Consider the following 72,089-nt stretch of genomic DNA (forward strand, 5'->3'; position numbering starts at 1 on the left):
GTTAGGGCTTTGCTGTGGCAAAGCACAAGCCTGACTTATTTCTACAGTCAACCCAAGCTGCAAGGCAATGAAGCCATAGCAATGATTCTGCAGGAGTCATCTTGGGTCACAGCAAGTTGTCATCAAACTGAGCTAATAAAATAGGTTAGACTGCAGTCAGCACTTTGGTCTCATTCCACACTTCCAGGACAATACACAGGAAAATACCTACACCTGACCATAGTGGGGCACGCTTGAGAAAACCCAGGCTTAGCAGCTCTGCACCCACCATGCTACAGCGTTGTGCTCCCTCAGGATCTGGCCTCTCACTGCCCCTACCTACGGGCTCTTGCTAAATGAGGTCTCTCCAGAACACTTCCCTCCCCCGAACTCCCATTGTTGCAGTGGTCAGACCACCCCTCCCCTTGACACACACTACTGCTCTCACTCTCCCATGAGTAAGCTAGCCTGGAATAGCATCTCTTCAGCTACTTCAGGTCAAAAAAATATCTGAAACCATGACCCTCGTTTTCAGTGATTTGAGCATTCAGCTCGCACTTGCACCACTGAAATTCAGGCCACAAATCTGTTCCTTTTTATGCCTGCAGATGGTTGCTTCATCTCCCTACAGATGGTATCCTGAAGCCAAGCAAGTGGCTTTCATGCAGAACTCCAAGACTACTATTTAAAAAAATTTGATACAAGCTGAAACATAATTTTTAAAGGAAAGACAGAAGTCTACACTTGTGACAAAAATCCTTTATTAAACTAGATTTTGTAAATTCCTTTTCATATTAGAAATTTTAAATGCAAATTACAAAACTATTTCAGTAAAAAACAAAATTATAGTTAACAGCAAAAGTACAACTTTATACAAATAAAAAAATCATTTTTTATTTTAGTTTAAAAATAGAAATTTGTATCTTCCAATGTACTGGTCCTAACAGCTTTTACAATTGGTAGCTGCAATACTAGGTTTTTTCACATGCATATTCACATCTAGTCATTTAATCCTCTGCAGAGTTTATTTAGCTGAAATAGCCTGAACAGTTGGGCTTCGGTTGGGTTTTGAGGGGGGATGTACCACATGATATCAAAAGCAAAAGCCAAAGTCATTAAGTATTGTCAAGGTATCCTGAAACATTTTTGAAAATAAATTTTTGCCCTACTACTTTCACAATCAACTGAAATACTTTCTAACAGTCTCATAACTTCAGACGACTTTCTTCATTGCACCTCTGGCCTTTTCTTTAACTAAGATCACTCATCAATGTTAGCACGAGCATTAATTTTGTATATTAAAAAATTATAATTTTTCTAAATTAAAAAGGGGTACCTATTAAAATGTTTTGTAAAAGAAGACACAACAGTTGACATATTAAAGGCTACCATTCATCACAATCACATGCTGTTGAATAGAATAGAAGGTGGTACACAAAATAGGTATTTTAACAGTCATACATTATTTCAGAGTGCTGGTGGCAATACTGCTATTTTAATTTTAAGTACAATATACACAATTTACACAATACCTCAAGATTCTCATGGATTCTCACCGATGTAACTGCAAGAGACATCAGAAAGGCTGAAACTTCTAAAATGCAACCTATTTTGAAAAAACATTTTGAAATAATTATATTTCAAAGAATTAATCTAAGAATACATTATAAAATCAGAGAAATAGTGTTGTTTTTCTGGAATATTGGCAAGTAGCTGAAGGCATGGAGATCCTTACTGATAGAACTCTACTTTTCTTTACTCTGTCCACTGATCTTCTAGCCTATTCTGTATCCAGCTCAGCACAACTTTTAAGCACGTGCTCGAGATCCTTCAGAGGATCATTGTATTTTCCGTGAGTCAGAACTGCAGTGCCTTGTTTTGAATTGCTGAAGCTGGTAGAGGCTCTGTCATTTTCAATAGAGGCAAGATTGGTTCTGCCAGTGTTATGATTTTAAGCTATCATCTCCATCAAAGTTCAGATTCTAGGTGAATGACCAACCTACACTGGGCAGGGAATTCAGAGAATGTTAGTGAACCTCAACCTGTACCCCATGAAGGCAAATGAAGAAAGGGAGAGAGAAAAGTATTCTAAACTGCTCTTGAGCTGTTTATTTCTCTGCTGTCTTTGACAGACTGGAGAAAAATTCTCCTAGCACTAGGTAGAGCTGATTTTACCCTGAACATTTTTAATGTATTTATCCAAATAGGACTAAGGGATGAAAAAATATGAAAGGACACTGAAGCTCACCAGGAACAGGTCCTTTCTGAAAAGTCCTAGGCCACTTCCAGAGACTGTTTATGCACTTTTAATTCTTTAATCTCTTTTGTCCCCTTTAGCTTGCACTTTTAGCGTGCTGTTGTAATTTTGAAAGAGGCTCAGGAAGCAGCAACTTCAAAAATATTCCAGAGCACATTGGTCAGAGTATTTTCTGGGGAAGTGAGAGTCAAGTACAATCATCATCATTCACTTGCTAAGCCAGAAGAAGGCAAAAAGCTGTGTTTCTCATCTCCAGGGTAAAGTTGTCAACTAGATTATCATGAACAGATGGGCAAGACGACAACTTCTGCTTGTCTTTTGAACTAAAATCTAAGCTGTCTTTGTCCATGTTGGGAATGGTGTGAATATGCTGAGTGAATCAGGCTGCCTCCCAAAACAACCAGAAGTGTTGACAATTCCTTGTTCACAGGCACATCTCTGTAGGGCCTGGGCACCCAAGCAGCTCAACACACAGCAGCCACCCAAGCCAACCAACAGGGACTACACTGGAAAGAGCTGTCCCAGAGAGCTGCAATTCCATTTGTTATAAACAGCAGCCCTAAGGAAAACCTGTTCAGGAACAGAAGGAAGTTTCTTGGTCCAAAACAAAGATTTTGGCTTGGCTGAGACAATTCTAGCATTTGCAACCCTGTACAGCTGATGGTCTGAACTAGTGTCTTGAGGCCAAGTGCCTAAATGGCATCTCAGTCCATTTTGGGCACTGTCACAGAGGATGGAGTGTGGGTTTCACCACACAGGACATCATGCAGCGTCAGAGACAGCTGTGTTAGTGCTGTTTGGGGACCACAGATCTTTTGTATTTCACCCACTGATTACCAGAGCAGTGCAGAGAGAAGGAAACAGAGAAAGGACACAATTCAGATGAAATAACTACCCACAAAAAGATATAAAACTTATTATGGCAGTCTATTACAGAAAAAGTCCCTTTGATTAAGTATTATTCAAGCTATTCTTCCACTTGAAATCACCTGGAAAAGATTACTGTTGAAGCACGACAAATTAATTTTTAAGTCTACCATGCATCATATTCACTGTGTATGTATTAGAGTAAATACAGATATATTCAGGAAACATCATGTCTTTCAGCCTGTCAGCAACTTATTGCAGACACATTTTCAAGTGAAACCTATTTCTGTGGACAGCTTTTCTCACAGAAGTTCTTTGTTTATTAGTACTCATGCATACAAATTGCAGAACTTGCACACACATATGGGTTCACATACAAACTCTATGTGCATGTAGTTCCTGGATAAAATTTAGTGCAAAGTGGTTAAAAATTAAAAAACTCCTCACATCAATCCTTAATCTATTAATATTATTCCTAATACACAACTCACATCTGCTCTGAAAAACCCTTAGAACAAAAATTCATTTGCCTTTCAGGAGGCAAAGATGTAAATAAAAATAGCAATGCATTCTAGAAGATATTTCTATTAAAAAAGTGGTCTGATTGTTTACTGGAAACACTTGCCTAAGTATAGATGTTTATAATTAATTTTTGAAGGGTTTTGTTTGGGTTTTTTATATTGTTTTAGTTTTTTAAACAGGTATTTCTAGATGCTGATGCAACACTACCAAAATCAGAGTAACTTTTGTACTCCCAGATATTCCAGTTTGGCAATTACTATTGCAATATTACCATTCACTTTGATGTTAAAAATACATTGAAAATGTCTCATGATTATATTTTCTACAAGGAAATCACCAAACAATACACAGAGAATGAAGACATCGTTATTAGACACTTGTAAAGTGAAACAGTACTCCATTTGCTGCATTTAAAAAGCCACAAAGAAACTATTTTAATCCAGTAGGCGGATCTACAAAAGAGATTGAATAACAGCATTTTCCCTTTAAGAGATCAAACTAAATCTGCCAAATTACCAAACACATGGCTGGCCTTCAGGAATAGGCCGTATATCCAGCTTCCTTCAATATTTGGGGAAGTTTAGAATTAAGTAAGTATAATAGAACTGGTTAACCCATCATAACATAACCACTAAAAAGACACCAGATTTTTTAAGAAACTTGGAAATACTCAGCACTCAGGCGTAACTGGATTTGCAATACCGGTAGTTGCCCAGTTTCAGCCTCTTCTTTGCTCTTCTGAAGGGTTTAGCACATTTGGGTTCCGAATTACAAAATAACTTTGAACAAGATAATATGTTTTAGAGGTACAGAAGCCACAGCAATCAAAATGTGCAAGGGTCAAAAGGCAGAGTAGATATGCTAAGAAGACAGTTGTATTAAAAATTGTAACTTAATTTCCCTTAAAAACATAATATATTTCTCAGCAAAATTCTTAATCTGCGTTTCTGAGAACTTCAAATCCTTTTAAATATCTTCCTTATGCAGGTTCAAAAAAGGATCTATTTCACACAAAAATTTATTGGAAACATACTGACAAATCCACTTGCTCTAAATTGAGACCAGTTCCAATAAAATATCATCCTTTAAAACAGATTACAAAATACCAGTGCAGTTGTTCAAAACATGTTTTTTTTCTGTTACCCAGCAGTCATATGACACCTCAGTTTCTATATTCCTCTTTCCAAAACTCCTCAATTCAACATGACTTTCAGGCAGCCTGGTTTTATTTCTGTGAACCTATGAAACAAGAAAAAAAGAAGCTTCAACATGTAAACTATATGCAACGCCATCACCTTCAATTCTCATCAAACACATGGGAAGTGATAAGGTTCTCAGTCAAGTATATGTGCATGTGAGAGTTAGGAAATCAGCATTATGTCCTCAAATGTGACACTAAAGGAGGATTTTTCAGTGTCTGGAGATATGAAGACCTGGAAAAAGCAGAAACTAAGATGAAGATTTGAGAAAAGAAAAACCTGCCCAATATTCTTGGTTATATTCATTCTGTTCCTCCATTCCTGTTCCCCTTTAATTCCCTCTTCTTTCAAAATGGATTTTTACCCTTCTATTTTGTAGAAGCCAAGAAGGAAATGGGAAGTCATTGCTGTTTTGAGGCTCATCTTCATGCTCACCTTCCTACACTGCTCTATATAAAAAGCAGCAAACACACTAGTGCCAGCCCAGACTTACTAAATTGCTATCCCTCATAAGAAGAGCACAAATGCAAATATTGGGAATCAATAGAAAGCAGGATTAACAATTCTTCACAGTAAAGCTAGCAATCTTGAATGGAAATATGGAATTAAACTATCTCAGAGGAAAGGATCTAACATTTAACAGGTGCTACACTACTGCATCGGATTTGTGAAACAACTGACTTAATTTAATCTGAAACAGCAGACCTGTCTTAATCTGTGTAGTAGTTTAACAGCATTCTAAAACTAAACTTCAATTTTCAGTTAGTGAAATGTGGGTTAAGAAACAAATTTATCAGTAACAAAAATCTAAACTCACCTGAAGTTGTGGCTTGTGAGGTATCTGATAGCTGCTGGTCTGATGCGAGCAACTCCTCCCTGACTATGGCTTCCTCTTCCCGTGATAACACTGAGATATGGTTTACCACCAGTCTGCTGGTACTCTGCAACAGCAGGAATTGTAACGGTTAAAAGTCCTCCTCAGAAGAGACATGGCATTCAGTATAACCCTTCCACACACCTTTCTGCAAACTCTCACTACTCATTTAGAGCTTTGTTTTCCCATGCTGATACACGTATTTTACATACAAATATCAATTTTTAAAATTTTAAAATGTTAAAATCTAGATTGCTTGCAATACGCATATTGTCTTCATCACAAAATCCTTCCAATTTCATAAAAGCTTTACTGTTTCTTCATCTAATATTCAACTGGAATTTACATTCTCTGATATAAACTTAAATTGCAAAATTAAAAGAAGTGGGTGTCATTCACTGAATTTTTAAGTGGCGCTTCTGTATTGTTTCATATTTTATCTTAAATTAATGTGAATAAAGAAATAACATTTTATTGAATAAATAAATTAAGAAGTAAAATATAAATCCAGCTTTTGACACTTATATCACATTATTTAGATTATCTTCTATCCACTATGTTGAAGCATGGAAATCAACAGATCAACACATTCCATGAGTTTTATTACGACACTTAGCTTTGATAACAAAATTAATTGCTGTATTCCCAGAGATAACAGCAACCTGATGAAGAGTTTGAAAAAGAGGAAAAAAATAAACTAAACTGGATTCTCACAACTAGTCAAGATTTTCCAGTTTTGAATTATCAGTTCACATGATGTGTTTCTTCAACTACTCTCCCCAACACCGTAACTTTATTTATGTTTTATATCTATTTACTGTTAATTCTGCTAGCAAAAAAGTTCCCAGTATTGATCTTTTTCCCATGTATGTACAGTGAAATTAACTTCTCTTTTTTTCAGATTTAGGTGAATAGACTGAACAGAGAGCCCCTACTATCAAATTCAGCATTCCTGATATAAGTACAGTTCTAGAAATTTAGTTCTAAAAAGCATTAGGTTACAGTTTAAATAACACAAATGTCATTGCAGGAATTGCACAAGATAATGGAATTTAATTATCTCTGATGCATATTGGAAGATATGTGGCTCTAAAGCCACACTGAACACGTTTATATTTATACTCAGTGGACTAGGTGATTCAAAAAATCAGGTTTGTGCAGCAGTACCTTGTGTAAGAAATGTTATAGAAGTATTCCCAGTGTGCTTAAATTTAGAGGGTAAACTAGTAATGCAGAAAATGTATCTTCTTACAGCATGGACACTACTCATGACATACTAGAACTCTCTACTATGAGAAAAAATGAGCTCTCAAGCAAAACTGCATAAAATTACATTTCTGGAAGCAGCAGTATTCTGATCTCAAGCAATGCTGCAAACAAACTGATAAAGAAGCCAAAAGGTAGCTCAAATCTCACACTTTCATGTAGAAGTTGAAGACAATATCATCATTGTGGTTAGAATTCCAACACAGTAATTTTTCTTTTAAGATTATAAAAGCAACATAGTTCTGACAAAGCAATGCAATGCTGACACGTATGTTTGTACCATCACCTCAGTTAAAAATGTCAGGAAGGACAGACCAAGTATTCAATAATAGTAATAAAAAAAGTGTAAAACAGAAGGAAGAAGAATATTTACAAAGAAGCGGGGGNAAGACAGAAAGCAACAAGAATCACTGTCATGTCAAAGAAAAACAATTCCATTGGGGTACTTTGAAAACAAGACAACACAAAACCTAGTTGTTTTTAGCACACATGTTATTCAAGCACATTCATGTAATGTTGTCATGTATATCATGATTTCTTAATAGAAAATGAGAATAATTTTTAGGGGGAAAAAATTATTACCTAAACCCTACCTTCACTTTTTTCCTGCAGCACTCTGGACAACTGATTCACAGCTTCATCCACATGAAGACCATGCAAATCCAACACATTCATAGGCAGCAAGGAAGTATTTACTCTCTCAAAGATTTGCACAGCAGCAGCATGGTTAGCTTCTTTCATCTTCTGCTCATGAAGGCGACCCTTTATTCATAAGCACAGTGACTATTACACACTGAGAAACAATTTAAGCTCCACACCACTCAGTGGTTTCAAAAGTACAGCATTGGCAGGGTGCTTTTAGTTCAAGTTTGAACCAGTAACATTTATAATTCTAGCAGAACTTCTGCAAGATGCTCAGTGAGACCTACACGTAGGAAGACTTAATGAAATCTGTTTGTGAGAAACTACTCAAAGCTGGCACAAAGAAGACATTATAACAAAAGCCTTACAAGGAGAAAAAAAAGTGAGAAAAGGCACAAAGTCACAAGATCTTTACATAAACTAGAAAGCTACACTCCATACCGAGTTGAAAATTTATTTTCCTAACAATAGATTTTCATTTCCGGCATGTATTTTGCTAAAATTATAATAAAACAGTGTCCAACAGAGAAACTATCCAACAGATCAGGAAAAGCCTGCTGACTGTTGTACTTGAGGTTAATTCTTCCAAACACATTTCCAAAATTTCAGACAAGTCAATGGTAAACAACAACGACAATAATAATAATAATAATAATAATAATAATAATCCATTATATCTCCTAATACTTTTGACATCTTTTATGACTGACAAGGTCAGTAAGTCCCTTCTGCAATGAGGGCAAAGAGCAGTACAGTTAGTCACCTTACAAAGTGAACAAGTACCAACTCCTTACCACGAACCTTGCAATAGCAATATCAGAGATTAAAAAAACAAATTATGTCCTTGAAGATCTGTAGGCACAGTCTGAAAAGGAATGGAAGATTTAACTCTGGGTATTGGACTGAGAAAGGCTCAAGAGAACAAAAGTGAAAGTCTGTCACACTTTCTTAAAATGTATCATCTGAAGTGTATTAGTGTCAGACCCAAGACAGCAGTTCTGAAACTCACTTGCAAAGGATTCCCAGGACAAAGGCTAACAAGCATAAAGTATGTTTTAGGAATAAAGGTAGCTTAGTTTCCCTTATTACTACCTAAGGAAAATATATAATAAATAAATTTCAATAGATTGTATTTGTTCTTATGGATAAGAACAAAAATAAGACAAGACTTGAAATTATATTTCTATTTAAAATCCACCTTTGTCTCAAAACTTCAAGAATATATGAATAAAAACCACAAAAGGTTCATTATAAAGACTGATAATCAGTACTTCCTACATGCACAGTAACAATCTAAACATTAAGAGTTATACCAGTTGCATGAAAGCTTTTTTGAAAAAGCAAATTCAAGTGATTTATTATTACATTTTTATTCTGTCATAATACAATTCAAAGCTTAGAATTAAATGCTTCTATGTGAATTCTTACCAAATTTTTATATGCTATTAGACCAGGGGAAAACTACGGCCTTTGAAGATATTTGTAACAGATTTTTTTAAGCGTGCCAATGCACAGGAACTTTGATTACAAGAGATGAGTCTTAAAACCACGAGTATGATCAATAGCACTGATCAGCAGTACTCAAGCTGGTACATACTAAGAAATGTGCCTGAATCAAGACCAAAGAGCCTGTGCTCCAAGGCCAGAGCATGCAAGACCGATCAGCAGCAGATCTACACTCTATAACCAGATGTGAAAAGCATGACATACACACCTCATTTATCCCAACCCAATACAGACTGTAGCCATAAAGACAGTCAGAATGAAGAGGTGAAGACAGCAGGCAGTAATCTTGCCCAAGACTTATGGAGGATGAAGCAAGCAAGATTCTGTGGCAAAAGATGACATCTTAACACCTGTCTGATTCCTATAAAGTACAGAAGATGTGTCTAAAACAGTTCAGCACCAACATATACAGAGGATTCAAAAAATTATGTTTGTTGCAGTCCAAGTCACACTCCAGTAAACCTTGCCAGACCACTTGGACACACATCTTGGTGTTTACAAGGATATAATATCATGTGAGAGAGATCAAAGACAAAGGAGTATGTGTGATTAAGCACTAGATATCACCTTTCATGAGGTCTCACACCAAATTTGATTACGTTGGCTTCCTGTGCCAGTATCATAACTAGTGGAAGCAAATTTACTAGTGATTCTCAATATAACACACAGGGAGCAGCAACCAAATTCATCAAGTCTTGTAGGTGTGATGTTTTCCTCATCACATCCAATCAGTGTTTAAGTGCCTCCCTAAGTTCAGACGAAAAGCACAGTATTATTGTTTACCTGACGTGCATAAAATGCTCCCACAGGCTTCATACCCATGCGATAGGCCTCCTCAGACTTTTTCAAACATTCTTGTCTCTTTTGCTGGTGACAAAAAGCTTCTGCTCTTAAATCATCATATTGTGGATACTCAAAGTCTTGAAACACTTCACATAAAGGATCATCCTCTTCCTTACTTTTTTTTGCCTGTAGGAATTTGCATTGTTGAAGTTATGGATGCATTGTAAGGTGTTTTCATTAGCATAGTTTTGGCTATGTTTGTAACTATGGTTAAAAAAATGAAAATACCTTCTTCTCACGGTTCTTTGAAGCACTGTAGGAAGAAGCAATTTCATTTTGCTGAACACTTTCTTGAGCTATAACTGTTTTTACAGGATCTGCCTCCAGAACACAGTTCAGAAACTGTTCAGTTTGCTCTAAAGAGTAGCTGCAAAGGAGAAATAAAATCTGTGATGTTACGAATATATATTAATAGTTGCTATATTTATCTAAACTCATTATAACAAACCTTGATACTGTTACAGAGCTAGCTTACAACGAAAATAGACACTGAAATGGAATATCCCAGCTTATTAAAGAAAGGTTTGCAGACTCCTTGTAGGGCATTACTGGCATCAACACACAAGCAGGCTTGGTCGACTGAAACATAACCAAGGGGCACTTGAACATTAAAAGGAAAATGACAAACTGAAATAAACTGCCTCCTACCTTAATCAAAGAGATATTAATAAATGCTGCTCTTTGCAGTGGGTAAGATAGTTCAACTTAAATCTTTTCTGGTCAGAGTTAGATAGCTCCAACTAATTTAAAACTACCTCAGTTTTCTAAAACCCTAATGAGGAAAAATCCTTGTATTTTTAGTCAAACTTTATTATCAACTTTAATTATGACATCAGTCGCCAACAGCTTTCTAATAAGCCCTTTTTCTTCTTTATTCTTGCTCTTTAGTAAGCTAACAAGAGCAGACTGATCAAAAGTAAAGACAGATTTTGGGAAAATAACACTATGAGGACAATTTAGAATGTGAAAAATGAGACGGTGAAATGTTCAAATTATAGAAATGGATGAAGGATATATTTTAAACAGGAAAGATTTTTATAACAACCTGGACCAGAAGCATGACTGACAAGTAGGTATACAAGCCCATATGTAGAGACAGACATTCAAATGGCCAAGGATAAAAAAAGTGTTTCTCTTGAAAAAAAATTTCAGTTCTCAGAAACTTAGATTTAAGAAGGTAGACACATATCCCAGAAACATAATGCAGAAGAGAGAAAGAGAATGTCAGCAGGAAGAGATGGAGAGATGGCTCACTCCTTCAGAGCAGCTGTAGTAACCAGGGAAGTACTTGGGTAACACCAGGTGATGGTAGTATTTTCCTCTTGGGCAGGTGCCATTTCCTGTGAACCTACTATTACCACACCCAGCAATTTTTCCCACTAGATTTAAACCTCAGCTCTTGAGAAAATGTGCAATTCCACTGACAGTCAGTAACTGGTCAATAGCCAGAGACATTCTTCTCCCAGTGAAAGAAAACTGTCTATTCTGCCCTAAAAAGAAATGTGTCTAAACTGAGAGTTTTTATACCCTTTTTGCCTTTAAGAACAGCTAGTTTTGCCCTCATTTAGACTAACAAAAAGTGCTACTTTGGAAAAAGCCATTGTTTAGCAATATCTTAGCTCTCAATATTTATGACTGTAACTGAGTATCATTTTTACAAAGAAGTAAAATGATTTCTTACTTGTTGTCCCTGAACACATCCATTAAGAAATTTTGATTAATAGTTGGAAACATCTCAAAAAGTTGCTTCTCCTTTAGTTTAGCAGCACAGTCTTTTCTAGCTGTAGAAGGAACACGATTCTACCCAGAAAACAAAAGAAATATATTACAAGTTCTTGATTAGAACAAAATACAGTAAAGGGGGAGCCAATCCAACTTTGTCATTATTTCTTAAGATTAAAAAAGTACCTATTCAGTTGGTATGCACCCACAGCAATGATTTGTCATATCAGCCTGCCACACTGATCAGCATAAAAGACAGGTGAGTTGTATTAAACACCACTGCAGTATTTTGCAGTCTTTTGAAGTAATGCAGCTGGAGCTCCCTCATAATTAAGACAAAGTGAAATGAGGATTTTTAGGAGGGATTTAAGTTTTGGAATTTATTCCCTGCCAGTCCATCTAGTCCAGTGCTAAGCTTGTGCAAAGTTCACCTCTTTTCTCTATACTGAAGGCCTGGGGTTGAAACAACACTATTATTAAGCAGCATAAACAGTTTTGGTTTGATGTATCTGAAGCTGTATCTATTATAAATATTCCTACTTGTGCAGTCATCTGAAAAGATGACATAATTATAGCCTAAAATCAATTGGACTGATCGTTCCAATAATCAGATTTTTGGTTTTTTTTTAAACTAAAAATGTGGTCAAAATAAAGCCAAGCTCCATGAATCCAAACTAAAAATAAAGCTGTGGACATAACAGTAGTTGCTATCAGCAGGGCACATACATGCAGTTCAAAGAAAGAATCCACAAGCCATTTTCAAAGTACAGGCTAATTCAAAGAACTTTCTACACCAGTTCAGAGCTCCTCTACTTGAAGACCGCTACTTATCAGAGATTACTACAAATAAGAATGCCTGTTCTGAACATCGGTGGGGCAGTAGAGGGCAGTATCAGGCACAAGCCAAACAGGCAAGGGTATGGCAACTCTGTGGAAAACAAAGAACTAGTAAAAATCTACTAAAGAGTTACTGTTTTCTGAGAAGTGGATATAGAACCTTGTTTGAGATTAACCTCAAGTACTTATTTTAATGTCTCATCTGTTAGGAATTTTGTGAGTTCTCCTAAAAAATATATTACAACCAATTCAGTACACTTCTAAACAAACAAGGCATGGAGCCAACTACAAACTTTTTTTGATATTGCTGTCACAATAAAAAGCATGGAAGATCACACCGATCTTTGGTTTTAGCTGAACAACCAAAAAACAATTCAACCAAACACAAATACTAACCTGGATAGTGAAATGCAGCACGATCTGTATGTGAACCAATCAAAATATTACATTCTAAATGAGACTGTACTTTTGAAATAGAACTATCTACCTCAAGCAAACTCCTGTATCACAGTAATCAGCAATACTAATTGGCATGCATTTGTCTCACAAATTCATGCTGTGATCAGCAGCACAAGGATAAGTCACCAAATAAGACATATTCTATTTCACTAACAGTAATGAATCTAAACCACATTAAAAAAATGGTGCTAGCCATACCAGGTCCTCTCTCTCCTGCATCGCTATTTCTTCAGAAATTATTTGCCTGAGAGAAACTTTCTGAATCTGAGCATTCCAGTGGTCCATAAATGGAAAAACGTCTGATGTTGCTGGGGTTTTTGTCTGTATATCATTAGATGTGTCTGCAGCCGAGCTCGATTTTTTATTCTGTATTTTGCTGTCTGCATTCTGAGATAACAGCACTTCCGAGTCATCTGTATCTATCTGCTGAATCACTGTTGGACATTCAAAAGCAATAAAAGTAGAGTGATGAAAAACTTTTTAGCTCATATATACATGCAATGCCAAAATAATTAAGTTTTTCAACCTATACAGTTTGAATTTTGTTAAAATAGGATTATTAATGCTAAAACAGAAACCAACACATTGCTTTCGTCTTCTTTGCTTCCATTTTCCAAAGACTGTCTGATCATCTTAATCTATTTTGTGAAACAAAAGAAAACCATTACACTTCTTCACCATATTTTCAAGTGCTAAGACATATCTTCTTACAGCTGTAAACCACCTTGCACATAATTAAGTGGGGGATTGTTTACTTTTACAGAAGAGTCACTGACTCGGTATGTTTACCTGCCTTTCTTCTCCAACTTAAGGACAGATGCTTAACAATCTGGTTTTATGCTTCTACAAGTTAGTGTTAAGTTAATGCCAACAGCATTGTTTGGTCACAAGTTTGCACCCACACTGCAATCCAAGTCTGCAGTGGGGTTCTGCAATAGAAGGACATTTCTTCTGGCAATGAAAATTGGATTGCAAGAGACGTTAACACTTTTTGAACAAGGCATCCATCTTCCTGCTACAATCACCTCTAATGAACAACATGTGGATGTTGTATTCCTGACCTCCCTTCCTCACCTGCAGAAACCTTACTTTGCTAGTAATTCTCTGGCTGCTCCTTCTCTTGCTTCCTTTTCTTCATAATTCCTACCAAACAGCTGTCTACTTCAACCAGAGCTTAAGTTTTCCAAATGACACAAAATTATAGGCTTTATCTGGAACTAGTGATTCTGCTTATAATTAACTTCTCTCCCCTCCCCCACACCATCATAAGAGATTGGTAAATGGATCCAAAGGCAATAAAATTTAGCCTAATTAAAAAAAGTCATCATTTTTCAACAGATGGAGTATTTGCAACCTTAAGTTTCAAATAATTAAATACTTTTATAATGAACATTAAGTACTTTTACAATTAAAAGAAATACACAACATACCTTCTGCGGACAACTTACATGATTCACCTCTCCTCTGACGCTTCTAAATAAAAATAGTAAAATCATGAATGTTATAAGTTATGAATTTTGCAGGAAAACTTTGCAAGTAGTAGCTTCTAATTAAAGCAGTTTCAAAATAAAGTCTCACAATATTTCTCAAAGATTCAGTACTTTAAAAGAAATATATTTAGGAAAAATAACTATGAAGTGAAATTTATAAGCTAGAATTATTTAGAATATATAGAATTATATAAAATATATTTATTACATAGAAATTTATAAAAACACATCAAACCAGAGAAACATGCCCCACTGCTAAGACTTCATAGGCTTAATTATATAAACCAAACAAAAATTTTGCCAAAAGGCATTCCAAGTTTCACAGAGCTGTGAAGGAACACAGGTTAGGGAACTCATCTCAATTACTGCACGCAGAGATGTTTTGTATAGAGAATAGCTCATAAAAGAATTCTTTTTACAGGTCAAAAAAATAAGGATTTTTGGCCAGTGGAATTTTTTATCAATCTTGTAGTGAAATTGGGCATTATGATCCTCCTTTTTTAATTATCTTGTTTTCATGATGAGGCACTCATGACATCCCCTAAAACGTCTTTCAATAGCACCAATGATTATGACATATTGATACACACCACATATTTTACAAACTACTATTACGTTTTATCATTGTTCTTGCAAAGGTAACACCTCTAGACCAAGACATGGAGACAAATGGTCTGACAAAATACAGGCATGCCACACTGTATCATAAGCAAGAAACCTACTGACCAGAATAGATTCTTTCCATTTTTCATGAATCACTTTTGCCAAATTCAGATCAATATGAACCACACAATCCTCAACAGTTAGTGATCCTTGTGGAACAAAGAGAATATATTCATTAAAAGCATTCTATAAAAACTTATGTAAGCAATTAAAGTACAGTATCCTAGACTGGTTAATTTTAATTTTGGAGATTCTACATAAACTGATCATGCCTGAAAAAAACATATAAACAAGGAAAAAAAAAAGCATTCCACAGAAATTGTTTTCAGGTGTTCAAAAATACTGATAGGGTAGGAAAGAAACAAGTTAACATTAGCTGTATCTTGTTAATCACTACCTGGATAACTGCATTTTTCCCCGTTTTCCATTTTTCTAGCAGACCCTTATTTTACAAAGCTGTTGTTAATTGAAAACAAAATCCATGAAACTGTGATTCCCCTATTCCACTGCAACCCACATGGCAACTGCTTTTCTTTACAACATACCCACCACAGCCCAACAGCAGTCACATCCCTCCTTTCCAACACACAAACTCAGAGAAACAAACTCGAAGCATTCCCCCAAACTCTAAAAGAAACAGCAGAAATTATCATGGTATCATAACAAAAGCTCTTTTTCCTTAAATGAGTGTTCCTCACCCTTTCAAAACTAAAAAAAAGCAAGATGTATGGATGTGTCAAATAAAAACTTTGGGCTTACTTCAGACACAATAAAACACTTTTCTGCTATAGAAAACCAACTTTTTTTTTAAGGAGGTAGGCATTTAAGGCAAAGAGGCCAGCAATCAAACCCACCAATAAATCAGGTATCCAGGGTTTCACATAAAGCAATCTTCAAGATGAAAGGCAGAAACCAAAAAAAAAAAAAAACCAAAAAAAAAAAAAAAACCACAACCAAGAAAGTGTGGGGGGAAAAAAGAGAGAATAACATCAAGCTGTATATTCCTGTTTTCTTTTTTCCTTTTTGTATCACTCTTTAACTTCTGAGATGCATGTTCAAGCTGCTTATGGCTTCCTTAACCATAATATGACTTGTCTGTTGACATCTTTTAAGTACACAGCCACATTCATCTCCCTTAACCATCCATCTTCTTGTCCCCCAAGTTAACTGATGCCAAAAGGTTTTTTTCCCTTTCTTCTTTCCTAATCAGCCACAATTAGCATATTCCTTATCATCTAAATATCTCTTCAGAGTTTAAATATAAGCTCAAAGGTCTGTTGCTCAGAATGCAAATAAGCCAGTATATTTTCTTTTTATTTTGAAGTATGTGCATGTACAAAAAGACAAAGGGAGAAGGTAGCACTATGGCACTCGTATCTTATGCCATGCTTCGTTCAGTTTCATTTCTGCATTAACAACATCAACCACTAGTATAACGACGAATTACAGAGATCTATTCCCTAAAAATCAAGCATGAAGGGAAAAAAGCACAGGCAAAGAAAGAAAGCTTTCCTATCCAAATCATCATACCTGCATCAATGCCAACAGGTCCAAATATCTCTTTCAGCTGGAGTGCCAGTTCAGGAGGCAATGTTAGTTCTAGGCAATCTATACTGAAGGCTGCATGTGATGCTGGTATAGGGCTTTGTCTCTTGGCTTTAGTTGCAGGCCAGCTTGGAGTTTTAATTTCCTCTTTACCACCTATCTCCCTGGAATTTTTCTGAGTTTCTTTATCCATCTCCTGTTCTTTATTGCTCCTAGGACCAACCAGAGATGCATGATCCATTTCCAGTAACAAACCAGTCCCTTTGGAATTTTCAGCACTGCTTTCTGATGGGTTACTGTCACTTTCATCGTTTAATTCAGATGTCAAATTGGTAGAAGTTATGTTAGGATCATGAGGCAAACCTGCATCAAGTTGTGAAAGTGATGGTTTATTTACAGTTTCTTCAAGAGGACTCTCACTCTCTCTCTTCTGCTTTCCTGAAATGGACAGCTCAATGACACCTGCTGCTGAGCTGCTTGTGTCAGTTCTAGGGGCTGAACCCACAGAACTTTTCAGTTCCACTGAATTATCCAATGAGGTAGCAGCGAATGCGTCAGACACATCAGTACTTGTCACAGCTGTCTTGGCAGCCCTACTTTCTGCAATGCTGAGTGATGAGTTCTTGCCTTCTAAAGCCTCAAAGATATCACCAGTCCCAAAAACTTGTGGGGTTTGTTTGCAGTCTTTGAGATTCTCATCATAATTTGTACTTGCCTTGAAATCAAGGTCTGCCACCACTGGCTCGGCTTCACTTACCTGAAAGCTTTCAGTGTCAATAGCTTTACATACCTTTTCATCAGAGTCTAAGAGTAGACCTGTGGCCCAGTCTATATCTTTGTTACATCTTTCATACAAATCTTTCAAAGCTTCAAATGAAACAGACTCAAAGAGCTTACAGAGCGTATCTAGTTTTTCAGACTCATCAATATTGATAAGCTCACTTTCCTCCACAAAAGTACTTTTATCATACATAACTCGATAGGGTATTTTTTCCTGAGACTCCGAGGCATTATCCATGTCTTTGGGTTTGAAGCCATCTAGCCTGCCATGCAATATTTTTGTTGTCTCAGGAAAAAGCATTTTCTTCTCTAGTCTCCACAGGAGAGCAAAGTCCTGTGATTCAGTCTGTGAATGGCAACTTTTTTGCCTACATAAGTTTATGTCCTGTATCTCTTCTGCCACATTAAGTTTAGACAAGTGGTCCTCTTCTCTGGGATGCAGCAGGCTGCTGTTCGTAAAAGTGAGGGCTAATTTGTGATGTTTCCTTGCTCTCTTACTTTGCTGGGATTTTTCCTCGCTTACTGTTTCACTAGCTGATATTTCCTCTTGGTGCACAGGTAAATTCCTTATATCTAGTTGCTCTTCAGTGTTCACAGATGACCCAAGAATCACATGCACAGTTTCAAGAGCATTCATATTAATGTTGTCTTCAGTATTTTTGTCTTCATCACACTGATTTGTCTTTCTCACTCTCCTTGACCTTTGTTGTCTCTGTTCTAATGAGGCTGAGACAGGCCAATACCCTAACATTTGCAATTCTGGTGTAACCTCATCTGAACTAACACAGCTACAAGGTAGATTTTCATCCTCATGTCCTTTCTCAGAAGTGTATGTCTCAGGCAGGCTCACTTGCTCTTTACCTATCTCAGAATGCTGCTGACTGGGAGTTTCACCTTCCTTATCACTCTTCAGAGGAGATTTTTCTAGTCTTCTAGATCTTTTGACTCTCTGTCCCATTGTTTGTTCCATGGGCCAGTCACCCAGAAAGTTTAGTAGTTCTGGTTTTCCAGATGCATCAAAAGCCAGACTGCTTGGTTGCACTGTGTTACTCATCTGTGTTGATTTTGGTTCCAATTGTTCAGCTGCAGTTTGAACTTTGAGACTGTTGTTATCACTGTGTCCCTCAGCTCCACCTGTGTGTAAGTTCACAGTCTCTTCATTTGGGATCACATCAACCTCATCCATTTCTGCTTCAGTATTTTTTTCTGGTTTTAATCCCTTTTCTTCTTTCTTCTCCAAAGGCAGCTCTTTTTGGATGCCATCTGATAAATTAGCTTCCAAGTCATCTCGAACAGTGCTGTTCTCAGAATTGTGTTTCACCGAGTTATTTTCCATTTCTTTTTCCTCTTTCTGAAAATGCTCAGGATCACAACTACTTTCTAATCTTAAAGAAGCATGGGGAGAAGTTTTATCAACTTCAGCTAATTCAATAGGCTCCACCTCAGAAGCAAAACATTCTTCTTCCTTTACATCAGAATGTGCCTCTCTCTTTCTGAAAGACAAATTGGAATGAAATATAAACCCATTTCAAACCTTCTTAAAGCATTTGTCCATATTTTTAACTCCAGTTAGAACTAGAGTAGAGAGTTTTACCTAGTTAGACTTATAATGAGAGGAAAACAAATTTATGACTTAGCTGTAACTCCAACACTCCTCAATAAAAAAGGAGATAAAGATGAACTTTCTTTACTAAGTGCCCCCTTCTTACTAGAGCACAGAGCTATGAATACTTTCTCAGGAGTCGATGTCTACCCCATCCCATTTCCAGCATTCAGTTTTGTATCAAAGCACTTTGCTGCCAGACATTTCCTCATTCAGATCAGTAAGTCTGGTAAACATACTTTTATCTAATGACTGTTGCTCTCTCCTGTTGGCTTAATGCTAAAGACAGTCTAGACATGAACTAGGAGAGAATGTGCCTTTTCTTGTCAAACCATTTTTCACAATCAACTACATTCCATTAATTATCATTTCAAATACATCACACATGCAAAACCCAAGTGAAATAATAACTGAAATAAAATTTGATTTCCTATGTGTCCTAGTTTTGGCCAGAACACAAAGGTTATTCTATACCACCTCACTTCATTGCTGGAGAACGCACGGGAAGAGGAAGGGGGAACAAACGAGCAGTGCACGGCTTGGGAGTCTCAGTAGGGGCACTGAACTGGGGAGTGCCACTCCTGAGCCACGACACTGGGCAATGCACTACACAGCACAATCCAGACTGGTAACTGGAACAGTTAACAGAACAGCTGTGGATGCAGCCAACAGAAACCTAGGCAAATTTAAATTGAGTACACTTGAAGAGCAAGTAGGTAACCTGTCACTACTGCACAAAGAATCCACCTTCTACCACAAAGACATAATCTAATATCAACACACAAACTTGGAAATCATGATTTGCTCTTATTTGGGACTACATTCTTCTAAAAAACAATTTATAGATAGTGCTTTGTATCTACAGCATACATCCAACAACACATTTCTACGATAACAGAAAGTCAGTCAAGACTGGCTTCTTGAAAAGTAACACAGCTGTAATGGGAGGCTTTCAAAAAGCATTGGAAAGTTGACTAGATCCCTTGACTGCTCATTTCGTAAAATCCTGAAATTCTTAAAAATTAAGAAAACCATGTAGGGATTTTTTTGTTAGTTAACTGTCTTTTTTAATGCATTCACTGTTCGACACTATTTCCCTGGTTTTGTTGGTAAGACACTAAAAGGCTACATTTTTAGCCTTTTATTTAATGCTACAAAGCTAATGAAAGAATCTAACCTCTGGCTTTCCTCCTGACAAGAATCTTCACTCCAACCAGCAGCTTCTGATTTGTCTGGAACTGAAGAATCCAATATTGATCTTACAGTAAGGCAGCGTTCATAACGTTCCAACATTCTTTTAATCTTTTCTTTAGATACACCATGAATGTTTCTCCTATGAATTGAAAACAAACCAAAAAAGACATTTCATATTTGTGTACTACAATGACAAAAGAGAATAGTTTAATAATAATTTAATAAAATTTACAGTAAGACTAACCAAAGAATTCAGGGACAGATTAAAAGCTGTGAGACAGCAATTCTTTCTGTAACAGTGTACTAAGGTGTTGCTAACAGGACACATCAGACAAATTGCTGCTCCACTTCTCCACCCCCTCTGGTCTCCCTGTACTGCAACTGGATACTTTACATAATACTAAAATGCTAAAACTGTACTAATAATGCATCTTCTTCAAGTAAGTTTAAAAAACACACTATAACAGATCCTGACAAGGATGCAGGATCTCAAACTGAGTACAGAAGACTTCTTAATTCAGTTTTTTTTACTTTGGTTTTCCTTAACTCAAAACTCGTTGAGCCTTGAAGAAAACCTATTCACCTATTATTTTGGTCACCTTTTGGCCAGAAAGTTTCACTACCTAAAGTACCAACTAGCACTGTGTTCTGCTGCAGTTCCACCTAAAACAAGTGAATCTTGCCAAGGATAGTAAAAGATAAATTGAAAATACAGAAGAAAAGGCTTAACTTTTATTTTAAAAAGGAAAATAATCTACCATACCTCACTTAAAAAGCAGTCAACCTTAAGCTAATGCAAATTCAGATGACAACAGATATTATAAAACTACAAGGAAGGGAAGGGACCTCTGAAGTCCCAAACTTCAGTCTCCTACTCAGAGGAAGTACAGTTACATCAGGTTGCCCAGAGCTTTTTTTGTGATTTTGAATACCTGAAATGACTGAAAGTCTACAAACTCTCTGGGCAAACTCTTTCAGTACCTAACCAATTTTAAGTAAACATTGAGCTTTTTTCTTTTATGTAATCAAAAGTTCCAACTTGATGATATTTGGTTTGTCCTATCCTTGCACAATTATTTTTAGTCTTCTCTATAACCTTTCAAAAGGTAGCTGATTATAACAATGTGGTTCTTCTTCAATGATCTCTGCTTAAGGTTGAATAAACTACTCTTGTTCAGTTCCATATCACCTGTAATTTGCTAAGAGTGCACTCTGTTCCAGCATCCAAGTCACTGATGGACATCCAAGTCTTTAAAAGGACATTAAAGAGCTGCAATCTCTCCCCAGAGGGACATAAGCCTTCACTCTGCACACTGATCATAACATTTGAACCTGGCATCTAGCCAATTTTCTCATGTTTTTCTGTGTTTTATTATTCATTTACATAGCATTTATATCTTGACAATTTCAGCCCTAAGTAATAGAAGGTCCTGCTAAGGAGAGGTAAGCAATAATGATGATGCACAGAGGTTTGTCCCTCTTAGGCCACAAGGTGCTGACTGCCCAAAATTCCATGACAGCAGAAACACCTCAACTAAAGCAACAGACCAGGATGCAAGAACAGCCCCAACGTGATGTAATTTTTGCAACCTCAGTAACCCAAAGGAATAGTCACTATACCTTACACATAAAGAACTTTAATAATGAAAACATCACAGTGGCTATTGCTAACAGTTCCTTTTACATATAACTGAAGTGGCAAAAGATCTCATAATACATACATACATAAGTCCACAAAATATCATTAAAAAGCAACTTATCACAAAAATTTTGACAGATACCTTGCTATTTCACTAGCCATTGTACCGTTTAAAAAAGCAATACCTTTTTAAAAATCATAGCTTCTACTCTCTAGCATGTCATTTTCCTTTACATTCTTACCTTTCAAGTTCTTTTGGTTTAAACTTCCACCAAGTGTCTGGTTCTCGGAACATTACTTTGTATTTGAACTGCTGAGCCTGAATAAAAGAGATATAAAACAGAACATGCCACATCACCCATTTCTTATTTCTATGTCAAAGCATACTATATGCATATCTTGCTTCCTCAAAGCTGTTTTTTGTATTTTTGATACTTATTAAACATTTGGAATAATGCTTTTTTTCCAGTGTTGCACTTTGGCTTATATAAACTGAGATTTTTTAAAACTGTATATGTACCTCTTACAATAAAATTAAATGTGTGACATGATGTGTCTTCTCTGAGACAATACTGCAAAACATCTCCTCTTTCCAGATACAATATACACATGTCTATACAGCCTCTCCAAGATAAAGGAAAGCACATAGCTTACATTCAGAGCTGACCAGATGTGAACCAGCTCCAAAACAAGCAGTTCAGTTACATTAGCTCAGCTATTGTGGACAGCCTTCCAACCACATGGGAAACTAGACCAAGCTACAAGTAAATGGTTCTTATATAGTCCAGTTTCACCATGACAGAAAAGGAGCCTCAACTCTAATCAGGAGAAACACTGCAAGTACCGTGTTGTTTCTCCCCATTCCTGTTTTCAGAAAAAATCCTTATCACTGCACTTCTGGAAGAACTTTTGTTGCATCCTGATTTCAGTATACAGCAAAATGAAAGACATAACTTACAAAAGAACTGCTAATCTGACAAATGTCAGATTAACAAATTCATAAATGCAAGGATAATAAAATAAACATTTTATTAACAAAAATTATCTGTGTTAAAGTCTCACTGTTCATTAATCCATTAGCACATGCAGTATATGTAGGGTATCTGCTCAAAAGCTGTCAATTATGTACTACATTCTGCTGTGTTTCGGTAACAGGCAAGGAGAAAACCCAGATCTGCATCATAATACTTTTTTGCAATGTATTATTTCAGTTAATCAGAACCAATTTCATAAAATAATGCTGTTCTAACGACCAACCAATATGGTCAATGATCAATAGCAAAATAAGCTCTAGACTCTAAAAGTGCTGATGCCCATTTAGAAACTAAGTGAAACGGTAGGATCACTTCAACAAAAAGTATTAAAACAATAAAAAAAAGTAAATCTGCATAACTTCAAGCAATCTAGCAATATTTGGTAACTCCAACTGGTATCTGCCTCTACATCATATTTAGGATGAAACTGAGTTTTCAAGTTGTACAGAGCATCACACATCACTCATTTGTTAGTGCTGATTACATTTTTAAAGTAGCTTCTAATTTTACTGATCATATAAAAGAGGAACAAAATTCAGTATCTTCAATAACATTTGTCTTTGGCCCCAAGAACAAAGTACTTGGCTTTGGCTTCTGGTATCTAGGTCAGGTTAATGCTCATATACCACATGACACTTGACACTGAGTCACATAACACAACATGACACAGGGGCAATATGATACCATGCAACACTTTTTTTTTTACTCCAGACTTCCTTGTAGAATAGCAGCTAGACTGAGAAAGATACTCCCATTTTAAAACAACATATGTTGTTGCCATGATAGTCAATAATCTTTTTTCACATTGGTCAAATTTTAATACTAACCAAAGCAACATAAGGCTTCATCTCCCATGCTTGTATGTTTGTGTTGTCAATTATTATAGGAGAGATTCTCATTTCAAACGCTTCTTTGGCTGAAAGATACACATGTACAAAACAATGCAATACAGTTAATTTCATTACAATAGGATGAACATAATATTAATACTCTTTCTCTCGAAATTTGTTATATTTTTACAGAGATAATCCATAATGATTAACCACTGTGTAAAGAACTCTTGCCATAGCTTGATCTGTTTCAGGGCCCTCTATTTCAAAAATCCCCCCCTCACATGTAAAGCTACTGAGATATGGCATCAGCTTTTGAATTAACTTGTATGATAACCAAGGAATGAAAATGCAGATGGAAAATGCACCAAGATGACTTATCAATCAGTAAATTAAACTAAAAAACTACATGATCACCTTAAAGTGGATTTCTTTGTTGCATACAAAATTCTTGGCTTTATAACAGTCTTAAGATTAGTCCACTCTGTAAACTGTATAAAATACGAAAAACCAAAAGAATTATTGCAATTTAAATACATAGTAATGAAATGTATAGAACCACTAACTTTGAGACACAGTACCATGTTTCTGTAGCCATGTTACAATGTGTCTGAACAATCACAGTTCTTGTTGAATCCCACATTCATTAATTTGTTTCTCCACTAGTAGAAATTTGACAGCAGAAAAGGGACCATGACTCAAATTTAGCAAGTAAAAGCTTAAAAATAATTGTTCTATGGTAAGTTTAGTACAGGATGCTGTCAAAAAAACCCTACCCAATTATGAAAAAAAGAAAAAATAATATATTCTGTCTTGCCCTTATGATTTGGTTGAAATTTGACAACAATTTTGTGTACAACATAAAAGATAACTAAGAGCAGGAAGATATTTTTATGTTATTTGTATCCTCATTACTTACTGCATATGCATATTATGGATCATCCCAGAAGAAACATTTCTGGGAGATGGTATAGTTAACAACTTTGGAAATGGGACACTACACAAAACACATACCATGATAAAACCTGAGGACAGAACACACTTTTGACAAAGACACTGCCATTTCTAATTGCAAAACACACAATGAACAGATGACTTCCAAGTTTGTGCTCATGTTCTTTTTCCACACATATTAAAAAATACTTCTATGATGGGATAAATACTTGTCACCTAACAAGCCAAGCAGATTTTTAAAGCACTGAACTGTAAATGAGCAAGCTAATCCCTTATTTATATCTCACCTCGTTTCCTGTTCCAGTCATGTGCTTCCCCTAAGCAATCAGGATCATAATGGTATTGTCCATGTTTGTAAAAGTAATCATCAGTACTAAGAATGATTCCATCAGGGTTATCCTCAAGCAAATTCCTGTGAAAGATCAAGATATAAACAGCTTTTTCCCCTTGTCCTCCCAGACTTTTTTTTAGTCTCTTGCACAAAACCAAAGTTATTTGGAATGGAAGCAGCAAATGTAGGTAAGAGGAAAAAAAAAAATCAACCTCCAAGCAAGTATGATCTATAACAATTTCCCTCCTTTGTTTTTCCCAAAGGCTGAGGATTATCTAGGGGAGAGAGCTGATATCGTTTCCCTACAAGTCTCTCATTTCAAAATAACAAGGGAGGTATTTTTCCATCTACGTGAAGTGACATACTTTCACACTGACAAATATTCTGTCTTAATTGTATCAAATTCTTCAGGTGTCAGTCAAAAGGAGTCTAAATTCAATCTAGGCTTTTAGAGCATAAGAAATCAAAAATTCCTCCCAAGAAGCTTCACATATAGTACTCATACAGAAAAAGTCACACAGTTAAAGGGGAGTCTCTGCCTGGAAAGAGCTGGCATATTTCCATCAATGCTATTTGAAGAAAACACTCTAAATAAACTGGGATTCAAAGAATACAGCAGACCTGTCCTGGGTTGACTAGTTGTACCTAACACTACAGCAATGATGCTCTGCTGACAAACCCCTTTTTTTAGTGATAAAAGTTAAAGCTCATCATTCCTATTTCAATTTCCACTAAGAAAGGACCTACAAGCAACTCTGTTCTCAGCAATTATTATTACCCATCACACTGCGTGTACTGTGTAGCTGACAATTAGTGTTTACGCATAACTATTTACAAGTGTCAGAAAATTGTCTCTTCCTGTGCCAAGTCCTGTACAAGATTAAGCAATTTTTTTTAGAAACTCACAATATAAATGCTCTACCTTGCCAAATATGATTTTCCTGATCCTGGAACACCTCTGAGAAGAACAAGTACTTGACCTATAAGTTGCATCTTTTTTTTCATCATGTGACAAACACGTGGTTGCTGTGCTTGCGAGAGGTTCAATTTTGAGTTTCTATCTTGACTTCCCCATACCTTCAGAGAAGGGTTGCCATCCCAGGCATTTGAAACAACTGGGGAGGAAAGAAAAAGTCCTTTTTCCGAAGTTCTACAGTCAGAAACAGGTCCCCACTGCCCTGGACTGGCAGCCACAGGAATTACAAAGCTGTGACTTCCACTGGAGGGATAAAACACGGGAGCCATAAGATTCCAGTGTTGTTGAGATTGACCTGATGGTGTAGAAAAATTTAAGTTATAACCCTGCTGAGTCTGCTGAATATCTGCAGATTTTTGTGTTTTGAAACTGGATGTTTCAGGCGAGACACACGCCTCTGAAAGAGAAGCACTCTGGTAGCTGCTTAAGGCAGTCACTGCATCTTCATCTTGTTCCAGGCACCTTGAATCAGGATCTCCAGTAACAGCTACTCCATGTTCCACAGGTTTTTGGGAGGACCCACAAGAAGCAGGAGTCACACTACTTTGATCCAAAACAGTATCTTGTGTCTGATCAGAATTTTCACACAATATTTCTCCATTTGATAGTTTATGTACTTCTGAATCCACGTCATGTTGAACACGTACTTCCAACAAATCAGAATCTTCCAGTATCTGAGCAAAACTGTCTGATGCAGATGGTGAGCTTGTCTGGATGCTCAGCTGACTCACTGGTGGCTGGGAACAGCAGAAGTTTTCTAAAACCTCATTATTTGTCTCTGCTTGCTGTGGAAACAGTAGGACATTGCAAACTGAATCAGATTTTTCCCATTCAGAAAATTCAGTAAAACCATCGTGTTCCACAGGGTGCTCATGTACTATTTGGCCATTTGCAGAATCAGGCATTTCTTCACCCAAGCTGTAACTCTGGAAGGTAGTTTCTAGTAAGGAATCCAGTTCTCCAGTCAGCTGCACACCAGGTGACAGGACCTTTTCTAATGCTGCTTCACAATAACTATGTGCTGCAGTACCTTCCCCCATTCTTTCATTTGCAATAGATCTTTGCTGATTAACAAGAGGTAATGATGATGCTGCTAAATCAAAACCCAAGGTTTTTGGAGATGCTACTCCTTTGGCATGGGTGGACAGCTCTAGAAGATGATCCATAGCATTTTCTACTGTTGGGTAAGATAAACAGAATAAAGCATGGTCAGCTGAACAAACCCAAACTGATGAGCATTCAATTTTTTGTAACTTGAAGAAGCATTTATTACAACTAAAGAAACAACCAAAAGATGGTTCACCAATTCACCTTTAAACATAGCTACTGAAATTCACTTGATCCATTTCTCATTGGAAGTAAAGGCAAAACTCAATACAGGCATACCGAAAAATTACAACCTAATAAATTTTAGAATTACTAAGGAAATGCTGTCTAAAAATTACTACTTTTAATTGGAAAAAAATATCAGAACAGGATGTTTAAATAGATACATATAGCTGTAATAGTGTAAAATGAACTAAATGAACTAAATGAACTAAAAACTTACAAATTATGAAAGAGATAGAAGCATGCAAAGTATGTTCACTATGGCCCACTTTCAAATGTCCAATCTAATATAGCCTGAAAAATCCAGTATCTGCTTTAATTCTTTGTAAAGCCAGTTAATGGAGCAGAGGGTGCCAGTGATCAACATGAACAAAATGAAAAGTAGGCACAAACATCATCTGAGCCCTAAAGCTAAGCTTCCGTTTTCCTGAAAGACAGTGTAGCAAAAACTTTAAGCTCATTTAAGTATGACTCTGTCTGCACTCATTAAACAAAATCTTTGTCACCCTTCCAGCTTCTCTACTGCATGAAAACAACTTTTTAGCACTCAAATATTTCTATTTTTAAACCACTGTTAACAGGACAAGGCTATACTCTACATGTTTACTGAATTCTCCAATATGCTTTAGATAAAACTGTTACTATGATAAAGGTGAATCTTACTAAGAGCTCGAAGCATGAATCACTAATTCCATAAAATTCAATTTTAAAATTAACAATTTTAACAGCACTCTCATATTTGTTCTTAATGGTTACCTAGCTTTCATACATATAAAAAAATGCCAAAATCTGTTTTCTTTGTACACATTATTAAAATAATCTCAGTTAATCACATCTAATCATAGAACACAAATTGATTAAAATGCTCCATATATGGCTTATTCCCCTAATAAGTAACTACTCAGACATCACTATCCAACTCCTCATGCAGTACTTTTTATCATAAGCAAATGATCTTGCATATAGAGGAATTTTAAAACCACAAAAGATCAGGAGGGACTGGGCATAAGTGTGAGAACAGTCTGCCGGGAGAGTTGGGTAGGTCAGCAGAATGCAGGGAAAGTAGCTCCTTGCTTTAGCTACAGCAAGGCTGCAGAGAACTAAACACAGCAAATAGAATTCATCCTGCAGAAACTAATCCTCCATGAACATGACAAGATGACAATGCAAAATACATGTACGACAAAAGCTCAGTTCAAGTATGTAAGGAAAAGCAAATGCTGCCATGACCACACATGGCATACCATCAAAAAAACTGATCTAGAACATAAAATACCCCTCCTGCAGAAACAGTTTAGGCATCTTGCAGATATGGCACAGAAACTAATTAGAAAAACCAGATTTTCCTCACAACTCCACCACTGCCTGCTGTGTGTCACGGAACAATCCACTCTAAACAGTACCTCCATTTATGGAGTACACTGTTCCATTTACCTGCCTCACAGAAACATTGTTAAACTTTGAGAATCTTATATGGTTGTAAAATTTCAAAATATTATTAACTCACCTACTTATTAATAAACTCACAAATATGATTGTAACACCTACACCAACTTTCTGGAGTTGCACTGGTTAAGAGCAGTCTGCTGAAACAAAACTGTAATGTCAGTTGTACATTATTTACCTTTAAAATCACATTCAGACAGAACCATATAAACCACACTAGGATCTAGGTCAGAAAACATCTCTGACGTGCTGTTGAAGAGCTCTTCCTTACTGACATAATGCATTGCTTGTGCCACTAAGTGGCTTGGGTCCCCCTGGGATACAGCACCAACAGTTCTGTCAGAATTGCCATTCTTCTGAGAAGGGCTCCCACCAGTTTTCCTCTTTCGTGGCATTTTGTTTTCTAATACCCAGAGTGCTTTTTGTTCTGGTTTGTTCACATGGGGCTGACAGCACCAAGCTTAAAAATCACCAAAAAAGCTCTCCTAACTGGGATAGATCAAACAGAAACTGCAAACCTGGAATTAAAAAAAAAATCAAATCAGAAAAATTTTAATAAAATAGACAATCATGTTTTCATGTCTTCTATTTAAATAGCTAAAAGATAAAAAAAATACATAAGCATACAGGAAAGCATTTTCTAGATGTCTGCCTTTCTTCTTTTCAAGTGGCTGACAGCTAGAGCAGCCATATCTTCCAGTTAACTAGACACTGAATCTGCATCTGGAAGAGAGAATAAATAAAATGTAGTTTAAAAGAGAAATCCAGAAAAAGTTTGCAATGCTAAGCAGTCAGTTCACAAATATTCCTCTGCTACTGAGGACCAGTTAACATTATGGAACATCTACATTCTGTTAATATTCAGAAACTACTCCTCTTACCAAAGTACTGGAAGACAACAGATGTTACCAATCTTTCAAAAGTCTTTCATGACTTCCCCTACCCATGATATTTTATGAATAAACATTAAGTTCTTCAGTGATCAAACACTGGCAGAGAGGTTGTGGAGTCTGCAACCCCACATATTCTCAAAACCTGACCAATCTTCCCTGCTTGAACCAGGCTCTTTCAGGGCTCAGGTTATGTGCTCCAGGCACTCCTGCTTAATTTGATTGCTAGGTTGAACCAAGTGACATCCAGAAGTGCCTCAGCTTGTGTGGAGTTTTTTTTAATAGTTAAAAACATTTCACAACTGTACAAACCATAATGCAAGAAGAGGCTTCTGTCCATCCCCCACCCCACTTCTGCCATAAAGCCTTTGAACATATCCAGTTAAAACATTACAGCATCTATAATAACTGCAATTACTGCATTAATCTTGTATAGAAAAGGAAAGCACTTATTAATTGAAATACAAGCACGGAGTAAGGCATGGCCTCCTTTTTTTCGTTACATCAGTATCAAAGCTCTGTTGAGTTCTTGTGATGATCATAATAAACTAATTTATACTTTTCACAAATAATTATTCAGAAGACTAGCAAACCTTAGAAAGGCTAAGAAATGTGAAGTTAATTACAGCAAAGTGTCACTATTTACCAATAACAATTACTGAGTAGGCCATAAAATACCGGTTTTTATGTAAGACAGGTATTTTGTCAGTGATGATCAATTCAACATATGCAGATAAATCAATGGTAGCACTTCCATTTCCCTTAGTCCTTCTCTCCCTGGATCACTGACACACAAACAACGCCAGATTAATGTGGATTCAAACAGCAATTCTCCATGATCCTCTGTGAATCTCTTCCAACAATCAAGAGACTGAACATTTAGAAGAATGTTAAAGTCATAGATATTTATGAAAGCAAAACAGACAACTCTAGGATCCCAGGAGTTTCTATCATGTGTATATGGACTTTAGACAGACAATTAAGACGGATGTCTGAAACAATAACAAGGTCAAGGAAGTCTGAAATGCATGACAAGGAATACAATACACAGGAAAAGGAAGAAGCAGACTTCCAAAAATAAAGGAGAAATCATAGTGAAAAATGCTAGTTGGCCAGACTGAGCCAGGACAATTGCAGCTGTTTTTTTCGTAACACGTTTTTTTTGTTCCCCTCTCTGATTAACCATCCTTACACCATTCTTTACTGTCATGAAGAAGTATTCAACAATTAAAAAAAAAAAGGTACAGCCGGTCTTCTTTTTCAAACTTCTGTATCTAATTGAGTCAAACTCTAACCAGTAGAAAACTAACTTAAACAACATTAACAGTGCTAAAAAAATGTGATTGTTCCTCACTAAAAGAGGTTCCATGACAAAGGAAAGATCCTGCAAGGGAGAAAGTTATTCACGCACCTTGACATTACTGTGAAGCAATAGACTTTAAGCAGAACACTTCAAGTGTTGTTAGTGTTTGAATCGTTTATCATGATCAATCCTGTAAGGACATGCTGCTGAAAAACATGCTTTGATTGCAAGTCCTGTTACACATAACATCTCAAGTATAGGAAAAGACGCAAACAGGTAGTATTCAAGAGCAGGCAGAACACACAGAATAGAGGAAGAAAAGTAATAAACTAATTTCTAATTGAGTTATAGTTGATACCAAAAATATTCACTAAACTCTTTAAATCAAGGAGATTGCATTAGGAAACCATCAGCAGTAAATATAGTATTTCAAAGTCATTGTAAGACCTTATTTTTTAAGCAAACAGACCAGAGAAGTATTCTAACCACTACTGAATGTTTACTAAAAGCATTAAGCAGCATAAGACACTTATGGTTTAACTGTGACCAAGTTCAAATGGCAAATAATTTATCAGTATTACTTCTCTTCATTTTTTAAGGACAGATGAAGTCTCTAGCCTTGACACAACACAAACAATATGAACCAAGTTCCCCAATTTGTATACATTTTTAAATTTCTCTGAATACTTTAAGGTATCTCACTCCATATATATAAAAGAGGTTGGTTTGGTTTTGATTGGGTCATGGTGGTAAGTTTTTAGTTTGGTTTGCTTTTAGGGTTTTTCAACAATTTCTTAATTTCAAACTATATAAAATATTTATCATGTAATGTCCATGCAAACTTTTGGACGTTTTTAAAAAAAAACAAACATATAAGCATACACACATATATACTTATAAGCTGGGAAAAAAAATCACTATCTGTAATACATATAAAATAGCAATGGCACAGAACTTACATCTTTAGCTTCAATGAGTTGCCCCACAGTGGGTCCTTTCTCATCTTTCCAAAACCACCACTGACGGCACATTTAATAAAGATCTGCTGTTAAAAACAATAATGCACTCTTCTGTCAGGAAACCATCTTTCTAACATACAAATCAGATGTCAGCAGAAGTATCTGCTTCTTCCTGACAAAGGAATAATCAGAATTCAAATTAAAATTTGTAGTTTGCTCACTTTAAGCAGTTTTAACACTGAGCAATACACTTAATAGCTCTGATTAAGCACAGCTAATATCTTAATAAGTATCCAACATGTCAAGCTGAGCTCAACTCTTAAATTTTCCTAAGGATAAGAACATCTACCTGATTCTAGTTTTTAGATGACTTCTTATCTAAAAAAGATGATTTACATCAGGAAAAGAAATAACAAAAAAATCAGTTAGAAATAAATATAAGTTTCCTCACTTGCCATTTCACTTGGTTCTTCGCCACAGCTCTTAACCATCTTGAAAATGTCTACATATCCGTGCCGGTGAAGACTAGATTCATTCCATCATGTGGGAAATTAGGCAAATAAAACCTGGCACATCAAAATAAGATTATGTTACTTACACAGCTTATTTGTAAAGTCCTACTGATGGTAAAGAACAGCACTTTGGCTCATCAAAGTTTCTGCCAACTCCTAATCCATTGTGTAAATACCAAAGATGTTAGGTCTACTCAGAGCCTGACTTAATTTCAGTGTACATATCAGCCTAGAGCTTACTCTCTGCAAGTCTTGTGCTTCCAAACAAACATTTAAAAAAAAAACCCAAACAGCAATAAAACCACCAAACAAAATAAAATAAACATTATTTTTTAGCAATTATTAAAGAATAAACAACAACAAAAAACCCTCAAACACACAAAAAAAACCACCAAAACCAAACTGAACATATACACCTAAATTAGGTAAAAAGTTTGGAGCAGCTATTCTGTCACAGTCCTAACATGACAAATTGATGGCCTAAATACTCTTCACAAGAAACGGAGATACCCATCTCACATTTTACATCTAACCTCATTCCCTGCTCCAAAGAATTAAAAACTGCTATCAAAACACACAAAGCACGTCACCTAAGCAAAAACTTGATAATGAGAATGCAAATTTACAAAATAAAGAGCACACTGCAGACACAGAAAGTTATTCACCTCAACAAAGCAGCTTCAGAAAAACCATACCAGGAAAAGATGAAAAGCCATTCAATGATTTTAGAGAACAACCTTTCAACAAAGGTTATTTCCACATTTGTTCATTTGTTCTTTGAGGTTTGCTGAAAGGAGGAAATCAATTAAGTATTTAAATACATGCAAAAGATGAAAAGCGACCAATGAAAAACAAACTGCCACAAATTCAGTTTACTTTCTAGTATTTATAAAATAAGAAGCTTTTCTTTTTTTGGACAATATTTGAGTTCCCCCTTGAAAAACCTGAAGGTAAAAAAGGAGAGAAAAAAACAGGAAATGCCTTCCAGCAGATTTTTCTCAGTAAGTGCAGGAGTAGCAAAGGAGATGGTTTGGGAGCCTTTTGCAGTCTTCCATTTCTTCCAGCAGTCAGCAATGGAACAGGCCACTTTGTTACTGAATGTGAAAATATCGTATCATATAAATTATATACACACACACATAAAATCTACACCCAGATAAAGACAGTTCTTCTGAAAACACTTCGAAGATATTTTCTACACTTTCTTTCCTCCACTCTGTGTTATTCCCATTGGTCGTTCCAAGGTCCTGCTCAACAGTTTTAATGAAGGTCCTCCTTTTTCATATCAAGTTCTGTCAAAGCCCAAGACACTGACAAATAGGTCTCATTCCTAACTAACTTGGATACACTTCCTTTATGCAATCTGTTCTTTTAGAATTTTTTTCCACTTTGGTGATTTTTAAGTCTGGCCTGAGCCAGATACTTTTGAAGCCGCTGCAAAAAATAAGCCTTCCAGGATGCAGAGCTCTTGGCCTACCTGGGCTGTCCCCAGTACAGACTCTACACAGCCCAGCTGTGTTACTGTGACCTATGCCCAGTCTCCAAAGTGATGTTGCAGGCTGAAAGAAAAATGAATCTTGTGGTAATGTTGGTGCTTCTGCAATTCCACACCTGACACTGCTTAAGATTTTATTCCAACTCCACACTACAAATCACAGAGAGGCATTCGAAAGAAGGAAGAGAACTCCAGCAGTCCTGCAGCTGCAACTTACCCACACCATGCTCACAGAGACTATTCAAAACTCAGCCTTACTCAATTCTGACAGGCAGTATATCTGACAGCTAATTAATGCCCTAGGAATCCCATTTTATCCACAAAAATCCCATTTTATAGTGTGGCATTTTCATAGTAGCAGAGCTTCTGTGAGAAAAACTAAGACTAACTTCTTAAAATTCAAGGATTATTATTTTTAATGGAGCTCTTCTACATGTGAATTTAGCTGTATAAACACTCCTGAAACAGTACTTGGACTATATCATCCACTTAGCATAGATTACTTACTAGTACACAGGTAGGAGTAAAAGACCAGAGACTGTTCAACACCTCAGACCTAAAATCCCCCAAAGCCCCTAATGTAAAATTTTTATGTTCCCTCTATATCAGTGACTTCCCCAGATGAAATGCATTATGTTAATGCAACAGAGGAAGAGGTTTTTTTAAAAAAAAAAGTGTAAACAAAGCAACAAAAAATAGAGGGCAACTCCACAGCTAAAACAAAACAAAACCCATGAAGTAGGCTATTGAAAAATAAAATACAGGATTTTAAGATGTGTTTTGATGCTGTTATATTTCCCTCACCAGTTCTTCACACAGTGTTCAGGAACCCAGACTGTAAACACGTGCTGCAAGCATGTGATACGTGCAAGCCCCGTGACTGTGCTGGGAAGAACGAGGGTTAAAACTTCCGACCTTACAAACGTATACCATACTTAACTTTTTCTGCCTTTCTGTAATTTTCTCCATTTATATTTCAGAGTTTGGCTTTCAAATCACAGCTAGAGTTCTCTAAAACTTTTACTACTTTTGGAGTAGTAAAAAGTAAAGCAACTTTTATTGCTTAAGTTCTATAGGAATTCTCTACTTTTTATCGTAAGGTTCTGCTGCAATACTAAGACGAAGTTTTGTCCAGTTTTGTCAAGGCACTGGATAAAATAGCATTTAAATGTCTCTTAACAGTCACACTGTCCTTAGTCTTTCAGTATAGGAGTAAGAAAAGTACTGGTAAATGTGTACTTTTTTTTCTAGCCTTTGAAGCCTGACTACTCCAAAGCTTCAGTGACCTTACGGTATTCGATCAGCGAAACTGCAAACGCTATCCAAAGCACGGAGGAGTACTATGCTACGGAGATCACAACCAACCTCACGATAAACACGTTTCAGCGGCTCTTGACTGTTAAGAACAAACAAGCCCTGAGAGTACTTAGAATATTTTGATTTCATTTTAAAGGGTAAATTCATCTCGCGGGCTCTATTCTTCACGAGATGAAGTTCACGAGCACTCCGCACCGCTTGCTGCGGGTCAGGCGGCCGAAGCCCTTCCACCGACTGGCTAGCCCTGACCCTTCCTTCAGCGGCCACAGCTGCAGGCGGGGCAGGAGCCGGGATTTCTGCACAAGGCCGGGCAATTCGGTGACGGGCGAGGAGGCACCGCGAGCGGAGGGGGCAGGCCGCCGGCACCACGGCGCTCATCACAGCGGCGAGGAGCGCCAAGGCCACAGGAAGGCCCCGGGGAGAGCAGGCCCGAGCAGCGCCCCCAGCCCGCGACCACAGTGCCCCGGCCGCTTCTCGTCAGCAACGACCCGCGACCACAGCCCGGCCGCAAGCGGGGGGGCGGGCGGGCGGGCGGTCAAGCTGCGCCGCCCCCGCCCCGCCGCCTCCCCTCCCTCCCGCAGGCAACTCCTCTGCTGTGACGCCGTTGACGGGCCGCCCGGACCCGCCGCCATACGGGACGCGTCGCGGGGGCCGCCCGCTTCCCGCCCCCGGGAGACCGCGGCGAACAGCTCTGCGCCCTATCGGGAGCGGGGGAGAGGCGAAGCTCCTCCCCGGCTCCGCCGCCAGACCCCGCCGGCCGTTACCTCGCTCGGCTCGGCTCAGCTCGGCACGGCTTGGCTCAGCTCGGCTCGCTCGCTGCCGCCGGAGGCGGGCGCGGGGCTGCGGCCGCGGGAAGGGGTGGCTCGGGCGGGGCGTGCGCCGCGGGGACACAGCGCCGCTCCCCGGCCGCCCGGGGAAGCGCAGCCCGGGAGGAGGCGCCGCACCGCCCCCGCCCCTTCCCCTGCCCGCCCGGGGCCCGCGGTCCCGCCCCGGCCGGCTGAGGGCTGTGGGCAGCTCCGCCCTGCAAGCCGGCTGGGAAACTGATGTGGGAGGGCGGGTAGAGCTTCGCTGCTGCGTACGGTACGGGGTGAGGGGTCAGGAACGGCGCGGGATCGCCGACAGCCAGCACGGTGATATCTCTCAGCCGTGCAGTGACAGCTTTCACTCTTGCAACAAAAAGCATGAGTGTTTAGTTCCTGCTGCTGTTGCCCAGTTTCACTAGGCAATTTTTAACGATGAGGAGAGGTAAGTCCCACAGTCTGGAATGATGCCGTGTATCTGCAGGCTCGTACTGAAGGGGAAATGGCATGTAAACGGCGGACGAGAATGAGAGATTTTAGGAAGCTGAGGAGTGTCTGGTGGGATCTGGCATCAGTGATTGCTGTGGAATTTACGAGCTGCAACACAATAGAGAAGCAACTGATAGGAGGAGAGGGCTTTGTTATCGACAGCAAGAAATGGACGCTTAATGGAGATGGACAAGGAAGGTTACGAAGAGATGGAAGAAAAGAGGTGTTCTCTTGATGGACTGAGACGATGATAATTAGGCCTAAATTAGAACTGCTATGAAGTCACCATGAAAGGAACTAAGTGAACAACAGTTTTGAATTTATTTATCAACACCTGTTTATACACAAGGTGCAAGAGGGTTTTAGGGGCAGAGCTCTTAAAATAAAATTATTTTTAAAACAAACAAAAACCGAAACAAACAAACAAAAAAAGCCAAACAATATTCAAGATGAGAAAATTTTACTGGGAGAACTTTTCTGTAATTTTTATAGAAATTCAGTGATCTGAAAAATTTCACGGCCACCAAATGGGCTTTAAAATATAATTGGAAAATTACATATGAAGTTTACTCATTACTGATGTCTGAGACTAGGACTTCATTACATTGCCATAGGAATCTTTGTCAACTCTGTCTCCCCTCCTGTCCCAGTAAGGTAACAGGCAGGGTCTCTTCATGCTTGTACATCCAGTTCTCAGGAGGTAGATTCCTGTGCCCCATTGTCTTGAGATACCTCCCTGCCATCTGCATGCAGTCACTTCCCACTAGGGCACAATGCCTCAGGAGGACATTTGCTGGAGGTGCCCTGCTGTGATCTTCCTAGGGAACAGAAACAGGACACTCCCGTGAAAGAGGAGAAGCATTTTCCCTCCCGAAGGGGTGTCACAATGTTCTTTATAACTTCATGCTGAATAAGTACACCAATCCATGTGCCAGGGAACTCTTAAGTCCTATTGTGTCATCATCTTAATTCCAGCAAATAGCCCACTGTTTAGTCTCAAAAGCATTGGCTAACAACCCCTGAGTTTTACAGCAAACTTCAACAAGCTCCCAACTCCCACAACAAACTTCAGGTCTCTGAACTGTTGGCTAACAAGTTCACAATTTAACATGCTCCCAATCCTAAAAGCTTTCAGGTTCCCTAGTGGTCTGGATCAGGGGTAAGAAAGGAGAGAGAGACAACCCAATCTACTTTTTTTTATAGTTTATTTATATTATGCCCATGTGTTATGTAAAACAGATTTTTGAACTATTTTGTTCATTCATGCAATAATAAGCCCTTTAGAACCCTCCAGGGAATGAGGTCTCTGGGGATCCTGGAGCCCCCTGTAGTGAGGGACTCAACCTCTGTCTTGATGCAGGCACACTGAGCATGAGTCTCAAGGCACATTTCATTTTCTCAAGAAAAGAAAGTTGCCTCAGTACAGCATTGGCCCACCTCCACAGGACCCTCTTTTTCAGTCACAGCTTTTCTGTCACAGCAGTCAGAATGTTTGAGACAGAACATGCTCATGTGCCTGGTCCTCCGAAAGGGGAGTAAGGTTGTCTCCCAACCCGTTGATCCCTCATGCCATGATTCATCCCATTCAAAGGAGGTGGCATCCCTGAGCCTCATTTGTCCTTCATTTTCCTTCAAAGAAGGAAACATGGAAGATGTGTCCTTCAGAAGACTACTAAAGGTCTGCTTATTTAGCACCTAATCTTAGATGCTTCACAAGAAAGACGAAGAAGTCACAGCCAGCTTTGTGTCTCAATCACAGAGACGCACTTCAGGTTCCTTAAATTGGGAACTGCAAGAAGGACACAGACTCTCTTGGGAGTCGAACAGGAGAATTTCTCCCTGGTTTATTACCTCAGATTTTTTTATACACCGATATGTGAAAGTACAGAAAAGAAAACTCTTATTGGTTAGTAAACTTACCCATCACCATCATTGGTCAGTGCGGTTCACCACCCCTCGACTTTCTCTTGCAAGAAAACAAGAAACTGACAAACAGCACCTGCAAGGCTGTCTTCTATCTCTGAGGATTGTTTTAATTCCTCCCCATGATTTCCCAGGCCACTTTCCCAGGCAAGACTGAGGAAGTTATGTGGCCTGCTATTCCACAGGCACCGTGCTCCCTGCTTCAGAGTTGGCATCCATAGGACCCAACTGTTTCCATTACAGATGTAACTTTTAATGCAAATAATGAATAAGAAAATGCAAAAAATAATGTTTGTTTTTAGGGTGAACTACATACACATGGGTAGCTCAACACAGCTGTCCTGTGAAAACTGCAGAAGGTTGCTTGGGGTAATTTGTCTAGAGCTTGTAGGGATCACAATACCAAAGTGGTGGCTATTTGGTAGCACAGCAACAGAAAGGCAAATTAGACTTTTTTTGTGTAGGATTTCTCAATCTATATATTCCTCAATTAAAGTAATGTAAGAAAATTTGATATTCGTATTCAAAACAGTTAATGTTCTAGGAAATAAATTGATTTAGGCATTGGTACTTTGCCTGTGAATTTGCCATTTCAGTACTTATCTTGTAGCTATATATTGTGCAATATTTCAATAAGCAAAGACAAACATTTACACTCCTAATACAGTACATAAAGCCTATACATAGTCATCCAGAGGATGTGCTCGTAAACCTCAAAAAAGCTGTCTCTTGCCATGACTCACAAAAGCAAAATAAAGAATTATTCAATACATTGCCATTGTACGTGTCAAAAAATCTGGAGGAAAATTTGCCTTTATTGGAATTTGTGTGTGGTGTCAAGTGACAGTTTCATGCATGTATCAGGAACTGTTTCCTTACTGAAGTGTCTGGACAAGTATCAGAAACAAAATCGTTTTTCTTTAAGGGTGTAATGCTGGTAATGTGTTAATCATACGTTTGGAAAAATAGGTCATGTAAATTCCAATGTAATGACCGTGTCTTTATATTTTTATGGTTGCCAAAAAAAGAGGAAGAGAGAGGTTTTCAGTATGCTCTAGTCTGATAGTCTCCATTAAACTGCACTGCTAGAGGGGTGTTGCTGCTGGCACTTGATGCATGAAACTATGTTGTTCTTTGCCAGTTGTACATATTACAGTATTTGACACCATGAAAATACTAGACTAATTTGGGCACTGGCAGATTTCTCATTACCACAGTTAACACTGTAAATAGGAGGGATTTGATTTAAATAGGAGGAATTTTTGATTAGAAAATTATAATCACTGTAATAAAGGCTCTTTCAACAATTTTTTATCCTTTTTTTTTGAATTTGCACACAATTTTTTTCAAACAAAACCATAATCACCTATTATATATGCTGTTGGTTTGGGTTGGGGTTTTTTTTTTCCATTCATTTGCCTCTCCTTATGTCTTCACTTGGCTTGTTTTTACTTGGAGTGGCTTGAACATAGAGCATGTAATCTGTGCTGTTTGGCTAAAGTGTTTAGTCTGGTCTTCACCGAATACTTTAACAACAGAATTTCCATTTTAGTTTCTTCAGTGCTGCCTTCTTAAAGTAAAAATACTATAGTATGTTTTTGCTTTTGTTATAAATCACATTAAAGTAGTAATATTACCAGAGTGGAGCCATAGAACAAGGAAATGTGAGTCCCTTATAATGTTTCTGATTATATACAGCCTACATCTACTCAGCAAATTGTAATTTCCTTACTTCTATATTCAAAATGTCTTTATATTAAAAAAAAGTTTTGATTTGCAAGAACAATTTGCAGCTAAACTTTTGGCTTGAAGAGCATACTGGTGTGGCAAGAAAGACATGTTTAACTTTGCCAGTTTTAAAGACTTGTTATTACTTACAGTAACATGTTGAATATACAGTAATAAATACTGTAGGAAAAAGCCTGAGGAATAAGTGTGTATTAAAAAGTAATGCCTGTTGCAGTAAATCTAAAATAAGTTATATTTCCAGGAGCTTAAGGTATAGTTTTTATCACTATTTAGAACTTTACTTTGGACCATTGATATATGTAATGAAAGCCCCAAGATATCCCAGGTTTTTCCTTCCCTCAGAAAGGGGAGATGAAAATAGCACTCATCTAGCTTCTGCAGAAAGCATTTTCATAGAAGTTGATCCAGTCCCTCCATGCTGTAATCCTCCTCCTAAGGAGCCTTCCACATTCCATTGCCAGTTTTAGGTTTCATTTACCATTGCAGAAACTAAAGAGTGTTAGCTACCCCTCCCTATTATTTTTTTTTTTTAATCAATTTACCTTAATGCTGATTTAAGATGTTTAACTTGGCTTCTTGGAATGTCTCTGTCTCCTGTTAATATTACTTTGTCCGTGATCTTAGACCTTGTGTTCAAGCAAAAGACAACTCTTCCCCTCTGCCAGAATGTGATTTCTAAAGCAGAAATGTAATTCCTTAAGAAAAAAAAAGGGAGAAGTTTTATAAAAAGAAATGTGTGCAGAGTAACTCAAATAGCTGTCTCTTCTCCTCCACCTATCTCTAGACTTAAGTCAAATGCATAGTGAATGTTGGTGTTTTATCTCCATTAAGAAGCTCCATTTACAGCTTCTATACTTGCAGGATATCAATCCTCTGTCCCATATAGCAATCGATTGCATAGGTAACTGAAGAAACAGGTTGGTATCACTGCAGTAATGTTAGTTATTTCACACATTCATTTTTTAATTCCAAATAGTGCAAATTTATCATATCAATATTAAAATAATGCCTTAATTCCCTCTCTACAGGGTTCTATTTCAGCATTATTTTAAAACAGAAAAAAAATATTTAGAAGCAGCAGAAATCTAGATCATTAAGACACTTGTTGCCCCACTGAAGACAATAGCAAAAATTCTGCTGATATCAATAGGATGACATTTTTAAGTAAACAGGTCACACCTATTCCAGCATTACCATTAATGAATATTAAAGAAGTCACTTAACTAATCAGAACTTTGGTTCACCTATCCCTCAGTAAACTATCAAAGGAGCTTATAACGTTACAGCTGAAGGTTAATAGTTGCAAATTTTCAAATTCTTGTTTAAATGCATTCTAAAGCAGCATATTACTAATCTCCAGGTATATTGCAGAACAGAAATAAAATTTGCTCATTATACCTGCTATGCTAAACATCTCTGGAATATATGAACTATACAGATGCTTGGGTTTTAGGAAAGGAGGTGCAGAGAGATAATGACAATAAATGCTATTATCCAAGAACTGAAGAATTATACTTAATTGTATTTTCTCTGCAGGCATAGAATGAGGTCATGCTTATATAGCTCACCTTAGAATATTCTCTCCTGCAAGGACCTTCTGAATTTGGAATAAGCTCACACTTCAGATTTGATTTGTGGTGAATCTGATTCTTGTATTGCTCTGCTGTTTTTTATCAATCTGATATGTCAGATTCAATAGATACCAAAAATCCACCCTAATCTGTTTAAACTGCAGAAATGGAAAACAAGCAATCCTTAATATGCCACCTTGGCATATGATAAAAAATAATAAGCTGGCTTTCATTGAAACTGTCATGTTCTAATCTGTTGAATATCACTTTCTTTATTTTTAAAAACTGCATTGATCCTATCCCATGGTGAATTTAATATCAGATATCTTAGAGATCCACATAGTGGATCTTAGTGGCCTAAGAAGTAGGTAAGGTAAGCAGTAAAACTGCATTTCTGTACTATTTTCAAAAAAACCAGATTTTGTGTATATCGCTGCAGGAATTAGACTTGACAGGAAAAAAAATGAATAATGGTTGATACTTCTGCAACTTCTACCATTCACAAAACGTTTTGTTAAAAAAACCAAAACAACAAAAACCATGGAGGATTCACTTAATACATCTACATCAAACACAATGCAACAGTTGCTTAACTATGCCATGCATTAACACAGAGTAAGTTAACAGAAATCCATCAGAAAATGTAGGAACTTTGTCAGCAGGGTGCCATTATCTAAACTGGAATTTGACCAGGATGTGAAAGTTTACTTATTTTTTTTTTTTTTACAAAACAATAATTGTCTGCTGGTTGAGGACATTTCCATGGAACAGTATTATTAATGGCCTTCATTCATTCATAAAGCCAGAGTTGTAAGAACAAAACTGTCCCAGGACAGAAAATCTCCAGGTTTCCAACCTGCAAGGTATCTGCCTCCAGGCAGTTGTTAAGAGGACAGGCACAGTTGCAGGAGAAATGTCACTGATTTTGAATTGGGCTAAAATATTTTACATTAAGACAGAACTAATATAATTCATGAATTTTCAGTGACACTTCAGCATTTTATGTTTCTGGGCAGCTGAGCTTCTCCTGGTCTATCATACTAAGAGCCAAATCCCTAGCGTAAGTGATAGCAACTGAATCCAAACAACTCCATGTTGGACTTTGTCTTCACTAAGGAAAAGTTAGGGCAGAGGCAGAAAGCAAAAGAAGTTTGTTTCCTTTAGTTAGAACAATATCTCATTATATGTATTTTATAATAAAATAATATTCAATTAATTCAATTAATCTTAATCAAAATCATCTTGTGCTCCTACCTGTTTACCTTAATCAAGATAGTATGTAATAACTACAAACTACCTTGCTTGTATTAGGATTTTATCACTTTAAGGTAGTCTATATCTCCTAAAGTAAATGTTTTCCTCAGAGCAAAAGAGATGCATTTTCTCAAAAATATTAATTCCCAAGTTTGCTTAATGTGACCACATCATACTGAAATGCAGAAATAAACACTTGGAAATAAACCATTTAAAACGTCAATCAGAAAGAAAATGGGGGAAAAAAGCTATCAGTTATTATTTTCTTTCAACAATGTCACACTATAAGTAAAATTCAATTTATATATTTTAGTATTTTATGGGTTTTGTGATATTATCAGTCCATTTCAACTTACTAAATTCTGTGAAAAAATCATTAAAACTCTTCAGTGATTCTAAATAAAAACCAGTACTTTTATTCTACTGGAAATTTTGAGATGTCATGTTTGCTCTGATTCAGAAATTTAAAATGTTAAAATATTGGACCTTGTTGCAGGATGGAATTTCTAGGTAGACATAATATTAAGTACAAACCTGAATCTTAGGCAAGTTTCAATCATTTATTAATGTTGCTCTAACAAAAAAATACTTTTACCTGTCAGGACAGACTGTACTTCATTGTCCATGCAACTCATTTACCAGAAGTTAATTGCTTGCCAATCACAGGTGATTTATGAACCTGTTTTCCTCACAGTGACTGACCTTCAATTAATATAAGATTAAAACAATATAAAAAACTATCTTACTTCTTTCCGAAAGTAGCTTTATAGAGGCTGTATTTTCAAATACAGGTATGTACAGTACATCTCCTATTGAGACATGAATATTTTACAAAATTTTTTGATACCACAACTCAATGGCTTCAAAATTCTACAATATATAAATATCTTACAGGTATCCTGCTTATTGTCAGTTTTCCTCACTTACCATTTGTTACACAAGAGCTGCTAGTTAACAGCAATCCTTGTGCTTGACATCTGTCACAACATCTGTGGATTACTCCAACTGCTTGTAAAAAGAAATTAGGGAACTTTTGTTATGATCTAAACCCACTACAGTAAATAGTTTCTGAACTTGAATAACTTGTATGCCAGATGTTTTATGCTGAAACAAGAAGCCAAGGAGATTGGGGAAGGGAGCAGCAAGTGAGTGATGTGCATTTAAAAATAGCTGTATGGACTACCATTTTTTAAGAAAATTCTTTGTTTATTATGTGCTTCTTTAAAATTGTCACATGATAGAATCTAGTAATTTAGATAGGAAATGGACAGATAGCTATTTGGTTGTTGCTGAATGGTAAAGGCCTTCTTTTGCTTGCCTGTAAATTCTGACCTCTTTGAGAGTGTTCTTAGTCCCTTTAAAATCCACCTATCACTTCTATTTTTTAACATTTCATACTGACTTGGTTTGAAAGATGTATGTCTTTTCAAGGAAGGCAGAAACCTCTCCTGAAATGGAAAAATGTAAACCCCCACCCTCCCCGCTCTGAATTATTATAATCTTGAAATCAAGGGGCTCTCAGGCAAAGATATAGGAATATGAATAACAGTTCTTTACTAGGAAAATTAAAATAAAAATGAAGAAGTAAAAAACCAAACACTGACAGAGTCAGAATACAACCTGACACCCTTTTGTTCAGTGTGTTGGTAGCAGTCCAATTAAATGGTGGGTGCAGTTCTTCTGGAGTGACAGATGTTGTTCTGTTGAAGCAATGATCCTGTAGATGGGTGTAGTTTTCACCTAGAGGTGCAGTGGTGTAGATGGGTCCAGTCTTCCTCTGGGAATCCAGTGGAGAAAGGTTGCCTGTGGTGTGCCAAGTCTCAGATTCTATCCAGATAGGAATGCTTGTCTCCTCCCCCTGGGTGGAGCATCTCCCAATGGGATGATGTAATTTTATCAGTCTCAGTGGCCCATTAAGAGAAGATATCCCCCTGGAGGGAGGATGGGTTGTAGAAGAGATAAAGAACACTGCCACACCTGATTTTAACAGATTGTAATAGAATACATACTTTTGGTTACATCCTGCACTGCAACCCAAGACATGTACCCTCTCTCACTGTAAACTGGGCCATGTTATTTCCCAATGAAAAACACCACCAACAAAAGAAACTCAAATTTAGAAAGCCACAGGCAGCTAAGGACCATCTCACAGTTTCAGCGACATAAAAGGACAGTCACTCCTTCTAACAGGACAGTCTACAGTTTCCAATTTATTTAAGGAGTAGGCAAAAATTAGTTAGCATGTACCTGTCAAATTCATGACAATTCTAAGTTCAAAGAATGAGGAAATCATATCTTAAGACAAGCTCTACTCCACCCTGCTCTAGCTCATGACATTTAGATTGGTATCTGCAATCTGATATACACAATTCAGGATGGAGCAGAGGTGGTATCATTTGGATCTGGGCCCATCTGTAATACAGAACTTATTAAAAACCCAGACAAACAAACAAACCAACCCCAAACAAAATCAGTTGATACAACCAGCATGAAAACATGTTTAAACTTTTTTTTCAAATAGATGATCAAAGATTGAACTCTTTCAACAGCTTTATTCCTCTGATTACATTCCCCAAATCCTGGAAGAATGAACACACTAACTTAAAAGAACGAAGAAATGGGAGTAGTTCATATTATCTGTGTAGTTCTTCAATTTCTGAGTTGGTATTTCTTCTGTACAGTGGTGATGGTTAGGAGACAAAAATGTGTACCTTAAGTAAGAAACTTACCTTTGTCTCGGTTTTTATTATGAACTTGCCTATTTTCCATATACAAAAATAAACTAAATAAACTACACAGTAAGAGTGGAAAAGGAAAATATTACATATTCAGCAGAACAAATTGCCAATTTCCTCTCATTCATTGTACTGGTTTTGGATGGGGTAGAGTTAATTTTCTTTACAGTCGCTGGTATGGGGCTGTGTTTCAGATTTATGCTGAAAGCAGGGTTGATAAATACAACAGAGATGTTTTTGTTATTGGTGAGCAGCCCTTACACAGTGTCAAGATATCTTCTGCAAGGAGCTGGAGGTGGACAAGGTTTTGGGAAGGGACACAGCTGGAGCAGCTGACTCCAACTGACCAAAGGGATTTTCCAGACCATAGTATCATCCTCAGTATTTAAAGCTGGGGGAAGAATAAGGGTGGGGAACATTTTGAGTGATGCCATTTGTACTTCCAAAATACATGTGATGAAGCCTTGATTTCCCAGGGATGGCTGACCTGCCTGCCCATGGGAAGTGGTAAATGGATTCTTCGGCTGTCTTTGCTTGTGTGTGAGGCTTTTGCTTTACCTAGTAAACTGTCTTTATCTCAGCCCATGAGTTTTCTCACTTTTACTCTTCAAATTCTCTTTCCCATTCCACTGTGAGAGAATGATCGAGCAGCTGTGTGGGACTTGGTTGCTGGCTGGGGTTAAACCACAACATCCATACATGTGTTGGTAATTATTTTCCTCAGCAGCATTATGCAGTTTGTGACTTTAAGAGTCATCAAAGACACATGTTTTTAAACTTTACTACTTTTTCTGGTTTTCAAATTCAGCAATCATAAAAGGCAGATACAAGTAAATCCATATCTAAATTATGTTTAAACCCACTAATGGAATGAAATAGAAAACAAACTTTTCCATAATTTAAGCTTGTTTCATTTATTTTTCAAAACTCTACACTGTCAGGTTCACTGCTTTAGTGTGACTCCAGCCATATATGTTCTTCCCAGGTCTCAGCAAGAAGACTGAATTTTAATGCAGCATCAAAACAGCAAGCAGGACATATGCATACAGAAATAAAAGCTCCCAATATATTTTGATGTCACTCTCCAGTTGACCTGAAACTCCCCTTCATATGTAAACAGGGGGCAAAACAAATCCACAAAAATTTTCTTTTTAACTTTGATAGTATGCTCCATTTTTAAAAACCTTCTTTCAAGTCTGTTCAGCTAGTTTCCGAAGAGATTATTATAGCGGCTTCTAAATATGGAAAGCCAAAATCAAAATTGAAATGAGCCTTTATATTAAGTAAATAGAACTGTAGGTGTAACTCATTTTAAGATATATAACAGAACATTTAATTATATTGTTCTCAGAATATGGCTTCTCCAGTTCATCTTGAATTTGGCAAAATTGTACTTACAAATCACAAATAATGATATTTAAGATAATTACAATTCACTCAGTGCTATTTATTTCACCTTCTATCTCTGCATTTTTTGTTTGCTCACATGAAACTCCTACTGCCCTGCCAGCGGCATATTCTCTACTGCATGTGTTCATCTTTGCTCAGCCCATTTCTCCTGTTCATTCATACCTTTTACTGAGTTCCCATTTCCCATACCCAGCAGCAGGTCAAGGAACAAATCTTTTAGAAAGGAACAGAGAAACAAACACCAAAATAAGGCATTGGTAAGTTAGAAAAAATATCACTGCAAGTCTGCTTAATTTTTCAGGAAACTATAAAATTCAGGAAACTATAGAGGCTTTGGGGTTGTTTTTTTTTTTGCTCATAGATTATGTCAGCATTTGTGTATTTAGATTTGCTATATGAAGGAGCTTCCTTAGGGGATTTAAGGATCTATTGCTTTCCTCACCTAGAAGTAACATTATTCTGTTCTTACTACATTCAGAATCTGATAGACAATATATTTTTTCATTTAAATTGAAACATTCATGCCTTACAGAGTTCATCCAGGCAGGTGAATAACACTGAAAATGGATGAAAAATATGGTTCGCTCCAGTTTTCTTCTGGATTAGAGGTGGCTGCTGAGCAGATCTTGAAGGTTTAAAAATGATTGATTAAATATAGGTCAATGGCATTCCATAAACAAAACCTGACTACATCTAAAAGAGTGACTTAAATGTTCAAATAGTGGCTTTTTCTGCCTTATTAAAGGACTTAGATAAAGGAAGTTCACCATTTTAGCGAGCGCTTCCCTGAAAATATAAATTATTAGCTATAAGTATGCAATGTCTGGAAGATAAAAATCACAGTACTTTCTTATACTTAAGAAAGCAAGTGTTTATGTGCTCAATACGGTGTAGTGATAGTATATTACACAGAGTACACATGAGCTACCTTGCCAAATTCAGACAGGATATAAACAGTGGTATGAGATGTTGATGAAATTCTAAGTGGATATATTCCAGTATACTTTACAAGCAGTAATCCCTCTGCTGGCATTAGTATCACCTTCATTGATCACTTCACCGTCATGGACTTTTTTATATTGCTTCATAAAGAAATTTTGGCTAAAAATCAGCATATTGTTAACATAGTTCTTATATTACTTAGCATTTTTGTTGAGACTATACTTTTCTCATTTCTCTATTTGCTTGTGCCTTGTCTAGACTACTTCTGGCTTTCTCTACTACTCAATACCTTTCCTTGAACCTGTCCTGTCACAGTACAAAGAAAGAAGCACCTCACAAGGCTGCCCCACAGGTGCTCAGCACCCTTTATTTCAGCCTGTATGAGTAACACTTGTAATCATAGTCTAAAATATAATCAAGACAAACATGAGCAGATTGGAGTAAACACATTAAAAAATACTTGATATTCTGTGCTCTCTTCAGACACCAATTCAATGTCTGTTTTGTCAAGTACTTGGCAAGTACTGGCTCAAATAACCTTATTTAGTTTTTCTGCTACCACATATCCTTCATTTAGGGAAATTTTCTTCCACTGATTCTCATTATTCCTTGCTGCTGGATTACTATGTTGTCAGTGTGCTGCTACTGTCCTGTTGGCTGATGACCTGGATACAAACATCCAGTGCATTAACTGAAGTAGAATTGTAAGGATGAAGTGACTGAAGCAGCAACCAAAGAATTAATTTTTTTTCATAAATTCAAATGTAAATTGTTCTTTATAAGGGTTTGAAATTCCAGGTTTCATAGTCAGGTTCCAAAATGGTGAAGTGGCATAATGTTTTAATGATTATCCCCTTGAGCCGTTCACAGAACACATTGACGGGATCATCATTAGTTGCTCCCCTAGCGCATAAACCTATATGATCAATATATTTCCTGACTTTGTTCAAAGGCAAACTATAATGACGCTGTTGCTCACACAGTCATACCCACACACTTTGATGCTTCCCTGCGTTTGACAAATGCAACCCTTTTTTAAGCCTCTGAATACACCACATAACCTATCCATCAATGTGAAATGACCCCGTCATTGCAGCTCAGCTCCGAGGCTGCACATCCATTCATCAAATGTCTTTCTCTGACCATAATGGTAAACTCCAAGTTCATATTAATTTGTAAAATTCCATATAATTCTTTTCTTTACTGCGAGCAGCAGACATTTTATCTGTTGGAAGAATTAGCAACAGCAGCAACATAAATACAATTGATGCTTTTCACAAATGAGACTCTTAATCAGAACTTGTTAGTACCACACATGTTCTCATTTTTTAACAGATCATAGGACAGTTCTTATTTAATGGGACAGGGGGAGAGACACATTGTTTTGCCTCCAGAAAACAGCTGCCATGGGCAGCTGCCAAAACACTGCCAAACTTTCCCAATTTCCCCAGTAGTATCTCCTCTAAGCAGTCCCATACACTCAGAATTTCCTCAAATCTGACTTGTTATTTGAAAAATTACCAAGGGAATATAAAGAACCATGTGGTACTATTAAAAAACACAAACAATTGCAAATTTTCTTGTAGCCTGGCTGAGATTTAAAAAATACATCTCAGAAGGACTTCACAGAATGGAAAAGTTGAGTTTGAAATTGACTTCTTTTAAATGACCTTCAGCTGATGACATAGCACCCTGTCACAACCACATCTGCTGTACACCAAGTATTAGAGAGACAAAGGCTAACAAAAAACACAGGGTATTCTTGAATATGCCAAAAAAATAACTTTACTTAATTAATAAAAATAGTGTATTAGTTAGCTTCATGATTAGTGATCTAGCTATAGAGTGTTCATAAATTCAGTTTTGCTGGGGTCAAATTTACTCAAATAGAACCTGTCCAATAGAAACTGGAAAAAAGTTGAAGAATAGTTGATCCATCCATGGCTCCCCTTATAAAAGCCTGGAAAAAAAAATTCACCATGGAAGTAGAAAGATTTGACTTGTGAAATGCCTAATTTTTTGCTGTAGCAACTTATGAATGTGACTTTTGAGAAATTATTGATTGTGACAAAGAAAATTGAAGCTTTTGCGATATGGTGCAAGCAAAGACATATCTTCTGGACAGAAAAGATGATAAATGCACATATAAAATACATTATTGAAGAATAGTAGACTTGGTTGTCAGAAATGAATAGGTCTAAATGTATATGCTTTGGACACATCAAGAACAGAGATGGAAATAACCTTGAGAATGTAATTATGGAGTGAATAGTGACAAGTCATCATAATTGAGAGCAGCTAGAAAGGAGGTGGATAGATGACATGCAGTAGGCTGCTGTAACTTCAGTTTCTGAATGTTCAAAACTAGCTATAGATCATGGAGGCTTCTAAAAATTATCCTGTGAAATCACCAATCTGCAGGTGCCAATAAATTGATTTTACTTTACTTGCAAGTAAATGAAAGAAGTGCAATCATTCTGTCAATACAGTGGTTTGTAAATTAAAAATGTATTCATAAATATATATTTTTCCACAATGGCTTAAATATTATGTACAGTGACAATCCTTGCCATTTCTGAATGCACCAGGACACTACAAAAGTTCAGTGGCAAGTGTAATTGTCCCTGGCAAGTGTATAAATATATATATATATATTTATCTGTGTGTGTGTATATATATGCTGGGGAACTAACAAATCAAGAGCAGCCTGGTGCAAAAACCATTTGGTGATGCTGCTGGTTGAGAGGTTGGACATGACCCAGCCATGGGCACTCCCAGCACAGAGAGCCAAACGTGTCCTGGGCTGCATCCAGAGCAGCGTGGGCAGCAGGGCCAGGGAGGGGATTCTGTCCCTCTGCTCTGCTCTGCTGAGACCCCACCTGCAGGGCTGCATCAGCTCTGGGGTCCCAGCACAGGAAGGGCAGGGAACATTGCTGGAACTGGTCCAGAGAAAGGCCATGAAGATAGTAAGAGGGCTGGAGCATCTTTCCTGTGAGGAAAGGCTGAGAGAGCTGGGGTTGTTCAGCCTGAAAGAAGACTCCAGAATGACCTTGTAACAGCCTTCCAGTACCTAAAGAGGACTTGGAAGAATGATGGTGACAGACTTTTAGCAGAGCCTGTTGGGACAAGACAAGAGGTGATGCTTTTAAATCAAAAGAATGTACATTAAGCCTAGATATAAGGAAAATATTTTTTACCAGGAGGGTGTTAAAACACTGGAACAGGTTGCTCAGAGAGGTTATGGATGTCTTATCTTTGGAAACATTCAACGTCACCCTGGACAGGGCTTGGAGCAACCTGATCTAGTTGGAGATGTCCCTGCTTACTGCGGAGGGGCTGGACTGACTAAATGACCTTTAAAGTCCCTTTCTACTCGAACTATTCTGTAATTCTATGATAACCGCCCTATTTCCAAGCATGATTCAGAATAAAGGCATTTTTAGGCAGCACATGGAGAAGCTCTCCTTACCATAAACCAGAGCAAAAATGACATTTAGACAAATCATGGCTAGAGATCTGTTTCAAAGGAGAAACTTTATCATCTTTATCATCCATACAGTATTTGGTCCTTCCCTTTATTAATAACTATCACTACTCCACGAAGACTCAGTGAGCTCTAGGACGCTTAAACAGAAGCACTTTGTGTGTCCATCTGATTGTCTTTATGACATAATACACATAAGTCCTCCTGCACCCTTTTACACATTTTATCTTGTCAATGTATTAAATGGGAGATACACAAGTTCCTGGTTTTCTGACAAAGCTCACTTCCTGGGCTGTTCTAAGAGTAATTTCACTGTATATACCCTGTATAATGGAACACCTTTTGGAGCTTTTTCATTATAGCAATGCACAGTCAAGAAACCCACCTCTGACCCACCTCAATTTACAGCAGATGTAAAATAGATCAATTATTAAAATAGGCAGTTAAAACAAGTAGGTGGTGTTATCAAAGGTATGTTATAATGCAATGACAGATATTACTTATTGCAGTTCACAATAAGTGCCATGTCTTAATGTGACTGTTTAGTTCTTAAGTCATTGATCCTATCCATGTTTACTGTATTAACAAAGACCTGAGGACAACCACTAAGCAGTTCCTGGAAACATATGAGCATAACTTAATTTAATCAACATGAATTAAAGAATTTTCTGTGCTTGAAGTAATCACACCATACTCTCTTCTGTTTCACCTGAAAAGTGTTTTGATCTGCAAACCCTGTGTTGCATTATTTTCCCTACCAGTAAAAACACATTTTTCCTTTCTTGATCCTTTCCTTGAACCTGTCCTATCACAGTACAAAGAAATAAGCACCTCACAAGGCTGCCCCACAGGTGTTCAGCACCCTTTATTTCAGTCTGTTTATGAATAACACTTGCAATCATAATCTAAAACTTAATCAAGACAAACAAGAGCAGATTGGAGTAAACACATTAAAACAATAGTGTAAAAGTAATAAAATTCTGATAGAAACTGTAAAATCTGGGTAAAGACTAAAGGACTCAGTCATATTATTAGACAGAGCCATCCAGTAAAACCCAAGGGATCATGTGAACCTGGCTACAGCTGTAAAAGCACAGTCCAAGTCAGATCTCAGCTGCTTGCTGAAATTAGAAGGGTGAAGGTCAAACAAGCAAAAGCAACAAACCAGACACTAGCAGCTGTAATCATATATGATGAGAGCAGATTTCAGAACTATTCAGATTAAAGAGTACCACAGGTCAGATTATCTGAAGCTTTTATGTTTTTACATTCTGAAAATGCCATATATATATTAAAGCTAATTGACAGTTAAGTGTTCATTCATACCTCCTTTAATGGATGTGGTATCAGAACCACATGCTCTGTTTTAGCCGTTCAGAATTTCAAATGGTGCAGTATGTATCCCACTGCTTCTCTTCTGAGAAAAGATAGGACCATTGCCTAATCAGCCCATAATTACAGAATTTGCACCTACTCCTCTCAGCCACTTTGCTGATATGATTTGTCCAAGACTCATTTCAAAACACCACATATCTGGCTAACATACTGCTAACTAATCACTCATTACCCATAAAAGCAGGAATCTTGTGTGAACTCCTTGATAGTCAACCTTCTACTCATGCCTTTCAAGACTTTCTGTGTTATTCTAACTTCACTATTTATCTGAAATCTGCAAGACAGAGAGGTCTTGATCCACCAAAAGTACTTCAGTGTGGAGATTCACAAAGAACTTGTGTAAGATGAAACAATATTTTAATAGAATGAGCAAACCTCGCCTGGCACTCTCAGGTCAAATCTTTGAATTGCCTTGTCTAACTACATGCTACTTTCAACGTACATATTCCTTACAATGCAAGACTTATTCTTTGGTGAAAAATAAAAGTCATTAGAAGTGCATACTAGAGGCTTTGCAATGTGTTTGTCCTTAACTTAGACTAAAGGCAACTTGTAGGAGTGTAGCCCCTGACTATGATGTTCTTAGTCCTACTTCATGACCCATTGTATCAACAATTCTAAGTAAAGTTTGTGTCAGTTTGTGAAAAAGTAATCTTGTAACTACAAGATTACAGGAAGTTATGACATTGTAGATCACACTAATGATATACATAAAACAGTGCTTTTCAATAACAACTAAAGAATATTGAAAACAAATATTAAAATCCAGAAAGTTCAGAGACTTAGGTAAAATTTCTGGAATGCAAACCCCATAGTAGTTCAATTCTGCCCAAAGATAAATCTGCCTAACATCTTTCTAGCTTTATGTTTGTTTAATGAGAAAAAACCTTAGCAACAGACTCTTTAAATTTATTTCTTGCATTATTTTTACTGACTTAGAGTCTGTCTTTTCTATTTAAACTGCAACCAGCTCATATAGGTTTTTGATATATACTTTATTTAGTTACAGAATAATCTTATAGGATTTGTTTCTAATTTATTGTGCTAATAGAAGTGTATTAAAAAGAAGGAACCTACACCAAATGGTTTACATTAGCAATTTGATTTGAGAAGGAAGCACCTTAAGTAACAAATGTAAGGACAGAAGACCCAAATATGTTCAATGTATGTAAGTTCTGACAGTACATCTTATTTGATTGACAACAAATTAAAGCTGACAGCTTTAAGTCTGAGCAGACCAAGGTAAATCTAAATGGCCCCTTTAGTTTGGATTCGGAAAAAAGATTACCTGCTTTGAACTGGCTTTATTTGTTTACTAAAATGAGTACAACCTTAAGGTCACCTGTCTATTGTGAATGCCCAAATCCATCAATAGTTCAGCTTGGAGAGAATCATTTTATCTAAGTCTAGATTCACAGACAGACTTAAATGCCTGGTCTGATGATACTCTTCTAAATTTCAAAATCAGCGCCTGAGATCTTCAAAGTGCTCCTTGCAACTCTCAGTCACTTTCACTATAAGCCTTCTAAGCTGATTTCATAGAGGCTATGGACATTCAAGGCTTTAACTTCCCTAAGACAATACTGCAGGGAGACAAGGAACACGAGTGTAGGAGAGCAATTTCCTACCCACATGCTATTACACCAGAATCCTCAGTCTTTGTACATTTTCCACCCACACCTTGTAAAGTTGGAATTTGGCATACTTCACCATAATCTTACTTACTTACCTTTTCCCCATCCCCTCACCCTCCTGCATCTTTCCTTCACCACTACCAGGCCATGCCAGCCATCCTGCTGTGCCTAGCAAGGCTCCCGTGGTACCAGCGCAACCTGCACGGAGAGAAACGTCCCTTCATGGAGACTGGTCCTGACCTCCTACCTTTGCTCTAAAGACAATTCATTAGAGATTTCAAAAATTAAGAAAAATAATACTTTTAGCTGGTTTGAATAACAAAAATAACCAGCTGATGACCCGAAATTAGTCTCGATCAATTACAAGTCATCTTTCAGCTGTCACACACCTTCTCTCACCAGCACAGACATCTAGAAAATATTTCATAGCCACCTACACTCCACACAAACTACATACTGCAGATTCAAAACAGACAGATATATCCCACTTCGCTATTGACTCCCAGACATACCCCATCCCTTGGAAATATGAATATTAAATTAAAAAGACATTTTGCACATAAGGATTTCCTGAGTTGGCTGGCAAGGGCTCCTTTGGTCTGCATATTCAAGCTGCTCCTTAAGATTTATAACCAAAGTATAACCAACTGCTCTTTCCCCTCATCTACCTGAAGAAGGACTGCTCATTCTCGCCTGCCACCGCACTCTCCGTGCCATCCCACACACCGTTTCTGCACCCTGTCTTCTCCATCACGCTGACCAGGCCCCACATGCCTGAGGGACCGGCCAGACGAGCCCGCGCATCCATGAGGGGCCCGGACTCCGCAAGGAAGCACCAACGTAACTCTCGCCTTCCCGCCCTGCAGCCGGGAACCCGCAGGCTCGCTCGCTGACACTGCCGACAGCCGGGCATCGCCACTCGGCGCTGGCCGTGCCCCCGTCGCCCCGGAGGAGTCTGCCCGGCCCGGCCGCTCCGGGTGTTTAGGCGCCAAGCTGAGGCAGCTCTGCGCCGCCCGCGCCGGTCCTGCCCATTCTGCGCGGGGCTCCGCGCGGTGCCAGACTTACTAGGCGGACTCGCCCTCTGCCCCGGGGCGGGGGCTGGGGGCTCCTGGTGGGGCGTCGCCGCTGGCTGCGGGCGGGCAGGGGAAGGGGAAGGGGAAGGGGCGGGGGCGGCGCGGAGGCTCCTCCCGGGCTGCGCTTCCCTGGGCGGGCGGAGAGAGGCGCTGGGTCCCCGCGGCGCACGCTCCGCCCGAGCCTCCCCCTCTCCCGGCCGCCGCCGCCGCCGCTGCTGCCGCCACCGAGCCGCTCCCCCTCCCCCAGTCAGCGCTCCCGAGCAGGAGCTGCCGCGCCGCGGAGCAGGAGGCGGCGGGAGCGCCCAGGGCAGCGGCCGGTGGGGTAGCGGCGGAGCGGCGAGCACCACCCGGCACGGAGGCTGCTCAATGCTGCACCTTCCGGAGCTGCATGAGGTAAAGGCGGCTCCGGGTCCCGCTTCCCCCCGTGCTCGCTCCCCGCTCCCCGCGGCCGCGGGGGTGTGTGCGCGGAGCCGGGGCTGCGGGGGGCTCTTTGTGGGCCCGGCCGAATGTGGGGCGGCGGGGCCGGCGGGGGGGGGGGGCGAGGCGAGGGCTGAGGGGACATGAAGTTGCGGGAACAAATGGAAAGTGGCGAGTGGCCGGGCCCCCTCCCCGAGGGGGCTCCTAGAGGCGCGGGAGTGTGGGCGGGGGGCTCTGAAGGGATGGGGGGGGTCGCGGGGGGGTTTTGTTTGCGCTCGCCGCCGCCTCCCTCCCCTTCCTCCCTCCCTCCCCTTCTCCTGTTGGCTTCTCTGCCTCCCGATAGTTTTGAGGCCTAACTGTTTAGGCCTCGTCTCCTGGCTCCGGGGCCGGTGTGCGAGCTCTGAACCACCCTCTGGGGCCGAGAACGGTGTCCCCGGCCCACCTCCCGGCTCGTAAAGGGCCCTCGGCCGCGGGGTATCCCTCGATTGGGCCCCAAATTTCATTGTAAAAACGTCGGCGGCGAACTAACAGTGTTGGGCTGGAGCAGCCCCGCAATGAAAGGAGGCGCCGGAGGGGAGCGGAGGGGCCCGAGTCACGGGGAGCGGCGGCGGGCCGGGCCTCGCTTTCGTCGGGATGCGGCGGGGGCAGCGCTGGGGGGCGCGGCCGGCGGGGCGATAGCCGGGGCCTTCAGCGAATTGAGGGTGAGGAATGGAAAAAGAGGGTTAGAAAGTCGTTTCTATTCTGCTGAACTTTTGTTTTCTGACCGATAGAGGCCGGTAGAGGACTGTGGAGAAGGAAAGTTTATAACCAGCAGCGTCAGGATGGACTTCCCTGCTACCCAACCAAAACCTGCTGCCGACGGTAAAATCATCTACTATCCTCCTGGAGTGAAGGAGATTACAGACAAAATTACCAACGATGAGGTGGTTAAACGGTTAAAGGTGAGCAATTTTGACCACCACCCCCTCCCTGTAACTTTTACTTGTGAAGGTAAACATTTTATCACTGGAATGGAGAACTGCCAGAGTTTTGTTGTCCTTCCTGCCTGCAGACGTCTAAGGGAATATGACTTCATTGCTTTTCCTTAAAAGTGGAAGACCTGTTTTTCCCATTTTTGTTGTTCATTACTGTTCTCTTGTGAGTTTTCTCAATGCCAGAGTTGATACATTAACTGTTAATTTGTACGTGAAACATATCCACATTTTAGAGGAGAGGTCTGAAGTGAAATCATAAGTAATAATTACAGGATATGTTAGCAAAAATTTTTTGGCAAGCTAGGTAGTTTATTGGGTTCTGGCATTTGAAGAAAGTATCGTTGGGCGAAGGAAACAAGTAGATCTATGTAAGGGTATTTTGATTGAAAAGATCACACTGTTTGCAAAAAACAAAGCTTAATTCTTGGAGTTTATGGATGGAATTTTGAAATTGTTACAAATGTAAAACCTGCTTCAGATTTTTTAAGTTAGTGTAATCCATACTGGTTTTTTCCTATTTAGTATAATTGACAAAATTCCTAAATTTTCACAAGCAAAAATGAATGTTAGAAAAGCATCTTCTCTGCTTATTTGTTAGCATCCTGGGAGAGTGCGAGTCTTAAGCTTTTTTTTATTTTATTAATCCCTTCTTTCACTGGAAAAAAATGAATTGCTACTGTGATACAGTAATATTATTTCCTAAGTCCATGCTGAAAATAGAGAATTGAGCATTGATCAAATATTGACACAGATCGTTTGTTAACACCATGGTCTTTGGACCAAAGGTTTTTCTAACCTAGGATTTACTTCTATGCCTAGGGCGGAGTAATAATTTTTAGAGATTGGAAATTATCTGCTTCCCATGACAGCAGTGACTCCACAAAGACTTAAAAATAGAAATCATAAGTCTTGTCTAGTCTGTTAGTACATTGAAAAGATTTCTTAACTATAAATATGAAGAGAACATAGGTTTTGTGCTTTGCTCTTTAAGCAGCAAGGCATGTGTCAGTGTGTTTTTGTTTTTTTAAATTAGTCTTGTTGTCTATTTACAGTTTTGGAAATTGTTGAATGAGCAAGTCCAGCCTAGTATTTTCAAAACTGCAGTGGAATATTGCCAGTTACAGGAGAGGATACTAGAGTTGTGACTATTTAGACAGATACCTTGGATCAAAGTCTGTGGAATGTAGAGGAATGCAGTTTTGAGGTGATCCTTGAAACAGGTATTTTATGTTGTCCCAGTTGGTGGACTTGCAATAGTAAACTATGTCATTCTTATATAATAGGAATAATAGAATTTCAAAATCATGTATACATGTTTTACTGAATTCACTTGTGTGTATTAGACATTATTTTCAGGCTAAGAGAAGACTTCTTTTCTTAAAATTAATTCTTAAAATTAATTGTGTCTTTCTTAAAATTAATTACTGTTACAGAATTCAGACAGACAGAAAATTTGAGACTAACTTTAAATGGAAACAAATACTTTGTTACTGCACCTACCATCACTGAAGCAATGGAAAACGATTTATCTTACTATATTGGTACTGTTTAATCTGAGTTAGAGGAATTTTTTTTTGTCATGTATTGGCTTCACTGAAGCATCAAGAAAATGGGAAATACTATCCCCTGTGGAACTAAACCGACAAGTATATTTTTCTTTAGGCTTTTGTATAATATGTATACTCTTTATGAAGTCTGAGCTTCTTTATATTAACTTAATTTACAAAAACAAATTCATTTTGGTATGTGGAATATAATGTGGAAAAAAAGATTGATACTGTGCTTGGGATGGAAATGCTTGAAAAAGCTTTGCTTAATTTCTTGAAGTTTTCTTCAAAAGACAACTTTCCAAAACTTTAAATATGACTTGGTGATAAAAGCCAGCTGTAACAGAATGTATCAACTCAGGCATGAGTCAGTTCTTGAAATTGTAGATTTTTTGTCTTGGTGATGTGTCAGCCAAAGATGCTCTTACAGAAGGTGTTTCTTGCAGAAAATGTGCAACTTAGAGTTTTGGCCACTAGGCTGTGGGTCAGTTCCTGCAAATTTTTGTTCTTTTAGCTTGTTGAGGTCATGGTCAACTTAATTGGTTACAAATTTGTGTCCTTATTAGCTAGTTTTCTGGTATCACATCTGTATTTTTGTGTCCAGACCTCGTCTCCTAATGAAAGCTTTTCTTATTATTGGAACTTGAGACGTTCTGGGCACCTGTCCCAGAGTGCCTGAGCAGCAGCTTTTGTGCCAAGGACTTTTAAAAAGAATGTTTTTATATCCTTTCCCTCCTTCTGCTTAGGATTGTGGGTAATAAAATGTAGGCCAGATACTTTCAAAGTGTTTTGATATATCTGTATGATAACATTATCATTGTCCTGAAAATGAAAATATTGATAATTTTAAAATTAACATGAATCTTTTGAGGGACATAAAAAGGAAATGCCTCAGGATTGCAGATGTATGGCAAATGAAATGCAAGTTCAGGTGCTTAATGGAGTCCAAGGTAGTTTCTGCTGTGTTAGATTACACTGATGGTTTGGTGCTGTCTTAGAGTGGGACAGTATGTGATGTATAGTTTCAGCTGTTGAGGAAGTGATTTTAATTGGTGTGCTGGGGCTGGGGTGAAGTGTCCATTCAATAGATCCAATTAAGCTTAACCAAACTAGGCAGCTAGCATGTAGCAGAGTGTTGAGGTTTACTGTGCTTTTTGACTACAAAAGAATTCATTTTTTTTTAGGTCAGTCTTTCTCTTTACAGGGCAGATGTTTAAGTTATATAGGGATTGCTTTTAGAGCTGCAAGTCAGATGCTTGACAATTTGGGTAAGGCTTGTGAAGAGGGGTGGTAACTTTGATGTAACCAAGTGATAGAAGGGGAAAACAAACAATTGCAAGGCACCCAAGAAGCCCTCCTTCAGTTCCAAGGTCTAACCGGAACCTAAATACAACCTGAGAGCAAATGTATTAGCAATATTATATTTTTTTCCATAAGATAGTTGAAGGTTGTAAGAAGTTTTAGAAACTTGGCATCTGCCTTGCTGCAAAGCTTCTTAGTGAATATTGAATTTTTTTTCAAAATTGACTGTTTTACTGCCGTGTTAAACTCCAGACTTGTATATTGCTGTCAGCAAACTTTTAAATCTCAGATATAACTTTGATCACAAAAGAATATTTAAATGTCATTTATATAAAACATTTTAGTCATTATGACGATTAATAGTAGTGTACTCAATTGTCAGATATAGCACAAATAGCCCCATCAATTCAAAATGCATAGAGAGCAATTTTCTCAGTGACTGACATAAACAGCCCTTGTAAGCAAAGCCAAAACTGCCACCAAAATATGTGGGGCTATCAAGTACTTGTCCCAACTTCTGTACCCTCTTTAGAAGCATTTCATTCTGCTGCACACCAAAATGGAAGAGTTGACTGGGTTAAAACTTAACGGGGGAAAAACCCAAACCAACCAACAAGAGAACACCCACCCATTTCCAACTACATTAATTTTAACCTGAACCATTTTCTTATCTAATTTATCAGGAGAACTCACAAATACTTGGGCTAGCACAGGGGAAAAAAACCCTTCTTTTTGTGGCAGTCCTACCCTAGAATGTTGAAGGAACTTCCATTTGAATGTGAAAGTTAGCAAAGGTTTTCTTTCGAGATAGAAATGGGGACATTTGCATTGTTTCTGGAAAACCATCATGCCTGCTAGAGTTTTTAATGTAAAAGTGCATAATGGTGAGTTCAGATAAAACTTTGTACTAAAAGCTGTACAGTTTGGTAAAGTGTAAGACAAGTCTGTAGAAAAAAAGAAAACACAGTGCAGCATTTTCTTTTACCTAGAGATATCAGTGTAAACAATACTAATTCATGAAATCTGTAAAAATCACATTTACAAATGCTAAATACACAAAAGTAAAAAAAGTTTCTGAAACTTTTCAAAAGAAAAGAAGTGATAAATTTATTTCAGCATGAAAATTTTAAATACAGGTATAAGGCAGCATTTAAATATGTTTCTGTGAAATTAAGTTTTAGAATTTAGTGAAGGTGATACAGTTCTTTATCATAGCTGGGTTAGGATTCTGGTTTTTGTTCTGTGGGGGTTTGGATTTTTTGGAGAAGTGATTGTCATTTTGTTTTTCAATCAGTCCAATAGTCTTGTTCTTTTTCCCATGGTGACAGGCAAGGCATTTGCTGTGAAAAAGTTGCATTTAATTCAATGCCCCCCATACGCTTTCATCCTCTCTCCAATTCTCCCCTGCCTGCCCACCCCAAGACCTAGCTGCTGATCATCTGGAGAAGTTAGCACTCCAAGTGTGCATTGAAGTCTCCCCTATCTTGTCCCTTGGCATTTCTTAGTTATTATTTGTATTTGTGCAAGAACAAAACAGACTCCCTTTCCTTCTTTCCGCTGTCTTTCTGCATGTTCCTCTGGTTCTTAGGTATTGGCCCCTTTACAGTTTGGCCTGTTGTGTTTCCATACCACTAGATATGGCCAATGCTAACAATTTGTCATATCGTGCACACGTGGTTTTTAGGCATCTGTTACATCATTTTAAAATTGAGAAAGGTTGCTTATTACTACTTAAATGTTTTGGAGTAGGCTGTAGTTATGTGAGAGGAAAAAAGATTTACTCTTAGCTAACCCTGATATTTCTGGGTAAGTTAATGGCTGCTCTCTGAGGCTGTGTAGTTATATGGACCTTTGATCTGACCTGGCTTTTACTGAGGTAGTTATTTTAAACAATACTAGAAAATACAAATTAAAATATCATCTGGTAGAAGCAAATATGTTGTATTACCCACAAGAATTTGGTATGTTTGAGTGGAAAAGGTGTATACATATTAAGTGGGTTGGATAGTATGTTAACTAATAAACGCTCTTTGTTGGCAAGTCTTAGATGACATGGGTGACTTGTGTGTATTTACATGCTTGTATTTAAGAACTAGAAGTAATTTTGTGGAGGTCATACAGCCAGGTTACAGAAATGATCCACAGTTAATTATTGTAATAATTTTAAACTTTCATTAATTGTATTTAACTGCAGAATGCATTTGCAGTGTTCTTGAGCTATTGCTGCCCGCATAAGCCTAAAGCCAAATTTTTAATTTGATTTTTTTCATAGTTTAATCTTTTTAATTAGTTTGAGTCTTGTAACAATCAAGTTTTTCATTATCTAGGACAAGCCACTAGTCAGAGAAGAAGAAATTGTGTTCTGATTTTTTTTTCCAATGGAATATTAACCAATTGCTTTGTAAATGTCCCAGTTTTGTCAGTCCTTAGAGGAACAGACCATTTAGGCTTACCAAGTTCACCCAGATGTTACTGAATTTCAAACTGATTGATGATGACACCCTTTTTTTTTGTATTTGATCGTTTTCTGTTACAAGTGCATCAGTAATTAATAGTAATTTTCACATGTATAATATTATTCTAATGGTTTCCCAGCAACACTAAGATAAATGTATTGTGAAAGGAAAAAAAAGTCCCCATTTGAAAGAGTGGAGGGGGAACCTGAAACGTTGCTGAATTAGAAATGGTGACTTCTGATGTCTGACCACTGAAATGGACAGACTAGTTCAGAAGTCTTTATGCCCTTATTTATTCTGCTATAAACTTCAAAGAATTTTTAATCTTATTCTTGTGCTAATGCTTTTTTTTGTTAGGTGACTGCATTATGTTAATTGCAGTTAAAAGACAGGGAACTGAAGAGTTACTGAAAAGGAAAAAACCAAGCCCCAATACCAGAAAGACAAGCTGGCTTCATATGCCTGATTTGGTATTTCTAAATTGTGACTTCTGAAGTGAAGTGCATTCTGTTGCACTTTATGTGTTCAGACTGAAAGTTTATTTGATTTCAGTTACATTTCTGAGTGCCCAGGGCTTCTGTAAATCAGGCCTCAACATCTCGCCTAAAAAACCCAGAAAATGACTAATGTTTTCTGTGAAAACTGGTACAGGCTGTTTTACAAGCATTGTATAGAAACTTTGTAATAGGTGGGAGGCTGGCATGCAAGTCTTCAGACTTGTTTCAAAATACAGCATACTTGGAAGTATTTTCCTTCAGTTTGAGTATTCCATCTACAATAAATAAGAAAGGTGGTCTTTGAGCAATATGCTTCTCTACTAAACAGCCTTGACTAACTCTGGAACAACTTTTTTTAATGTGAATGGAACCAAGTAATGGCTTCAGGATTTTGGTTGTGGTATTTCCTTTTGTGTGTGTAATCACTTACCAAGTACAGTATTAACATTAGTATTACAAAAACCGACTAGAAGTTTGAGAAGTACAGGCTTATTTACCTGGGAAAAGAGATGAATAAGAGTTGTTGTGATAATAATAAATTACAAATTTCTGGGCTTGTCCCTCTCTTCTAGAACAAATCATTGAAGACTAAATATTACTTTGGGGTATACTGGGAGCCTGTGGCAGACCAGAACTCTACTGATGTTGTCTTCAGTTTAAGTGACATGATGTAGTCGTATAAAGCACTCCAGGTGGATATGCAAGTCAGTATGTATTTTTATGGTACAATGTGGGAGACTTTCTGTGAATTTAAATATTTTAAATAAAGCTTAGATACCAAATCTGTGACATACTGCATTCTTATGAGGAGTTTGTATGCCTCAGTTTGCAAAACAGCAGGAGTTTCAGCTGTGGTCAAAGACTTAGAACGGAAGTGTTATTCTCTTAGCAGGGATATGAAGTGAAAGAAAAACTATCCCTGGACTTGCAGACAGTAATGTGGAGATGATTGATAGAAAGGGAAATCAGATATATATATGTGGTTCCTTTTCTACCTTGTCTACTTGAATCAATTCATACTATTTTGTCTGCTTAATATCCATGTGCATCTTCTGCTGTGAGAAAGAAAAACAACAGATAAAATATTTAGCAGATCTTTGGTTCACAGTGTATATTATAGCCATTTAGCCATTTTGGGTAGTTAAAGAAACCAAACTTTGTGCAGTCCCCAATCTATATTAAACAGTGTTCATGTCTGAGGGTTTTTTCCCAGACTGCAGTATCTTGTTAATCACCATTGTTACCTACAAATCGATCTAAAACACATGCCTATTATTGGTATTGCTCAAAGCAATGTGTGTTTTGCTGGCTTTGCAGCTGCAGTAAACTAATGAACTGTATTCCCACTGCTGTGCTGACATCAGAATTTGGCTGTTGTAAAGATCTCTTAAGCATGATGAAATACTGCTAAGGAGGAACAAAGATAAAATTGGCACAATGTAGCTGCTGCTCAGGAATGAAGATTGAAAACTTTCTGGTACCTGGATTGCATGGGGGTATTCTAAACATATATTTTACTTATGTGAGACCGACGATAACATACTTACCTGATGGAGGTGTCAGAGCTTCAGTGTTAAGGTCAGTTTTGCAGCTGCAGTGGGGGAAAAATCTTTCAAATCTACTCTGAAGGCTGAGCAGCCTTTTTAATGTCAAATTCTCAAGTGAGTTCCTGGTTCTTTTTAGTTGTTCAATTATATTACCTAATCTTAATGGTACTCTATTGTCTTCCATGAGTACAGCCTGTCACGTTTTGCTGGAATAGTTTGGTAGTCATTAGCATTTTAGGCCTCATGCCTTCAATTTCTAATGCTAGAAATTACGACATCGCTCTCCATGAGATTTATCAGAACTTTCCAAACTATTGAAACAGAGAAAAAGTATTGTACTGGCAAAATACATTCAGAAGCTTTAAAGAAACACGTCTTTTCTGTTTCCCAGTACTTTTTGAAGTTATTGAAAATTAAAGAGAAGGAGAAAGAACATTTTTTTAGAAGGATTTTGGAGAAATTGGCTATTTCTGGAGCTTTCCCACACACCATTCTTTGTGTCTAATGTACCTGAAAAATGCACATGCTTAAAAAAAAAGGTAGCTGGATTAGTACTTAGTAGTACTAAAATTTGCTTGCATCCTTAAAGAATTCCCCTTCCTCTGCAGTTGTTGTCGCTCTCTTTCTTAGGGCTGTCTGTAGAAATAGCCTGATTGACCATGAGGAAATTGCTTAACATCTGCAGTTTTACAATATTTTTTTAAATATTATGTGACTTACTGATCTTAAAACTGTTTTATTGGTTCATCTAATGTGAAAGCCCATCAAAAGACCAGCTATAAAGTAGTGCTTACTATGAAAATCTTACTACTGTTGTTACTACTGTTGTTGTTGTACCCAAAAATCAGTCTCTCAAAAACTGGAGGAAAACATTTGTATGTGTCAGTTTACTCTCTATATGATAGGACTTTGCCTGGGAAAATCATGTTTTTACATCACTTTTCTAATGAAATAAGTTTAATTTCTTTGTTACTGATCTTCCCTGAAGTTACATTAGTTCAAAACTTGCTGGCAGTTGGACAAAGGTTTCAGAGATAGAACACTTGTCTAATTGGTGCTGAACAGAATAGAGACATCCAAATTCAGTTTACACAAAGGAGCATGGACCAGCACTGTTAAACATTTCAAAAGGCAGTAGCCCATGTGCTAGCTAGAATAAATGCAACTAATTAATTCATGGGTGTTTCAAATGTTTTAGGAGATCTGCTGCCCCCTCCCCAGCTTTCTGGACGTGGCACCCAAAGGAAAGTGGGCAGTAATGCAGGAGGATGAGAGCAAGGCAAGGGAGGTAGCAGCTCTCTGAGAGGAGAGTGATAGGGAGGAGATCTATTGGAAACAAGGCAGTGGCAATTTTACTGCCTGTGATAAAATGGGTTTCAAATAGCAGCAGAACAGGAGATAAACGAGGAAAATAAAGCACAAAAACTTTTAAATGCTCTTAACCCACAAACTGGTAGTTTGGTGGTTCATGGTATTAAAAAATATGGTTTTAAACTTCAAAGTGTTTGTTTTTAACAAGTGAATATGATACTGTATTCTGTGATCATCTTGATGAAAATTGCTTATGCAATATGGTATTACTGAAAGGGTAAAGCAGTAATAAAAAAAGCCAACCTAAACTCCAACAAAACCCAGATCACTCAAACGTAGTTTAAAATCTTAAAAGACAAACAGTAAGTTCTTTAATTGAAGTTTTGTGTAGTGGTTTTTTATGTAATTAGCTTTTTCAGGTTTTTCTGGATACTTGGAATCAGGGTTATGGTACAAGTGCTAAAGCAAGTGGTATGGTACAAGTGCAATGAAACTATAGTTGAACTTAGGAAGTGCTTAATATAAAGAAATTTTGCAGTATGAGTGTTATGATTATCCCAGTAGTGATATGGATATAAAAAGAAATTGGTTTTAGTAAGTTGTTCCTTGAAAAAAATAAGTTAATTGACTTCTGTATCAAGTTGAGTGTAAGGAAGATGTGGTTGCATATTTCACCTTAAAAATTTTACTCTGTCTTTTGGTCTATAGGGTAGTCAAATTATACTAAATCCTTTTATTTTAATATAATTTTATGTTTTAACTCTGCCTTTCTTCTGGTACCATTTGAAAATACATGCATGTACTTAATTATCCAAAGGCAGTAATGATTCTCTGAAGTAAACTCATTACTGAAATTTAATCAAACTGTTCATAATTTAGTAGGGAATTATTTGAAAGTAAATTCTGCAGAATATAAAAATTGTTATTTTCTTGTGATTTAAGATAAAAAAGCCTGATATTCAGTCACTTAACTCTGACTGCAGTGCTTTTCTATAAGCCTTATTCCTGTCAGTCATAAAGGAAATAATATTTCTTTTAAAAAATTTGTTTACATGAAGTAGTGAAGAAGAATAATTCAGAAATTATGCTGCTTTGTTTGCACAATGGCACAATGTATTGTGGAGTACGTGAAAGGAAGTTTAATTCTTAAGCTGTTGCAGTAATAAAAATAAAGCAGGTAAACTCAGTACTTTAAGATAGTTAAAAACAACTTGGTGATCCGTGAGAGATGGAAAAAGTGGCCCTATATGTGTGGGTTTTAACAGGTGTTTCTTTCTTGTCAGTGAAGTGCTGCAGAGTTAACATTAATTCACCTAGAAGGCAAATGAATGCAAGGCAGCTTTAAAGCTTTTTTCCCTGAAAATGCATGTTTATTTAAATACCTAATTCAATCCTTTATAAATACTGTTGGCATGTGCCATTATTCCTGAAAAATTCTAATTCATCGCTTCTCAAAAGGGCCTTCTTCTGCTATTACCAGTAGAATATCAGTGGCAAGAAGTACTGGTTTTGCTCATGTGAAGTCAATAAATGAAGGTCTAGGAGTTGCATTTGTGAGCTGTTAGTAGCATTTTTTTCCTTAGAAAATATATGTAGAATATGAAAGTAGGCATAACTGTAGCTGAAGGGAAATTGGGAAATCTGGAAATAAGATTTTAGCTTTGCTCCACTTTAAACTGGTAGTCTAGACTGCTGTAAAATCATGAGAATTTTGCTTTAGGAAATGGAGGGTTCACCAAGTACAAAACCTGTATCTTTGTAGAATATATACACATTAATGGAGCTGGAAGTAGGTCAGTAGAAAACTTAACAAGCCTTTAGAAAATCACTTTGAAATGGGAATAACAATCAAGTTTAGTGTCTGTGTTCCTAAATCTCAGCTGGGAAAGCGGGGGTGGTGTGTAATGTTTTCCAAAGTTACGGTCCTTAAGTCCTAGCCTATGTTTCCCTTTAAAGGTTAAATCACCTTCAGTCAGATTACCGATTAAAAAGCTGCCGTTCAATTTTGTTTCACTTTGACATTTTTGGATGCTGTTCTTAATTTAGGTTCTCATGCAATTGGAGCATTCTGGCTTGAGTTGGATATACCTAGATTAAAGAATACTCATCCTAGAATTGGAGCTCTGTGTGTCGCTCCATGTTTGATGCTAAAACTGGTTTCTAATACCTGTGTATGTCTGTGAGGATGGAGTTCACCATTAGATTTTTATCCAGCAGTGGACCTGGTTTAAGAAACGCTTTGAGGGACTCTCTCTCACAGGCTCTTCCTCTTGAGAACTCATACTGTGGAACTGTGCCTTAATTTTCACTGTCTTGAGACTCCTCAGAGTTACTCCAACTTCAGTCCGTATGAGCACTGTCATGCATTTGTTGCTGTACATGCTGAATTGATGCCTCTCAACACTTTGTTAGAAGCCTGGCATCATGCAACATCCCCAGAAAATTAATTTTAAAACTAACCTCAGAATTTTAAAAGTAAGGACAATATTAGTTGTTGATGTTTTTAGAAGATTAATTGAGAATTTTCCCACAGTTTTTCAACTTTATCAATCTTTTGCTCAAAAACAAAGCTGTGGGCAAAAATAATTTCATCAGGAGTGTAACAACGTGGAGGAGTAAGTAATGACAGGTTGGTTTTGTAGAGTATTGCAAGTCATTTTAGTAATCTGAGCTGACCAGCAGAGTGAGTATTCTAACAAAGTCTAAATCAGTTTACTTTAACTTAAGAATAAATAAGCAAATAATAATAAAAAAAGCTAGTTCTCTTTATAGTCTGCCAGTATTGTGTCCCGCTAGCCTGTCATCCTGGCACTGTTGTATGTGACTGCTTTTGAGTACTTTTAGTATGATGCTGCTGCTGAAGAAACAGTTGCTCATTTTCATTGCTGCTGCTTGTTCAGGAAGAATAATGGTTCAAAGTAATTTTCCTTATTTGAGTCACCAGCATTCTCAAAGTCATAGAAACAAATCAAGATTGTGAAGAGTGGGAGGAGAAAAAAAGTAAAAAATAAAGGCACATAGTGACTGTAGAGAAAGAGTGGAAAACTGGTGTAATTGGAAAGGGTGGAGTTGCTACACCAGTAGGTGGAGGACTTGCCTGAATCAAACCCTGGTGTGTGGAAGCACAAAACACTTAAGGCCAGCACTTTGAGCCACTCTTGCTGCTTGTGGGCTATACTTTTCCCCACGCCTTTCCAAGTGTATCTGTGGCTTGCAGGATGCTGGATTGTGGAATTGATCCAATTCAAAAGCAGTTTTTCCATGTAAGTTTTTGTCTGGATCACTGTGACTTACACAGTCACCTACTACCCCTTCCTTGCTTTCACAGGAACTCTGTGACAATATTGGGGTGAACTATTGCAGTGACTGCTGAATTTGGAACACTGTGTTCTTTGAGTTTGACCTTACTAAATCAACTTCTCATTCATTAAACTGCACCCTGAGATTGGTCTGAAGTAATCTCACCCTCCCCTGTCATTTTTACTGCCATGTAATGATCTGGTTCAAGAAGCAGATATGTCTGAAAAGTAACCTCAGCAGAAAAGGGGATTTTACAGTATTGTCCCTTATGAGCCGCTTATGTGCTGGCACAGTGGAGGGACAGATCTGGCAGATTTAGGTTGACTCACACAGCCATGAAACTACACCCTAAGAAATTCTTACAAACACCCCTTCATCCCCTCTATTTCTGGGGCAGTATCTCTAATCAAAATGAAGTGTGTTCCTTGTTGCAGGGACTTACAAATGTCAGTACAGTGAATGATGTACTTCCATGTCTGAAGAAAGAAGCTGAGAAACAGGAGAATGTTCTCTGGTTACAAACTATTGAGATCAGTGCTGTGTTTATACAAAAATGTGTGGATTTTGCTGGTGCTGGTAATTTTGAACAAGCGTGAACGTTGTGGAGCCCACAATGAATTTTTCTAATGTTTAGCTGAGTAACTGCAGTAATAGATACCATTCATTCTAATACTTGATTGCTTTCAAAATTAATTGATTCTATATTTGAATTCAGAATTTATGTAGTAATAAGTAGAGAGAAATACAGATAACACCTCTCTTTTCTCTAGGATTGGTTGGTTTTCTCTTATTGTCTGTCCTGTTTGTGCAAAAGAAGGCATTTGAGGTTTCAGTGTTTTTCAGGCCTCCCTAAGCATGATGGCTTGCAGTTCTGTACCAGTATTACAGTTATGAGATACAGTCTGTGGTGTTTAGACTAGTCTTTTCCTGTTCTGCAGTCCAAACTATTGAGTCTTGTGCTGTGACTTGAACTGGAGTAGGCGGTACAGGCCACTGCTTGCAAACAGATTCGTCTTCATGCTGGGTCTGATTCTTACTGTTTTTTCCCTTCCTAATGCCTGCTGTAGTTGATTGTTCTCTAAACAAAGATGTGTGCTAACTTCCAGGATGTGTGTCTGTCTGTAGGGGAGTAACTGTATGCATATGTACACATAAACGAAGATGAATCTTTTATTTACAGATAATCATACGTAATGCAAAAAAAATTTGTACTATCCAGCAGATAGGCACTGTAAATAGCTTTCTTCCCCAAGCATGAACTCATAAAATGCAAGTAGTAGAATCTTTTTTTTGTGCGTATGTCATATCAAACCCAGTTGTTAATACTCTGCAGGGCTTATATCTCCAAGTTTACTCTCGCGTGTAAAGCACTTCCAGAATTGTTCTAGAAAGAAATAGAACTCTTTTAACTCATTTAAGTAATATTTTTTACACTTCAGGACCTGAGAGTTATGCAGAACATATTAAGGACTTCTTGATAGGAGTCCCAAAAACCCAGCTGCTGTTGAAGTATGTTTGAACATAATTTTGTTTATTCTTCTTAGAGACAGTGTTTACAAGGAGTTTGCAATTTTTTAATGGTTATATGCATTGAAATTCTGTAGTTGCCAAACTTCAACTAATGTTTAGAGCTGAATTTTGCCTGTTTTTAGTAGCAGTTATATGGAAACTTCTGTGAAAGTAGCAGTGTGGGAATCTTGCCACAAACTTTTAGATGAAGTTATGTAGATAATTTTGATTATACAAATCCTTACTTTGAAATAATTTGATTTCACCTCATATAATTTGGTTTGTGGCTTGTTGGGTTTATTTGTTTAATTTTATATTGAAGTAAGCCTTTACTGGTACTCTTCAATTGAGAGGACTTCAAAATAATGCTTAAGAAATGATTGCATGGATATGCTTTACATATATTCACATCTGAGTAGTAAATGGAGATTCCTGGAGTTCAGTCTTTTTGTTTGTATATAAATTCTGGAGACCATAAGTGACTCTTGATTCTAAAATCTGTCATTACCTGTCAAGTCTTTGATAGTAGATGAAAAAACACCTGTGAGTAACCGATGCCATGCATGACCAGTCAATCAAATGTTTAGAGGTTTGATCAGCACAAAGAAATTTCGGTACATTTATGGGAAGCTAGATGGAGGCAAATACCTATTTTACTCTAAACTTACTTGTGCTGTCTTAATCCTAACCAGAATGCTCGCAAAACCATCATACTGAAAATGAGGAGGGAAGATGTTCTGGGCTTCTCTAAGAGTGCTGACTGGGAGATGCTGCTTTCTCAACCCAGAGAAGTGATAAGTGCATAGGATACAAAATGCTGAAGTTAGAAGATTTTGTTCAGTGAAGAAAACCTGACTCACACAAGAATCAGCTCTCTTCTGATTCTGAAGGCATACCCTAGGCAAATTCAAAACAAATACTGTAGACATGGTGTCCACAGTAAGCAGGTGGCCACTACCTGTTTTGAATGTTACCTCATGATTTTACCATTCTTTAACCCTATATGTGAGCAGTCAGAGCTCTGGCAAAAGAAGGATGCCTGAAGTTAAACAAGGCAATGGTTTGAGGTGGGGAGCAGGAAGCATTTCCCTCCATCCTTTAGTTTTCTTTGCTGGATTGTTTCTCTTTGATACTTCTTTTTGGTCCTTAGTACAGGCAATATTTACCTTCAGTGAAGAAACTGTCAGTAGTGGAATCTGCGAGTAACATCTTTTGGCTTCTCTTCTTGGTTAGGAATTTGAGCCCCATCTGGTTTAGGGTTATTTACTGTACTCTCAACATCTGGAACAGAGTTCTGTAATTAATGTCATCATGAATGTGACAGTATTTTGGGACTATTGAATAAAAATACTGAAGCATTTTCCTCAAGATCAGTTACTTGGTCAGCATCTGCTTGTTTCCACCTCCTCTATTCTGCCATAAAATTCATAGTAAAATATTAGGTCTTGGCCATTTTCTTTAAGGTGTTAGGTGGCTTCAGTTTAATGTTTGAGTTTTAGGCGTTCAA

The 72,089-nt window shown here is 37.8% G+C and overlaps 2 protein-coding genes across 10 annotated transcripts in view; one reads left to right on the top strand and one right to left on the bottom strand.

Moving 5' to 3' along the window:
- Window positions 1-718: 718 nt before the first annotated feature.
- N4BP2 (NEDD4 binding protein 2) lies at window positions 719-36,131 on the bottom strand. 8 transcript variants are annotated; one of them, XM_015625122.3, is made up of 21 exons: window positions 36,028-36,130; window positions 32,391-32,505; window positions 31,940-32,111; window positions 31,089-31,170; window positions 29,415-29,510; window positions 28,966-29,305; window positions 25,959-27,189; window positions 24,993-25,117; window positions 23,749-23,837; window positions 22,130-22,206; window positions 20,232-20,387; window positions 16,657-18,944; window positions 15,190-15,275; window positions 14,404-14,446; window positions 13,172-13,407; window positions 11,637-11,755; window positions 10,184-10,322; window positions 9,896-10,081; window positions 7,558-7,726; window positions 5,642-5,765; window positions 719-4,864 (listed from the first exon to the last, which is right to left on the bottom strand). In XM_015625122.3, exons 6-21 carry the CDS (start codon window positions 29,180-29,182, stop codon window positions 4,819-4,821), a joined length of 5,331 nt encoding a protein of 1,776 aa, XP_015480608.1. In that variant the 5' UTR covers window positions 29,183-29,305; window positions 29,415-29,510; window positions 31,089-31,170; window positions 31,940-32,111; window positions 32,391-32,505; window positions 36,028-36,130; the 3' UTR covers window positions 719-4,818. The 8 variants fall into 8 exon arrangements, 7 of the variants coding, with proteins under 7 accessions (XP_015480608.1, XP_015480607.1, XP_018861950.1 ...); XM_015625121.3 differs by lacking the exon at window positions 31,089-31,170 and adding an exon at window positions 33,117-33,238 and having other exon boundaries at window positions 36,028-36,116; XM_019006405.2 differs by lacking the exon at window positions 31,089-31,170 and having other exon boundaries at window positions 25,959-27,186.
- Window positions 36,132-55,845: 19,714 nt separating this feature from the next.
- PDS5A (PDS5 cohesin associated factor A) overlaps window positions 55,846-72,089 on the top strand; it is a 71,694-nt gene continuing 55,450 nt past the window's right edge. The window contains exons 1-2 of one of the 2 annotated variants that reach the window (XM_015625175.1): window positions 55,846-56,115; window positions 56,910-57,080. In XM_015625175.1, coding sequence (XP_015480661.1) covers window positions 56,089-56,115; window positions 56,910-57,080 — 198 coding nt within the window. In that variant the 5' untranslated portion in view covers window positions 55,846-56,088. The remainder of the gene's footprint in view (window positions 56,116-56,909; window positions 57,081-72,089) is intronic. The other variant, XM_015625174.3, reaches the window with a different exon arrangement.

Source organism: Parus major, chromosome 4 (genome assembly GCF_001522545.3).
Source record: "Parus major isolate Abel chromosome 4, Parus_major1.1, whole genome shotgun sequence".
NCBI lineage: Eukaryota > Metazoa > Chordata > Aves > Passeriformes > Paridae > Parus > Parus major.

Excerpts from the sequence above, each read along its gene's own strand:
- N4BP2 (XM_015625123.3), bottom strand. The coding sequence starts at position 29,182 with ATGCCACGAAAGAGGAAAACTGGTGGGAGCCCTTCTCAGAAGAATGGC. Across the intron at positions 20,388-22,129 it reads AAACCAAAAGAACTTGAAAG|GAGAAACATTCATGGTGTAT; the intron begins GTAAGAATGTAA and ends TTCAATTCATAG. Across the intron at positions 7,727-9,895 it reads GAGCATTTTATGCACGTCAG|GGTCGCCTTCATGAGCAGAA; the intron begins GTAAACAATAAT and ends TTATGAATAAAG.